The sequence below is a fragment of the Pseudopodoces humilis genome, chromosome 12 (genome assembly GCF_049639895.1).
Source record: "Pseudopodoces humilis isolate 2021_Gansu_Grassland_sample_001 chromosome 12, ASM4963989v1, whole genome shotgun sequence".
NCBI lineage: Eukaryota > Metazoa > Chordata > Aves > Passeriformes > Paridae > Pseudopodoces > Pseudopodoces humilis.
The window spans coordinates 16757138-16829226 of NC_142211.1; the positions used below are offsets into that span (position 1 = coordinate 16757138).

At 44.6% G+C, this 72089-nt stretch overlaps 2 pseudogenes; one reads left to right on the plus strand and one right to left on the minus strand.

The window, feature by feature from the left end:
• The first annotated feature begins 15648 nt into the window (after nucleotides 1–15648).
• Nucleotides 15649–19918, plus strand: LOC148183443 (syncytin-A-like; annotated as a pseudogene).
• Nucleotides 19919–36813: 16895 nt separating this feature from the next.
• On the minus strand, nucleotides 36814–38140 carry LOC148183444 (uncharacterized; annotated as a pseudogene).
• Between the last annotated feature and the right edge of the window lie 33949 nt (nucleotides 38141–72089).

Genomic DNA, 72089 nt, shown 5'->3' on the forward strand with positions numbered 1-72089 from the left:
TTGATAAGGCCAGTTTTAGGAATCACTAATGATAAGCTTGCACTGCTTTTTTGATCTACTAAGAGGAGAAAGTAGCATTAAATCTCCTAGAACTCTTACACCTGAAGCTCAAAGGGCCCTTGAAAAGGTCACAGAAGCCCTTCAGCAGAGACAGGCACATCGTTGTGCAATATTGCAACCATTTTTTCTTGCAGTATTAGGAGAGAATGTGCAATTGTATGGTCTCATGTGTCAATGGGACGAGTCAAAGAAAGATTCATTATTAATAATTGAATGGGTTTTTTTGCCTTACAGGTCTCCAAAGACTGTCTTCACAACACTAGAGATGTTAGTGCAGATCATAATCAGGGAAAGAACAAGGTTGTTAACAATGACAGGCAAGGATTTTGTCATCATTTATCTGCCTTTGAAGAGGGAGCATTTTATGGATGCTAACTCTGATGCAGGGAGCACGGTGCCTGTGGAAATTACAGGCCACATAGCTTTCTCAGTCTTGCCTGGGAAAGTGGCCTGGGAATTCATAAGGAGGAATTAAAACAATCCTCAGAGATAGAAAACAGCCTTGCAGGTGCTGTTTGTCTGTTCCTTGTTTTTTTGCAAGAGAAGGTCGAGGGGTGGTGTACCCCACTGACCAATGATGGTGATGTGTTAGTTTACTAACCAATGAGTTTTTCTTTTCTGTATTTTCACATATCAGTCTATAAAAAAGAGCTGAGGTAATAAACCGGGGAGAAACTTCTCCAGTTCTGACTCCACGAGAGAGTCTGTGTCATTCTTCTCTCTGTTCCCAATAGAGTGACAGCATTTTGATTGGGCAATGCAAAAATCAGAGTAATTGCAAATTGCATTGTTAGACTATTCAGGAACCTGTTCAATTCACTACCCAAGGCATAAGTTATTGCAATCAAAATTGAGCTTCAAAGAGAAGCCAAAACTAAGTGAAGTGCCATTGGATGCAATAACCTTGTTCACTGATGGTTCAGGAAAAACACATAAGTCAGTGATCACATGGCGGAACCCAAAAACACAAACATGGGATTCAGATATTCAAATAGTAAAGGGTTCCACTCAAATTGTAGAATTAGCAGCGGTGGTCAGAGCATTTCAACAGTTTCAAGAGCCCTTTAATTTAATAACTGACTCAGCTTACGTAGCTAATATAGTCAGGAGAATTGAAGGGTCACTATTAAAGAAAGTTGACAACGACGATTTATATCATTATCTCCTGTGTATGCAACAGGCCATAGAGCATAGAAAAGACAAATACTTTATTTCGCATATCAGAGCACACACTTCACTCCCAGGATTCTTGACAGAAGGAAATGCAAATGCAGATAAATTAACAATGACTATTGCAAACACTTTGCCAAATATTTTTGAACAAGCAAAGCTGAGTCATGCATTTTTTCACCAAAATGCACAAGCACTTGTAAGAATGTTTCGCATTTCTAAAGATCAGGCAAAAGCAATTATAAATGCTTGTCCTGATTGTCAGCTTGTGAAACCTCCTGTATCTACAGGTGCGGTCAATCCAAGAGGATTGCAAAGCTTGCAAATATGGCAAACAGATATTACAAAATATCTGCCTTTCAGGAAATTCAAGAATATTCATGTGTCAGTGGACACTTTTTCAGGTGCAATCTTTGCCTCCCTGAACACAGGGGAAACTGCAAAACATGCATGCCAGCATTTCTTGCAAGCATTTGCATCATTAGGTGTACCTCAAGAAATAAAAACAGATAACAGACCTGCCTACAAAGCACAAAGCCTTGCCTCATTCTTAATGAAATGGGGTGTGAGTCACACCTTTGGCATTCCTCATTCTCCTAAGGGTCAGGCCATTATAGAGAGGACACATCATACTTTAAAATCCCTTTTGGATAAACAGAAAAGGGGGGAGGCAGAGGCTACGCCTCAAATGCGTTTGAACAAAACTTTACATGTTTTGAATTTCCTAAACAATTCCTTTGCAGAGCCCTCTCCGCCAATCATTAGACACTTTTCCAACAACACTCAGGCGAAATTAAAGGAAAATCCTTTAGTGTTGATTAAAAATCCAGAAACAGGACAGATTGAAAGTCCATTTTGATTAATAACCTGGGGCAAAGTGTATGCTTGTGTCTCTACAGGTTCAGGGCAGAAGTAGCTTCCAGCAAAGAACGTGAAACCGTATTGGCTGCAGAAACAAGCGGACGACCACAAGAGCAGAGAAGCGAGCACACAAATGTGAACTGCATCAAGACTGCAGTTAACAGTTGTTATAAATGCAAAGGCAAATTTGGGTTAAATAAAAGAATAATTTATTATAAAACAATTTTTATAAAAAAATAAACAATGAGGAAAAACCACAATAAAACAAACAGCGCAGCGCTGGGTGGACAGGGGTCTATACCCAAAGGTATAGGTGTTCCCAAATCCACGAAGGAGGGTAGACTGTCCGGGGTTTTTATAGGGATTTTGTGCCTTGAGGCCAAATTCCAGGCAGGCACCATTCACCAAGGGTCCTTGATTGTTGGATGAATTGATTTCCTGGCGTTGGAGAATAGAGTCAAATAGACATCCGGACAGAGTCTCCTCATATGTAAAGAAGTTCTGGGTGTTCCTTGATTTCATTTTGGTTCAGGCCATCTGGATGGGATGGTTGGATCCGGGTTGGAGCTGATGGATATCTCGGCTGGACTTTTTCCCTTTGTCTGCCTGATTGCTTCCCCCAACGGTGGCCTGCAAGGCGGGGTGTTCAGGTCCGGTGATGAGTATCTCGTCGGAGCCTTTCCCTGTCAGCCTGATGGTTCATGTCCTGTCCATTCTTTTCCGTTGATGGGCGCCGAGCCTGTCCCTGTCAGCCTGATGGTCCATGTCCTGTCCATTCTTTTCCGTTGATGGGCGCCGGCTAGGGTCGTTATCTCTTGAGTGAGAATTCGCGACTAGATCTGGGAAGGACTTGTGGGCCACACTGTACTTTATATTTTATATTATTATTGCTACAAATATATTTATTTAGATTTCTACGAATTTTTACAAGTTCATTTATCACAGTCCCCCGCCTAATAATCCATTACATTAAAAATTCGTGTTATTTTATCCAATTCTGCGGGGGAAGGACTATAATTTTCACTCACATTCATTTTCTTCCCAGTCCGTTAACGAATTCTCACCATATGCTTGTGCCAGGTTATGTTTATTTTCAAAATTCTTTAAGGCCTTCATCGCGTTTTTGTTTTCCTTTTCCTCCTCTAATTTCATTAGTTTAGAGAGGGAAGTAGGTTTCCCTTGTGCCTTCTCAGGATCGATTGGAAGGGTGGCAATCTGCATTCCTTGCACAACAGAGTGAATTAGTCTGATGAAGCAAGGAATTAAGCAGGGAAGGAAAATGATTCCGGCAATTGAACAAGTTATGAAAAATACTAGCTTCTTCCACCAAGCCCCTTGCCTGAATATCTGGTCCCACCAGGAGGCTTGTAGGATTGAATTCCATTTTTGGACTGGCACATGCACTACTTTCTTTATTTCAGCAGCCAATCCTTTTATTGTTTCTCCGTAATCGTCTATTTCCATACAACACTCGGATTCGTTGTATCTGCCACACACTCCTCCCTCCTCGGCTAGCAGATAATCGAGAGCTAGTCTGTTTTGATACACAAAAGCTCTCATTTGTGAATGTTGTTTGGCTAGGAGTTCTAGGGCTTCTGAAGTGTGGTTGGAAACCATCTCTACCACCGCTTGCAACCTGATAAGTCTGTTGAGGAGATAAATGGGGGTTCTGTAACCCCAGCTGCCATCATTTGCCCAAGTAGCGGGCCCGTAATATTGAATGATTCTTTCGGCAGGCCATTCTTCCTCGTTCCACTTCTGGTTGCCTCCCGCTATTGGTAGTTCCCGTTTTAATTCCCTCCTCTGTCTGTTTAATGTCTCAAAGAGAGGGGCTCCCAATGATTTACTCTCTGTTTTAGGTAGAGTAAAGAAAAAGGGCCGAATTATTCCAAGTGTGCAGGATCCTTTCCACTTTCTAGGTAGCTCGCTGTATGCCTTTTTTCCACATATCCAATATATGCCATCAGGAGCTTCCCAACCCTTGTTCAACTTTGCCGGATCATCCCAATATTCTTTCAGGCCTATTAGCTCATGGAAGGGATTGGCCCCAGAGTTTTTGTACCAGCAAAGTCCAATTATTTCCATCCATTCACAGTTATTTCCCCGGGAGCGACTCCAATAGCCCGCGGGTGGTTCAGGTTGCCAGGTTTTTGTTTTGCTGTCCGAATTCACCGTGAGTGTGCTTACACACGGGGTATAGCCTACTAAATCAGTGAATTCTTTTCCTTCTCTGCTAATGCAGACGGTACCGATTATTCTTTGGTCTATAACCCATCCCTCTGGTCTTTGTTTTGTTTTTGATATTTTAGAGCCTTCCCATTTTAGAAGTTGCTCTGGGGTTAGTCCCTCTCCCTTCCAAGGCCACCTTTCAGCCGATTTTAAACCGCCACAGATCCAACAGTTAGATAGACCTAATTCTGTGGCTATTTCTTGCATTAGATCTATGAAAAGGTTCTGGTTGGGGGCTGGCAATCCCCAATTGCTGTATTGTCTCTCTAATTGCTCATAGTGCTCACTAAGAGAGTTAAGCCTCTCTTGTTCTAGCCTCTTTTTCCGAGCTTCCACTTCTCGCCTCTTTAACTCTAGGGTTAGTTGTTTTATTTTGTTTTCAGGGTCCATCCCTTCCTCATCCCTGGAGAAGCAGAACACTTGGTCGAATTGCAAACATACTCGGTCATCACCACTTTTTAACAAATCAAGAATTATCGGTTCATTATTAAAAAAAGCTTTCTCTTCATGTTTTAAATTTCTACCTTCCCAATACACTTTCCCTCCCATGGTACACATTTTTAAGTTTGCTTTATTGTAACATAAAGGGTTAACCTTATAATATGCCAAAAAGGTGGATTGTCTTTTTCCTCCTATCCAGACAGTTTTGTTACATTGGCTGCAGATTGGAATTGGAGGGAGCATTCCCACTTCTCTCCTATACCTGAAATGGGAAGCTTCAGTTTTTCTTTTCATAGGAGTTTTAGACTGCCCGTCCTTAAGACTTGCCTTTGAGTGATAACACCAGACCTCCCCCTGTAGTTCACAGAGATTATACTGAGTGCCGTTGGATAAACAAAACCCCTTTTGTTGTTCTGGAGGACAGTCAATTATTCGTCCGGCATCTGTGGCAGTCTGGCACCGCTCACACTTCCCTAGGGGATGATCCCCCAGAGGCACCTCGGGGCTCATTCCCTTGGTCAAGCACATGGCTAGATTCAGGACTATCAGGATTCCCCACCGGTGTATCCCTCTGCCTTGCCCTTCGCCCATATAAAAATATACGGCGGGGATTACCATCTTCCCGGCAGCAAGGATATTCTTCAGGGGCCCTTGTAGTCCTTATGGCGTACCTTCTTTTGAAAGCAGCCCACCAAGACGACTTAATCGTGTCTGTCCTGCACGGTACTTTTACTGTCTTTCGGCACTCGATTTCCAAAGCTTCTGCCTTGGAGTCTAGCTTCCCCCTTATCCCTTTTTGAAAAAGTAGGAACCACTCAGGAGAGTCGAGTTCTAACAACCCCGCCCTGGTGGCAAGTATTAAGAGACGGCTAGTCAAATCCTGTTCCTTTTCTAGACACTTTGTACACAATCCCTTAGGTTTGTACCCTCCCCAACAGTGGGTTACCCAAATCTGGTTACAATAGGCGCACTTAAAATGTATAAACGGAAAACAATCACACTCAGGGTTGATACAACTTATCTGGTCGTCACTGGTCATTTGTGGTGACGCTGAAGTCTAATTTTTAGTTCTCCCGGAGGGGTGGTGACTTTCCACTTGGAGGTGTCGTATTCCTTTACTTTTTTTACTCGAGATGAGTGCGTCCAACCTCTTTCTGCGGTCCGGACAGCTGTGTCTGTGGTCAGGAGAACCAGGAAAGGTCCTTCCCAATGGGGGGTGAGGGGAAGCTCCTTCCACGCTTTGACGAGGACTTTATCCCCAGGCTGTATCTGGTGTATTGCGAATCCCAGAGTGGCGCTTTGGGGGATCAGTCCTCGTTTTCGCAGTTCCTGTAAATTTTTGTTGATAGCAATGAGATATGGTTGTATTTGCACATCCTCCACTTGAGGGTGTCCTACTGGCATTCCATGTTTGTATGGCATCCCGTACAACATTTCAAAAGGGGACAGACCCGTTTCAGAATGGGGCATTGTTCTAATATTTAGTAAAGCAAGGGGGAGACACTTAATCCATGACATTTTCGTCTCTATCATGAGTTTAGACAATTGGGATTTAAGTGTCTGGTTCATTCTTTCCACCTGCCCGGAACTCTGAGGATGCCAGGGAGTGTGGTATTGCCACCTAATACCCAGAGCTTCTGAAATTTGTTTTATAATTTTTGAAGTGAAATGAGTTCCTTGATCCGAATCAATACAGTCCACTATCCCATACCTAGGGATGATTTCTTCCAATAAAATTTTTGATACTGTTTGGGCCGTAGCCCTTGCCCTGGGAAAGGCTTCTACCCAGTGCGTTAGTTTGTCAACTATTACTAATAAGAATTTATATCTACCGATTTTTGGTAATTCAGTGAAGTCCACCTGGATCCTCTCAAATGGTCTGTATGAGAGAGGCCGCCCTCCCCAAACAGTTTGTTTGGAGTTGGATTTATTCACTTTTTGGCAAACCACACACCCCTGTACCTCTTGTTTGGCAATTTCAAAAATCCCCTTGCATCCGAAAAATTTCAGGAACTGATCAGCCAGCGCCTGAGTTCCCCAATGGGTCTGTTTGTGTAGTCTTTGTAATACTCTCCTTGCCACTCCCCTCGGGATCAGTTCCCTCCCATCAGGTAACCACCATTTTCCTTGTTTCATGACTCCCCCTATTTTCTTGAATTCTTCAATCTCTTTCTCTGAAGGGAGCATGGGGATTTCAGGCGATTCCTCCGGAGTCACCTCGGGAATACTTACGGTAAGCAGAGCTGCTCATTTTGCCTCTTTATCGGCTAGGTTGTTACCTCGGGTTTGAAACTGCAACCCTGTCTGGTGTCCTTTTACATGGACAACTGATATTTCTCTCGGCTCCCGGACTGCCTCTAGAATCTGTCGGATTATTTCCCCATGAATTAGGTCTTTTCCTTTGGTATTTATCAGACCCCTCTCTTCCCAAATTTTTCCAAAAGTGTGTACTACACCGAAAGCATACCGTGAATCTGTGTATATGGTCCCTCTCTTTCCTTTCAACCTCCGGAGGGCTCTTAGGAGAGCATAGAGCTCGCAAGCTTGTGCAGACCAACTTGCTTTCAAAGGACCAGATTCTACAACTTCCCCAGATGCACCATTTATTATCGCATATCCCGATTTTCTTTTTCCCTCAATAATTTTCGAGGATCCATCTACAAACCACTTCTCTCCCCCTTCTAACTCCTGATCCTCTAAGTCCGGTCTTATTCTGGTCTGCAGCTCCACGATCTCAGAACAGTTATGCACTAACTTCTCTAGAGGTTCACCGAATAAAAACTGAGCAGGATTTTGTGCAGAAGTAGTTTTCAATTCTAAACCGGGTGAGCTGATTAAGATGGCTTCATATTTCAGGAGCCTGGAATCAGTCAGCCACTTCTCTGCTTTTTGTTGCAATATGTTTCTCACATCGTGGGGAGTGTAAACTACCAGGGGAGCCCCAAAAGTTATTTTCTTCGCTTCTCCCACTAACAGAGCCACTGCTACAATTGCTTGTAAACACGTAGGCCAACCCCGACTGACTGGATCTAAGATCTTTGAAAGAAACCCTATAGGCTTCTTTTTGTCTGACCATTCCTGAGTCAGGACTCCCTGTGCTGTTTGTCCACTCACATCCACAAACAACTGGAATTCTTTATTCGTATCTGGTAGAGTTAGTACCGGGGCAGTCATAAGAACAGTTTTTAATTTCTGAAAATTAGACTCATCCTGTTCAGTCCACTTCAGCCTGTCAGTGTTTAATCTTTCATATAAAAACTTCACCTTTTCACTGAAACCCTCAATCCACTGCCTGCAGTATCCCAAGAGCCCTAGAATTTGTCTAATTTGCCTTTTTGTTTTTGGTGCAGGCAATGCAAGGATGCCTGCTACCCTCTCCGGGTCCAATTTTTTTTTCCCTTGAGATATCCAATGTCCGAGATATTTTATTTCAGGCTCTGTGAATTGCAGCTTGGATTTTGATACTTTCAAACCTTTCCTTCCTAGAAAGTTTAACAAGGCAATCGTGCTTTTCCTCACGCTCTCTTCAGTCGGTCCAGCTATTAGCAAGTCATCTACATATTGCAAAAGCTTTGTCTTGTCCTCAAGAGCAAATTGGGTTAACATTTGTTCTAAAGCTTGTCCGAAAAGGTTCGGAGACTCCACAAACCCCTGGGGGAGGACCATCCACCTTAGCTGTTGCTTACGGTTTGTATCTGGGTCCTCCCACTGAAATGCAAAATAATCTCTACTCCTTTCATCCAGAGGGCAAGTCCAAAAAGCGTCTTTCAAATCAATCACACTATACCACACATCTTCTGGTGTGAGCCTATTTAGTAAAGTATAGGGGTTGGCCACCACCGGGAATCTAGTCCGGGTCCTAGCGTTTACCGCTCGTAGGTCCTGGACCAATCGGAAGCTGCCATCCGTCTTTTTTACAGCCAGGATGGGGGTGTTGTGTTGAGACATGCAAGGTTCTAAAGTTCCCCCTTTTAGGAGGTCATCAATTATTTGTTTCAACCCCCTTCTCCCTTCCATCGGGATGGGATATTGTTTAACTCTTATGGGGTCCTCAGAGTTCTCGATTTCTATTTTGATAGGTTTGATATCTAGCTTTCCTACCTCTCCTTTTGAATGCCATACTTTTTGAGCTTCCCTTAGGAGCTCCTGGAGGCTTTTATCTTGCCACCCCTCGATCTTTTCTAATTTTCTCCTAATATCTTCCCAAGATTTAGCAACGAATTGTGTTTTTAACAGAACCTCCCCCACAGGAGAGTTCGGGTCAGTCCCAGAGTAAATCTGTAAACTTCGCCGTAATCTCTCGATCCATTCAGTGGGTGGTTCCTCTTTTCCTTGACACTCTCTAAAAACTTTGCTAATATTCTGGCCCCTAGGGACCGCTTCTCTTATACCTTGTACAATCATGCTCCTTAAATCCATCATGTTCCGTCTGCCTTCCTCCGTCTGTGCATTCCAGCTCGGGCTTACGCTAGGCCATTTCTGGTTACCTGGCGTCCCCTGTGGATTGCGTCTGTCCCAGTCTCTGATACCGGCTTGTTTAATCATCTCTCTTTCCTCCTGATTAAACAATGATCTCAGGATTGCCATAAGATCGTCAAAGGTATAAATACTACTCCCTAAAAATTCATCTAACCTCTCAGCCACCCCAAAAGGGTCATCCAACAACCGCCCCATCTCTTTTTTAAATGCCCTTACATCTCCAGAGTTAAGGGGTACATTCACAAAACCGATCACTCCCGGGGCCGTCGGTACTTCCCTAAGAGGGAACAACCGGTGCCCCTCTTCACTGTCTCCCCATTCATTATCCGTCATTCTCACTCTCAAACGGGTTCTACTTGCGGGAGGGGAATTGGTGATTGTGGGTTGCCTCCCTGTTATCAATTGTGGGAATTCTGCCGCCACCCGGCTGAAGGGAGGAATCCCCTCCGTTGTATGGGAGGGTCCCGGTTGTGGCGGCTGGACCGGCAGGGACGGATAGGGTGATCCCCAGCCTTGTGCAGGAAAAACCTCCGAGGAGGTTGCTGTGGTTACGGTGTTTACAGGCGGGGAAAGGGGAAGGGCTGCCGGCATCGCTGCTGGCCCCGAGTCTCCCGCTTGAGACACACGTATCTCAGTGGGTTGGTCTCGGGGGCCCAAGGGTGCTGAAGGCACCACTTGATCTGCAGAGGAAGGTCCCGCCGGTCCACGATATGGGGGTGGTAAGTGATCGAGGGGTTCCCAGGACTCAGCTCTCGACTCACGTTTTTCTTTTTGTTTTATTGGAAATAGCCCTACTCTGACATTTACCCAGAGCTTAGCATATTCCCTCTCCTCAGGATCTGAGGGGACCTTGTTCTCCACATAGGAGAATAACTTATTACACGTCCATTTTTCAAATGTGCCTAACACTGGCCAAGTGAGGTGACTTCTCAACTCCTGTCCTCCCCAAACCTCCATACAATAATGTATTAATTTTTCCTTTGATTTCCCCTTCCTCTGGGGACAATCTTCCCAGTGTTTTAGCATCCACCCCAAGGGACTTTCCAGTGGGATGTCTGGTGATTCCTCCCCCTGATCGGAGGAATCTTTCCCTGTGCTTCTTCTTTGAAGCTTACTCTTTTTCTGCCCCATACTTCGCAAATATATATTCTTACCTTTCTTCGACTTCTCCGGGAGTCAATATCTGTTTCTGCGTTGTGTACTTACTCTAGGAATCAAAATTTGCCGATACTCACCTTTCAGCGAGCTGAGCTGAGGTCTCTTGTAATCGGTACTTTTTGATCCTCTCCTGGACCTCTACCTGGGTCCGTTAACTAAAAGGGTTTACCAATTCTCGAGCTCGACAAGACGTATCCTTCCCCTTTTAGTTCCTTGCGATCAGTTCCCGAGACACCCTTTGGCCTCAGGTTTTACGAGTGTGTGTCGAGAGAAAAAAAAACTTTCACTCTGTATCGCTTCCTTCGCGGCCGGCCAATTCCCTCGCGGGAGGATGGAAACGCGGCCTTGAAGTCCACACTCGCTTCGTGATCAGATCACGTCTCACACACTCGCCCGATCGCCCACTCAACCAGCAGTACTTACAGCTATTTTCCTGCGTGGGTGTCTTTGTGCACAATAGACGTTTTACGAGCAAAGCAAGCCGCGGCTTCCCGAAGGCTCCGTGCCTTCCCGAGCTCTCCGATCCGGATCCTTTTCCTTTTTATTGTGGTTTTTATCTCAGCCTAAATTTGGTTCGGATATCGGAATGAACTACGGGGGCTCTCAACTCACCAGGCCGCCAAAATCAGCGGGGGTACCCGTCCTGGGCAGCGAGATTCCCCGCAGTTTCTCCGATCCGAGTCACGGCACCAATCTGTTATAAATGCAAAGGCAAATTTGGGTTAAATAAAAGAACAATTTATTATAAAACAATTTTTATAAAAAAATAAACAATGAGGAAAAACCACAATAAAACAAACAGCGCAGCGCTGGGTGGACAGGGGTCTATACCCAAAGGTATAGGTGTTCCCAAATCCACGAAGGAGGGTAGACTGTCCGGGGTTTTTATAGGGATTTTGTGCCTTGAGGCCAAATTCCAGGCAGGCACCATTCACCAAGGGTCCTTGATTGTTGGATGAATTGATTTCCTGGCGTTGGAGAATAGAGTCAAATAGACATCCGGACAGAGTCTCCTCATATGTAAAGAAGTTCTGGGTGTTCCTTGATTTCATTTTGGTTCAGGCCATCTGGATGGGATGGTTGGATCCGGGTTGGAGCTGATGGATATCTCGGCTGGACTTTTTCCCTTTGTCTGCCTGATTGCTTCCCCCAACGGTGGCCTGCAAGGCGGGGTGTTCAGGTCCGGTGATGAGTATCTCGTCGGAGCCTTTCCCTGTCAGCCTGATGGTTCATGTCCTGTCCATTCTTTTCCGTTGATGGGCGCCGAGCCTGTCCCTGTCAGCCTGATGGTCCATGTCCTGTCCATTCTTTTCCGTTGATGGGCGCCGGCTAGGGTCGTTATCTCTTGAGTGAGAATTCGCGACTAGATCTGGGAAGGACTTGTGGGCCACACTGTACTTTATATTTTATATTATTATTGCTACAAATATATTTATTTAGATTTCTACGAATTTTTACAAGTTCATTTATCACAACAGTGATCAGCTTTTATCCCACGTGTGAAAGCAGTGAACTTTGGGTTTCGTAGAAAAGTGTGGGACATTGTTAACATAATACTGCCTCACTTGTAAAAGCGTGGTGTGAATCGTGATGGATTGGCATTTAAGAAATGTTATAGATACATATTATATTGTTGGCTTTTCGCAAATATTAAAATGAATTTTATGTGTATAAGAATGGGAAATTTTGTTGTATTAATATAGTTTTCTTTATTTCTGTTATTGATGAAACTTAGAAATAGTAGTATAATACATATATGTTAGGCTATGGCATAGTATTAAAATAAAAACTGCTATTGTTTGTATAACCCAAAGACTGAGAAAAAAAAATAGCTAGAGAACTCCTGCATTTGTAAACTATCTTATCCAGATGAAGACAGCAGTGACCAGAACTCTGGGGGGAGGAATTTATTGCATTTCTGGTATCAGGGAATGTAAATCTCAATGGTGCCAAGAAGATTGATCTATTGGGAAGGGGGCAAGGGAAAACTAAACAGAAGAACACCAAAGATCCTAAGGAGAATGTATGAATATGTATGAGAGTGTATGAATATGTATGAGAATTTATGGATATGTAGTAGGATTCTGTTTTTAAGGGACAATCCTTTGTTAGTAAGGTGTGCTCTCTTAGCTGAATGCAGAGACACCCGGCCGTATCTGTATACTTTATTTTTTTTCTCCCAATTGTCTTTTTTATTAAACTTTTAAATTCTGTAAAAATTATGTGAACCTTGTTTTTCACAAGAAGCAAAGAGAAACACCTAAGGAAGTTTAGGCTGCTGGAGGCTGATGGGAGTTTTTCTCCTGGACAATAACTGGCCATTTCTGAGAATTGACAGTAGTTGTGACCATTGAAAAGTGAGATCAACCTGTGAACACCACCTTAAGACCTAAGCCCAGGAATTTCTTGCTCTTTTTGGTTTCCGGCTTTGAAAGGTAGCAGAACTCCAGCTGGCTCCCATCCCCTGCCTGGGCCATGCGGCCCGGGTGGGGGCTGGGCTGGGCCTGCTGCGGTCCCCGGGCAGGAGATGGGGCCTGCGGGGCTTCCCCCAGGCCCAGGCCAGGCGGGCTCTGCTGCAGCCTCCCAGGAAGCCTTCGGAATGGCTGAAGCTTTTCCCAGGGGGCCCCCGGCTCTGAGCGCTGCTGAGCTGAAACCTGGCACCATGAACACCTGTGGCTTGAGCAAGATTTTAACCCTTTTACTACCCAGATGAGATTTGCAGATTTAATCCTTTTTCCAGGAAGAGGGCAAGAAAGAGTGATCAACAGGTAAAGAGACAACATAAACTATCAAAAACAGTGAAGAAAGGAATTAAGCTTCAGATGGGGGAGAGAAATAAGGAGATGCACTAACAAGCTGAAATATTCTTTTGCTAAAGCTATGGAGATGGACAATAGTGTTCTGAAAAAACTCCTTTAATTCATGAAAGACTATTTTGGAGGGAATGGAGTATTTCAAAGTGTGGATCTAAGCAAATGGTGAAGTAGTCATGATCCTATAAGATGCTGGAACAAAAAAAGAGAAGTGATAGTTGTTGAAGATTTGTGGCCCTTAAGAGGTAAAGAGAAAACTTCTGTTTCTAGAGATGCTCAAAGAAACAGATGAAGAGAACTTCTGCCTTTGAATAACTCATCCTTAAAATGACACCCCTGGACTTATGACCCATAACACACCTCAGAGTGGTGTGAAATGGGAGGAGAGAACCGATGACAGAGTTTTCTGGGAGGCTGGCATCAGAAAAATAGAAAGCCATGAAAAAATGGTTTTCTTGTGAAAACCTCCATAGATTAGCAGAAGATAACTTCTTTTTCTCTACAAAGACTGATGAAAAGACTATAGCAAAGTTGGGACTGTTTTAACCACCAGGTTTTTGTTTGTCTCTATGTTGTTGTGGGGGCCGGGAAACCGGCTGATTCAGAGATCCTGGCCTTCTCTTGGAGGCAAGGTACTTTTCTCTAAGAGAGAGAAAAGTATCACTCCCAGTAATCTTTGAGTTAGTTATGTTAAACTGTTACACTCCATTGGTGCTCTCCCCTGCCATTCCACCCCGATACCTGTATCCCAGTTTGCCCCCACCCCTCTCCTCCCCTATAAATACCCCAGTTTTTCCCCTGTTTGAGAGAGCTGCTGTCACTGGCTCCCTTCGCCGAGGGCCTGGCTGTAATAAAGGCCAATTCTCTGCGGAACGCCACACAGCGCTCTGGTCTCTCCCTCCGCATCACCTGCATGCTGCTGCCGAGCTGAGCTGAACTGAAATCACTCGCCGAGCAGAGGCCGTGTCTGTGCCCCCGGGCAGTCCAACCGCAGACCGCTTCTTCTGGCAGTTGCGGCACCCCTGCCACCTCTGTCGCTGCGGCAGTTGTCATGTGAACAAGGGAATGATTGGGTAGTGGGGAAAAAAGGGTTTCTGGAAGTTTTATTCTGGTTTCTTATCCTTGTAGTTTTGTTAATAAACTTTCTTTATTCCCTTTAAGTTTTAAGCCTGTGTTGCTCTTCTTCTACTCCATATCTCACAGCAAAAAAATGAGTAAGTTTTCTAGTGATTTTTTAGCTAATGCTTTAAAACCACGACAATCGTGTCAAGATTCAGAATCTTGCACGAGAGATAAAGCCATTAAATATGAAACCAAATCAGGGATTACCCCTGTGCCTTACTACTTTACTGATTGCTTTAAGTGATGCGATTTTTCCCGTAAGTCAACCAAAAGAAAATGTTTGGGTGACTCTAGCCAATGCATCAGGCCTAGACACCATCTGCTTGACTCACACAAGTCCAGAAAAGCCATTCTCGACTTGTTTGGTGGGCTTATCAGTAGGTGAATGACCAATTCAAAACAATATTCCTTCAAAAATTTCACAGTCCATTCTAAACCCTGCTGACAGATGGAGTTTCTGGACCAAATATCTCCCTGAGGCACCTTATGAACCACAAGAATTAGATATCCTTGTGTGATAAATGTAACCTTGGATAAAAATTCGTGAAAGAATAAATAAGTATATAACTGGATTTGTAACAATGTAAAAATTATATAAAATATAGTGTGGCCTAAGAATTTCCCCAAACCCAGCAGTAACTACCCATTCAGGTGGTAACGACCCTAGGCGACGTTCATCAGCCTGAAAGAAAGAGCAGGACACGAACAATTAAGCTAAACAAAGAAAGGAGCCAGGCCGAGATGCCCATCGACTCCACACCACACCGGGACACCCCTTCCTGCAAGCCCCGACTGAAGATGCAATCAGGCCAGACAATAAGAGGAGCCCAGCCGAGATATCCATCGACTCCGCACCGGATTTGGACACTTCACCCTGAGAGTCCAACCGAAGATACAATCAAGAAGCACTCAGAACCTTTCACATGCGAGCGGACTCTGCCCAGTCGTCTATTGATTCAGTTCCACGGTTCCAGGAAATTCATTCAACCAGCCATCTAAACTCTTTGTTGAACAGTAACTGCTCGGAGTTTTGGCCTCAGGACACAAAATCCCTATAAAAACCCCGGACAGTCTACCCTCCTTCGTGGATTTGGGTAAATCTGTACCTCCGGGTATAGACGTCTCCCTATCCACCCAGCGCTGCGCTGATTTATTGTGGTTTTTTTCTCTCGTTGTTTGTGATTGAAATTGTTTTATAATAAATCGCTTTTTATATTAACCCTATTTTGCCATTGCATTTATAACACTTGGTTCAACAAGGATGGAATTTTGTATAACATTCAATTTTTCTATATCAAAACAAAGCAAGGATAAAATGACAGACGTCACTCCAAATCATGTTCTGTACAAGGAGGCGACATCTTGGTGTAACTTTACATCAGTTTTAGTTACACTACCCAGTCATGTTCCATTGCAATTACCGAAAGGGGATTTCCGCATTTGTGGAGATAGAGTTTGGCCCGCCATTCCATCGAATGTTAGTGGTGGTCCCTGCAGCATTGGAAAACTCTCTTTGTTGACACCCAATATAAAAATGATAAAAGAGCGAAGTCGCAGAGAGAAGAGGTTTGTCAATCAGTATGCATTTAATTGTAACAATGAGTTTTATTCATGGAATTTTGGATGAAGATTCGCAGCAGCTCTCCTATAGCCTTAAGTAGCTTCAGCAGCAGCCTTGAAGTATTTGGATAGATTAGGCTGCTGGTTAAGCAAGTGATCTCATTCCATATCTCTCACTTTGAGTGATTTGTTAACTGTCATTCAAAGCGCGAGATGCACTACTCTGCAAACCAGAGCAGCAGTTGATTTTCTTTTGCTAGCGCATGGACATGGGTGTGAAGAATTTGAAGGAATGTGCTGCATGAATCTCTCTGATCACTCAGAGTTAATTCATAAAAGCATTCAACAGTTGAAAGAGGGAATAGCTAAACTTAAAGTTGAAGAAGGGTCATGGTTGGATGGTTTATTTGGATGGTTAAATTTTACACCATTGCGAAGAGAGCTTGCAAGGATGGGTATATTCATATTGATTGTCATTGTAATTATCCTGGTGTTTGTGCCTTGTTTACTTCAATTTATTCGGCAAATGATAACAAAAGCTGCTAAAGAAGTGCTCTTAGTTCAAACAGAAGGGGGAGATGTTGGGGTCAGAGATGCAAGATATATACCTTTATCTGTGATGCCTAACTCTGACACCCAAGAAAGCACTGAATTTCATATAGCACCATGGAGACAACTGTTAGAGTTAAGTAGAAAAACTGAAAATGTAAGTGTGTAAATTAGACAGTTTTCTTAAGTCACTGGGTAAAAAAGTTAAAGTTTGTAGTTTAAACTAGTTTAGAGAACAGAAGACAAGATGGAGGATTTAGGGCGTTGTCTCTTGTCCTTCTTCTTTCTTCTTCATCTTCTTCTAGAGGTTTTTGGGTAGTAGTAGGTGATTGGATAGAATATGCTGCAGTGCAGCACACAGGTGTTGGGTCATTGGGTCATTAAGAAAAAATAATTTACTTGGCATCTGTTAATTGGGTAAATGGACATATAAAAGACCTTGAAGATCTTTGTTAGCCATTTTGCACCTTTCTGTCTTGGTGCACATAGCTCCTTGTACCCTGTATGCATGTAATGCTGATAAAAGAAGAATAAACAACCAAGTCTGAACAACAGAAAACTGCCTCTCTCTCATCAATTTCAGTTCAAGGGGAGAAAGAACCCAACCACGGGTGTCCAATAGAGAAAATGGGAAGTAGAAAATTGTCGTTCTAATTGGGAACGGCGGGAAAGAACGACACGGACTCTCAAGGGAGTCACAACAGGAGAAATCTTCTAGTTTATTGCTCTAGGCTTGTTATATAGATTAGTTCGTGGAAAGTACAGAAAGGAAACTCTTATTGGTCAGTAAATCACTACATCACCATCATTGGTCAGTGGGGTTCACCATCCCCTGACTTTCTCCTGCAAGGAAAACAAGAGGACAGACAAACAGCACCTGGCAGTTGTTTTCTGTTTCTGAGGATTGTTTTGAAATCCTCCTATGAATTCTCAGGCTAGCTTCTCAGGCAGGACTGAGAGGCCATGGGACCTGCAGCCTGCTCCAAAGCTAGCATCCATAGAAAATAAATCCTTTTGTTTACTTCTGCATGCAGTCTTTGCTTTTCTTCATTAAACTGCCTTTATCTCAACCCAGAAGTTTCATCATCTTATTTTCTCCCCATCCAGCAGAGGAAGGGAAGTGAGACAATGACTTAGTGGGCACCTGGCTGCCAGTGAAGGCCAACTCACCACAAAGGCTGTTGGAGTCTGTGCATGGTTTAGAACTGTAACAGGAAAAGCTTTTGTCTGGCGTGAGGTTTGATTTCTATAAACTTGCTTCCATTTGGCTGGACATCTAGCAAGGTTTACTATTCTTCAGTTATTAGCTATAGAGTAGAATAGTTCAGTTGGAAGGAACCTACAGTCATCTAGTCCAACTGTCTGACCACTTGAGGACTGTCATAAAGTTAAAGCATGTTCTTAAGGGCTTTGGCCAAATGCCTCTTTAACAGACATACAGGGGGCATTGACCACCTCTCTGGGAAGACTGTTCTGGTATTTGACAACCCTCTTGTCAAATAAATGCTTTTTAATGTCAAGTATAAACCAGGTGCAGTTTGAACCATTCCCACACATCTTGTCACAGGATACCAGATAGAAGAGCTCAGCACCTGTCTCTGCTTCCCCTCCTCAGGAAGCTGCAGAGAGCCACGAGGTCACCCCTCAGCCTCCTTTTCTCCAAACTAGACAAATCCAGAGCCCTCAGCAGCTCCTCACAGGACATTCCTTTCAGCCCTTTCACCTGCTTTATTGCCCTCTTCTGGATGCATTCAAGTACCTTCACATCCTTTTTAAATTATACAGCCCACAGTTCTCAATACTCAAAGTGAGGCCAAAGAACTGCTAGATACAGAGGCGATAATCACCTCTTTTGACCAGCTGGTTATACTGCATTTAATGCACCCCAGAACATGGTTTGCCCTCTTGGCTGCTGTCTTAGTTTGAAAGATAGGTGTCTGCTAAAGAAGGTAGAAGTCTCCCTTGTGTTGTGATATTGGCTTTTCGCAAGTATTAAGATTAATGTTATATGTATAATGTTAGAATGGCTTTTGCTGTGTGAATGTAGTCTTCTTTTTCTCCTGCTATTAGCAAGAATTTAGACGTTAGGTTCAGGTCCTGCCTGAACAGGCAGGATAACCTCCAGTGAACAGATGACGAGGCCCAGGCTGCTATCAATGCCCACCACCTGTGGAAGAAGGAGCCAAGGCCCAAATCAAAAGATGATAAGAAAGGAATTAAAATTGCAAAGCCAAGAAATGCACATGCTCTAAAAAGGCGGATCCATGGAGTGGCCATGCAAAACAGTTCTTGGAAAAGTTTGAATATGCATGAAATCCATGTGGCAAAAGTAGTATATAAAGGGTGTTCCCAAGACACCAGGTGTGCTCTTGGCAGAGAGCTAATCACCTGGCCATTTTAACCCTTTGCTTTATTATCTTTATCTCCTATTGTATTTTTGTTTATATTAAGCCTGATGTGCGGAATAAAAGGAACCCTATAACTCGCAGAGTAGTTATAAGAGCAGGTATGAATTTATTCAGCGCTGAGGTGCATGGGGGATATCTCCTCCAAAAAGCATGCACCCCTTTTTGATTGGGTTTCCCCTTTTTATCCTTTACAGACCAGGTTTACACGATACGCCTAATACATATTAATTTTCTAACCCCGCCTGTCTTCCCTTCATATTACAATTAGCCCCGTGCCCCTTTCAGTCCTTTGGTCGACTTTTTTGGAACTTTAAATCCGTTTCTGTTTCTTCCGGCTTAGGGTTTGAGGAATCTCCTTTATCCTGTGGTGCCTTTGTCTTTGCATCTTGCTTGTGTATTCCAGCTCCTTATCTCATCTTGCAGTCTGGCTCTTTTTCCTGTTCTTGTGGATTAGGGTGTCAGGGTCTGGTTTTATCAGACACCCCTTTTAGTTAAGCATTTTTCTTTGTTTCAAGCCTTTTAAAATTTATCAGGAGAGTGAACCTCGTTTTTCACACTTGGAATGGAAAAAAAAAATGTAAACCCCTTCTCTCCAAAATATAATAATTTTGAAATTAAGGGGCTCTCAGGCAAATTATATGGGAATAGGAATAACAGTTCTTTACTAGTATGTATAATAAAGCAAACAACCAACAACTACAGCATTAACAACAAACAGAACCAGGAACACAGTAACAGTCTTCTTGGTCACAGGCACTTTCCCCTTTGGTGCAGTTCCGATCACAGTCGGCAGGGGGTGTGGGCAGGTGCGGTGATTCCCCTACGGCTGCAGGAGACACTCCGGCGCGGGGTCGGGGAACACGTAACAATGGTGGTTTTGTCCGAGACGGGAAGGGATGGAAGAGAGGCTTTGCTTCACAAACCCCCCTGGGGCAGTCGATCCCGGTGCCCCAGCAGGACTCTGAGGAGCACCAAACTGGAACGGCAGGAATGAGCAGAAATCGTGGAGTGGTGGACGAGATGTATCAGAAGCTCCGCGGCGGTAGCTGGAACTGCGGGACGTCCTAGCAGGGCAGGGCGGTGTGGGGCTACAGCGTAGTACTACCCAGAGTAGTGCCGAAGAAGCGGTGGGGGCGGGACAGCGACGGCATGGCTCTGAGCAGGGCAGGGAGAGGCGAGCTCAGTACTTCCGGGCACACGAGCGGATGGGGATAGATCCCTCTTTTAGTGAGGTGGGTGTTAATAAGGTCCCAGTCCAACGGCTGCTCTTACAAGCAAAAGACTCGCCCCAAAAAGGAAGAAGCAGTACAGGACTGGACTCCGGTGGTGACAGTGAATTCTCCCCGCAGTAAGCAACATCTTGCCCATCCTCTTCCCGATGCCGAGAGGAAGAGAGAGCAGCTGCCCCCAACCCCCTCCTTTACCTGCCCCCAAAAACTCGTGGTATCTCCCCCCCTCAGAAAAAAACTTCAAGAGAAAAAAAGAAGTGTAGCTAGATGCTACACTCCTCTCCCCACCTTGGCCACTTCTTTTGTTTTTCTTAAGTACCCATAAGTACCCAGTAGTTAGTTTCCTAGCAACTTATGGGAAAAAATTCTAGAAGTAAAAAAGAAAGAAACCCAACCCCGAACAGCTACCAGGACTCACTGCTGACTCCAATCGGGCCTGCTGCCAATCAGCACCCCCATATCCCTTTCTGCAGGGGTGCTCTCCAGCCATTCGCCTCCCAGTCTATACTTGTGCCTGGTGTTTCTCTGTCCCAGGTGCAGAAGCCAGCATTTGTTCTTGTTAAATTTCACAGAGAGGGATGACGGGTTTGTCTTTACAAACAATCTGTGGGTCTCCTGATAAGATGAAACTATCACTGAGAGATAACAGAAACAATGGGCTGGATTCCACTGAAAGATGAAAGAGGCACTGAAAGAGCACTATGAATTCCACAAAAGCTAAGAATTAAGAAGGAGATTACGCATTGAGAGGAGTGGATGGTATCCCAGGTATCAGGCGTTTCCGGCAAGTCTGTACCTCTCAAGTACCTCAGCCTATGGGGAAAGAGAGAAGGGACATGAGGCCAGAAAATTAGGATAAAAAGGAGGCTGCGCCCCCCAAAAATGTGAGAGACCCCAGGGGAATGCCCCATGGCCTCTCCTTTTATTTGAATAAAGTAAAAGGACTCCTCTGTCTCCTTTTCGGACATAAACCTCTGGTGTTTATGGATTAATTTTCCTGACAATTTTTGGTGGCTCAGTCCGGGATATCTCCACCGTCCAGGCCGGCAGGCAGCGAGTGGAGCTGAAGGCGCGCCTCACCCAGTTTCGGTGATCAGCTCCTCTTGGTGGCCGCCAGCACTGGGCGATCGATTGGGTTCCCAAGACTGTCCAGGAGACAGACGAGTGGCGGACCAGGGGGGTCCGTGAAGAGTCCACAGGGAAGGACCACTGAAAATCTCACTGGTGAGTAAAATAGTGTGAAAAACGAAGTTCACTCCTGTAAATTTTAAAAAGTTTAATAAAGACAATAAGAGACATAAAATAAAGCAAAGAGTTAAAACGGCCGGGTGCCTTGGCGCGCTGCCAAGAGCACACCTGGTATCTCATGGATACCCCTTTTATCCCATCCTTGCTGTGAGGGGTTAATGCATATTCAAGCATGTCCCCTCCTGGTTCTGCCTTCTTGGATCATGCTTTTGCACAGTCTCAGTTTCTGCTGGTCAGCATAATTTTTTTGCTGGTCATCATTATTCTTGCTGCTCAGCATTTTTTGGAGTCTGGTTTCCTTTTTTCTGCAGATGGTCAGTTGTTGATAAGGGTGTTATAAATGCAAAGGCAAAATTGGGTTAAATAAAAGAACAATTTATTATAAAACAATTTTTATATAAAAAAATAAACAATGAGGAAAAACCACAATAAAATAAACAGCGCAGCGCTGGGTGGACAGGGGTCTATACCCAAAGGTATAGGTGTTCCCAAATCCACGAAGGAGGGTAGACTGTCCGGGGTTTTTATAGGGATTTTGTGTCCTGAGGCCAAATTCCAGGCAGGCACCATTCACCAAGGGTCCTTGATTGTTGGATGAATTGATTTCCTGGCGTTGGAGAATAGAGTCAAATAGACGTCCGGGCAGAGTCTCCTCATATGTAAAGAAGTTCTGAGTGTTCCTTGATTTCATTTTGGTTCAGGCCATCTGGATGGGATGGTTGGATCCGGTTGGAGCTGATGGATATCTCGGCTGGACTTTTTCCCTTTGTCTGCCTGATTGCTTCCCCAACAGTGGCCTGCAAGGCGGGGTGTTCAGGTCCGGTGATGAGTATCTCATCCGAGCCCTTCCCTGTCAGCCTGATGGCCCATGTCCTGTTCATTCTTTTCCGTTGATGGGCGCCGGCTAGGATCGTTATCTCTCGAATGGGAATTCGTGACTAGATCTGGGGAAGGACTTGTTGGCCACACTGTACTTTATATTTTATATTATTATCGCTACAAATATATTTATTTAGATCTCTACGAATTTTTGTAAGTTCATTTACCACAAGGGTCTGGGCCCCTCATCCTTCTTCTGAGGGCAGCTGAGCTTATCTTTCCCCCCTGCCCACGTCCTGGTACCGGTTTTTTTTTTTAACAGTTTGCTCTCCCTTTCCTGCTGCTGATAACAGCCTGTTTTCCACAGCTTGATCCTTCCATTGTCTTGCCTTGTCCGGATGAAACATATCTTTATTATTCAGAATTCCTATCTAAGCCTATAACTTACTAAGAGAGAAAAGAATATAGTGAAAGCATATAATATATATTTATCAGAATAATTGTGAAAAGCCAATATTTGCAACATGAATTCACAACAACTCCTCCTTTTATTTTTTTTATAAATCATTTGGCTTGAGCAATAATTCTTGTTTCCTAGCTTCTAGCACTCGTTCATTTTTCTCACAAATCAATTTAGCTTCTTCTAGCGGATCTTTCACATTATTTTGTTTTCTTAATATCATGATTTTTTGTGCCGTTCCAGATGTAGCCAATTTTGGGTCTGTAGGCATTGCTACTATTTGCATGCCCTGCACCACTTTGGTGATTAGTTGGATGAAACAGGGGATTAGACAAGGAAGGGATATTAAACCAGCTATAGCGCATAGGAGGAAGAAACCTAGCTTCCTCCACCATTCTGTCCCCAACAGGTTATTCCACCAATTGGTGGTCATCATTGACTCCCATTTTTGGACTGGCACATGGGCTATTTTTCTGATGTTCTTGGCGATATCTAGAACGGCATTTCCATTGTCATCAATTTGCAAACAACAATCTGATGTATTAAATTTCCCGCAAACACCCCCCTCTTCAGCCAATAGATAGTCCAAAGCCAGTCTATTCTGATATATTGCAGCTCTGGCTTGGCGTTGCTGACTGACTATTAATTCCATAGCCCCAGCTGTTTCATTGGTTATGATTTCTACTACAGCTTGGAGTCTTATAATGTGATTTAGCATGTAAAGTGGGGTTCGATATCCCCAACTTCCATCTTGTGCCCAAGTAGCTGGCCCATATGTTTCTAGTATGCGTTCAGGGGGCCATTCCTCATCTCCCCATTTTTGAGGTCCTCCAAACAATTCCCTTTTATTTCTTTTTAGGTCCTCATAAACCGGCACTCCCAATTGATCTCCATCTGGTCCTGGCAAAAGGAAGAATCCTGGTTGAATGATTCCCAGAGTACAACTCCCTTTCCATTGTGAAGGGAGCTTTGGGTATGCCCTTTTCCCACATATCCAAAATAAGCCATCTGGTGCCTTCCAATAGTAATTTTTCTGTTGATTTATATTTTCCCAAAATTTAGATATTTCTGGGATTCCAGAGTAGGGATTTTTCCCTTTACCATTACATCTGAAGAGTCTGGTTCGATTATCATACACACAATTCTTTTCTTTTACTTTTCCTTGAGTCCAATACAAAGTTGGTTCCTCTGGGATCCACCATGTAGAAGTTCCATTGCTAACCTTATACCTTTTACAGGGAGTTTTCCCTATTTCTTTAATAAATTCCTTACCAGTTCGCCATAAACATTCTTCCCCTATCACTGTTGAACTTAGAATCCATCCTTCTGGTCGAGTCCCCCCTCTTATATTGGTCCGGTTCCACTTAAGGAGTTCCACCGGGCCTATGCTACTACCTTTCCATGGCCATTCCTCCGTCATCAAGGCTCCTCCACAGACCCAGCAGTTCGTTATGTTAAGTTCTTTACTTATCCTCTCCCCTAAATCCACAAACAGGTTTTTCCCTAGTCTTGAGATATCTATTTCCCCTTTTAATTGCTGTTTGAGCCTTGCATACAGGTCCTGACGTGAGGTTAAGTTAGGTTTAGGTTTCTGTGTTGGTTTTATCTTTTTTCTTATCACTTGCTCTTTTATCAATTCTTGGGTCTTTCCCTTGACCGCCCCCGTGAAGCAAATCCATTTTTCCCCTTTTGGGCAAGTGCTTCCCAATCTAGTACCACTGACTCCTAAGTTTTCTGTGATCCAATATTTTTCTCCTTTATGTATACAGGCACTTAACTTGGATGGGTTATAGCAGTGACTATTGATATTGGTGTGGGTAATAAGAAAGAAACCCCGGCGTTTTTCCATGTAAAGTTTTCGATAGCATTTGTAACATGGCTTTGCTGGGGTCCCAAAAGGGAAAAGGATAAGTGACAGAAGAAGGAATAATAGGGGTCCAGTATGGCTTACACCCCCACCCATCCTGCCTATGAGGTTGCAGCTCACAGCAGGTGTTTTATATTCTTCTTGGTGCCGAGTTATAGAGGCCAATCTGGTCTTGCCCCCTATTTCCTTGTCACTTCCTCTTTTGTAATTTCCAAGCAAATCTCTTCTGACACCTTTTAACAGTAGTATCCCACCGTTCTTCAGGTATTTCCCACTCAACAGGCACCAGTAATTCCCATCCACAGAGCAGAGTTATTTCAGTTGCCTGCAATTCTGTTTGGATAGAGGATCTATTATGTGCTCAACACTCCCTACAACAAGAACGCCGATTGTGTGAGCTGCAATACCAATTTTTCCCACAACTTAAACACTTATATTTAACCCAGCTAGCATGTCCCGTATTGGGATGATTTATACAAGGTATATGGTGTGGCACTGATGGAAGTTGTGATTCTCCCCCTTCTTTATACAGATCACAGGCCAAAGCAAAAATATGAGGATTTCCCGACCGAAACAGCCCCGATCCTCCTGTTTGGAGAGGGAGTATTCCTCCCCAAGGTGGATATCGAAGGTATCTCAGAACTTGTCCAGGCAGGACTTGAAACCACTGATACAGGCTTGGTCTCACTTCCCAATTAGGCGTGATTCTTTGCTCATCCCTTGGATCCTGTGGATTGTCCCAGTTCATTACCACCCAGCCCCCGCTTTAGAGTCAATTTGGTATCACCCGGTTCAGAAGTTATAATCCACTCCTCAGGTCTTTTCACAGGTCCCTTGATTCTACTGGCGTGGATCCAACCTCGCTCCCTGGTCCGGATTGCAGCCTCCATTGTCAGCAGTACCTGAAAAGGACCTTCCCATTGAGGAGTTAAAGATTGTTCCTTCCATGTCTTTACCAGTACCCATTCTCCTGGATGAATATTATGAATTTTGAACTCCAAAGGGGTGGTTTGAGGGATCATTCCTTTTAGCCTTAGGTTTTCAAGTGTTTTAGCAATTGTGGTGACATATTTTCTGACACTTATTTCCCCTACTTCATAAGTGGCAGTTTCATGTCGGGTGATAAGGAAGGGTAGTCCAAACATCATTTCATAGGGTGACACTCCCAGGTCTGACCTGGGTTGTGTTCGAACCCTTAATAGAGCCAGAGGTAAACATTTTACCCAGGACATCTGGGTTTCAATCATTAATTTTGTTAAGGTCTTCTTTAAAGTTTGATTCATTCTTTCCACCCGGCCTGAACTTTGTGGGTGCCAGGGGGTATGCAATTCCCATTTTATTCCCAAGGTTTGGGTTATTTGCTGTAAGACTTTAGATGTAAAATGTGTTCCTCTATCTGAGTCTATTTTATTAATCATTCCATACCTGGGAATAATCTGTTCCAAAAGAGTTTTACATACCACATTAGCTGTGGCCCTGGCAGCGGGAATAGCTTCCACCCAGTGAGTTAAGTGGTCTACTATTACTAATAGGAACTTCCATTTTTGGACTTGGGGAAGTTCAGTGAAATCCACTTGAATACTTTGAAATGGCTGTAAGGCTAATTCACGGCCACCTAATGGTGTTTTTCTCATTATTTTTCTATTTACCTTTTGGCAAGTTATGCAGTTTTCAGTTATTTGTTTTGCTACCCCAAAAATTCCAATGCATCCAAAATCCCTTAGAAAGTGATCACACAAAGCCTGAGTACCCCAATGAGTTTTCTGATGCATATCTTCTAATATTTTCCTGGTGAGTGGCTTATTAAGTAACTGTCTCCCATCAGGGAGTTTCCACTTTCCAGACTGATCCCGTTCTCCCCCTATCTTAAGCAATTATTTTTCTTCTTTCTCACTAAATTTAGGGATTTCCAATTCTTCCCTGTCTGGGGTTAAAATTAACATTACTCGTTTGTCCCCATTTTCTGCCGCTTCTTTAGCCTCCTGATCCGCCAAGTTATTCCCTCTTATTTCAGGTGTCATTCCCTTTTGGTGTCCTTTGATATGTACTACAGCTATCTTCTCAGGCAGTTTTAACGCTTCTAAAACTTCTAAAATAAGTCCCTCATGTACTAGTCCCTTCCCTTTTGAGTTTAGTAACCCCCTTTCTTCCCAAATTTTCCCAAAGGTATGAATTACTCCAAAGGCATACTTTGAGTCAGTATAGATGGTCCCCTTTTTATGTGCTAAATGCTCCAGTGCTCTTTTTAGAGCATATAATTCACAAGATTGAGCAGACCAGTTTGAAGGTAGACTTCCTTTTTCAACGGTCTGCATATTTTCCCCATCAACTACAGCATATCCCGACATTCTTTTTCCTTGCAAGCATCTGGATGAACCATCAACATATATTTTTTTTCCCTCCAAAAGGGCTTGTTCTGCTAAATCTTCCCGAACTTTAGTTTGGCATTGTATGATTTCCAGACAATTATGTGCCAAATCATCTTTTGGTTCTCCATACAGAAATTGGGCCGGATTGAGACTCTTGCTTGTTTCTATTGTCAAATCATTATTGTCAATTAAGATTGCTTCATATTTTAACATCCTGGAGTCTGTTAACCATTTTTCAGCTTTTTGATTTAGCACATTTCGGACAGCATGGGGTGTGCATACAATTAATTTACTTCCAAAGGTGAGCTTACGGCTTTCCTCCACCAAAATAGCAGTAGCTGCTATTGCCTGAATACATACTGGCCAGCCATGGCTCACTGGATCCAATAATTTGGATAAAAAGGCTATTGGTTTCTTCACCCCCCCCATTCTTGAACTAAAACCCCGTGAGCTACTCCGTTTTCCACATTAACGTATAAATGAAAGGGTTTTTCTAAGGAGGGTAGGCTTAGGGCTGGTACTGAGGCTAGTTTCAATTTCAACTGTTCTAATTTATCATCATCATCTTTAGTCCATCTTATATTGTCTCTCCCTGTCAATTTCTCATACAAAAATTTTACTGCTTGTGTGTATCCTTCAATCCACAATCTACAATATCCCAACAGTCCTAGCAGTTTCCTAACCTCTTTCTTTGAAGAGGGAGGAGGAAGGGATAGGATCCCTGCAATTCTTTCAGGATTTAATTTCCTGCTACCTTTGCTTATCAGGTGACCAAGATATTTTACCTCTGATTCCACAAACTGTAACTTTCCTTTTGATACTCTGAGCCCCTTTTCCCCAAGAAAATTCAGAAGTTTTATAGTAGCTTCTCTAACTTCAGCTTCTATTTCTCCTGATATTAGGAGATCATCCACATATTGGATAATTTGTATTCCTACAGGAGTGGGGAAAGTTTGTAGTATCTCTTCTAAGGCTTGCCCGAATAGATTTGGGGACTCTGTGAATTCTTGTGGTAATTTTGTCCATCTTAATTGTTGCTTTCTCCCGGTATTTGGATCTTCCCATTCAAAGGCAAAAATATCTCGGCTTTCTTCTGCCAGTGGGCAGGCCCAGAAAGCATCTTTAAGATCCACCACACTGAACCACTGATGCTGAGGTGGGACTTTACTTAAAAGAGTATAAGGATTAGGAACCACAGGGTAACTGGCTCGTGTTCTTTTATTTACCTCCCTTAAATCCTGCACTAATCTGTAATTTCCATCAGGTTTCTTTACTGGGAGTATAGGGGTGTTATGAGGAGATTTACAAGGTTCCAATGTCCCATCCTTTATCAATTCTTCTATTACTGGCTTTAAGCCTTCTCTCCCCTCCAAAGAAATAGGATACTGACGTACACGTATGGGACGTTCTTCCCTTTCAATAGTGACCCTTATGGGGTCAATATTCAATCCACCCCTATTTCCTTTTCCAGCCCAAACTTCTTTGTTAATTTTCTCTTCATCTTCTTGGCCAAGTTTTAACACTTTGGCTGTCATTTTCCCTTCTACTGGGATAACCCCAATTCCTAATTGTATTTGTAAATCCCTTCCCAATAAGTTGCTGCCAGCCCCAGGAACTAGTAAAACATCTCCTATTCCTATTTTTGTTTCTCCTTCTATGACCACATTTTTAATGACAGGAACTTTAAACCCTTCCCCTTTTGCCCCTGTTACTTTTATAGTATCGTTACTTTTATAGTATCATTACTTTTATCACATCCCTTTGGAATATTAACAACACAAGTCCTTTCTGCCCCAGTATCAACTATAAATTCTAATGTCTCCTCTTGGGGGCCCACTTTTAAAGTTTTCAAAGGCTCCAGATGGTATTTGTCCCCCAAAAAATAGAGCCAGTGACTCCCCTATTCTTCCTCTGGGGGTGTCTCTTGAAATATCTTTAGATCCCTCCTTAAGTGAGGGCATTCTCGTTTAAAATGCCCTTCCTTTTTGCAATAAAAACAGGTATTCCTGGGTTGTCCCAGGAATTTTGATTGTGCTGGATTTTTATTTCTTCCCTTTTCCCCACTTCTAGCCCCTGAGTGTTTAGGAGGAATTCCTGAGGGTTTTTGATTCAGATTTTTCTGGAAAGTGTTTTCCCTCATAGTGGCTATCATGATTTTTGCTTCCACTTTAGCTTTTTCTTCATCTCTCCGTACATAAACCCTTTGAGCTTCTCTTAATAAGTCATTTAAGGGTTTGTCGTGCCAGTCTTCCAATTTTTCTATTTTTTTTCTAATATCTGGCCATGCCCGGGTGACAAAATTGACCCTTAGCAGGGCTTGTCCTGCTAGGGACTTAGGGTCTATTCCAGAGTATTGTTTCATATTTTTTCGGAGCCTTTCCAGCCATTCAGTTGGGGTTTCCTCTTTTCCCTGTTGTCCCTCAAAGGCTTTTCTAACATTTTGCCCTCGGGGCGCTCCCTCCTTTATCCCTTTGATTATCAAATTACGATAATCATTCATACTTCCCCTCCCAACTTCATCATTCTGGTTCTAATCAGGAGGTGCAGTTGGCAATTTCTGTTCTCCCGGTGGGCCTTGTTGGTTTTCTCTTTCCCATATTTTTATCTCAGCAGTTCTAATCATATCTCTTTCCTCTTGGGAAAATATTATTTTCATTATTGATTGCATTTCTTCCCAAGTGAAAATATTGGGCCCTAGGAATTGATCTAATTGTTCAGCCGTACCTATAGGGTCTTCTAATAGCCCTTTAATCTCCTTTTTGAAATTCCTAACTTCTGTAGAAGTTAAAGGAGCATTCACAAATCCCATTCCCCCCTGGACTCCTCCCATAGGTACTTCTCGTAATGGGAATAAATTGATTTCTTGGTTCCACTCTCCCTGTCTATCTGTTTTTACACCCCCCTTCCCTTGTTTTGTATTAGTGTTGGTAACAGAGAGGTTATCAGGCTGCTTTTGAGCTTTAATTGCTCCCCTTGTGTTCTGATATGGTGCCCCTTCGTTAAGAAGGGATGTTATCTGGGCGGCAGGCGCTGAACTCTCCAAAGGAAAAGAGGCAGAAACAGAGTCCGGCAGGGAAGCTGGGATCCCTAGTGCAGAAGGAGTGAGGGCGGGGCCTGGCAGTGAAGCCAGGGCCGCCTGTGCAGAGCTGCTGGGGTCCGGCATTGAAGCCGGAGCTGCTGCAGCCGGAGTGCTGGTGTCCGGCAGTGAAGCCGGGGCCGCCAGGGCGGGTGGAGCAATAGCCAGAGTCGGGACACGCAGCGCTCTCCCCGGTTCGAAGGGGGGGGCAGGAGTTCCAGGGATGGGTGGAATTCCCAGCATCAGCGGGGGTGGGAGGATTCCCAGCGCCATTGGAGGCGGAGGAATTCCCGGAGGCTGGGGAACCCCTGCGGCTGGCTGCAGCGGGAGGGCTCCCTGTGTTAGTGGTGGAGGTAAGACATCCAGGGGGTCCCATTTTTTTTTATTTTCTGTCTGCTCAACCTCTGGAGTTTTAGATACTTTAAAAACTCTGGCTCCCAGAGGTTCTGTGTTTCCTAACCAGCAAGAGGCATATTCTCTTTCTTCTGGATTGTATGGCTCTTTTGAATTCACAAATATATTTAGAGCCTGGCAGATCCAAGCCTCCGAGGACCCGTATTTTGGCCAGTAAACATGATCAGGTCTAATTTCCTTTTTTACCCACTCCTTCATGCAGAATTGGATCATTTTTACTTTGTCTTTCCCCTTTGTATCGGGATCTGTATCCCAATTTGCTAGTTTGACCCCGAGGGGACTATCTTGAGGTATATCCTCTGGTATTTTATTAATTCTTTTTTCTCTTAAGGCCAGCTTACTGGTTCTCTGTCCCATTTTTCCGAGTGTTCTCTGTTTCACCCTACTCCTTTTAAGTACCACTATTTAGAACACCAATTGTACTATTTTAGAATACCAATTCCACTCCTTTAAAACACCAGTTCACTTCTTTAAAATACCTATGTTAACTCCCTTAAAAAAAACACGAGTTCACTTCTTTAAAGCACTAATCACCCTTCACAGCACCACCAACAAAACCAACAAACCCCAAATCCCTCTCTCAGTGTTCTTGTTACAGTCCACCTTCCCCCCCTCAAGATACAGTTATACACGATCTCTCATTCACACATGCATTCTCATTTCTTTAATAGGCTTTCCACACTCACTTTCACTCACACCAAGACAATACAATAATAAGGTACCTTCAGTGTTGTTGGCCAACCCCCCAGATTTTCTTGGGTACTGTATCCCACACTTCCCGTGGTTTGCACCCTCAACCTGGCAATGTTCCCGGGGATTTATTAATTTTTATCCCCTTTTTGTCCCGTCTCCTAGTACACTGAACTTAGGAGAACTCCCGACTCCTTCCTTTCCAGGGGTCCAACCCCTCCCTGAGACCCCAGTCCCAGTAACCCCGGGGGGATTCTTTCACTCCTTTTTCATTCGCTTCGTCCAATTCCCGGCCTATTTTCTCGCGAAAGAGAGGAACCGCGGTAGTATGGACTCCGCTCTCGCTCCGCAGGTCTGGGGTAACCAGCTTGCGTCTCATTCACACACATTCATCCCCCCCGTTTCCACCCCACTGATCAGTACTTACCAATTCCTGTTCAGGTCCTGAAAGATTATGGGGTTTTGAAGGAGCGCTTTATTACTTTGATTTTTTTTTTTTTTTTATTTTTCTTTGCTTTACTTGTCTCTCTCTTGTCCTTCGGGTGTTGCCCTGCTACCACCGATGACACCAGAAGAGCCAAAGCGGATTACCAAAGCTGGCAGGGAGGCGCCTTCCCCCGCCTGGAATCTCCTGGTTTCCCCGGGGCGAGGTGTTTCATCCCGGACGAGCCCCCAATTTCTGTGAAAAACGAAGTTCACTCCTGTAAATTTTAAAAAGTTTAATAAAGACAATAAGAGACATAAAATAATGCAAAGAGTTAAAACGGCCGGGTGCCTTGGTGCACTGCCAAGAGCACACCTGGTATCTCATGGATACCCCTTTTATCCCATCCTTGCTGTGAGGGGTTAATGCATATTCAAGCATGTCCCCTCCCTGGTTCCGCCTTCTTGGATCATGCTTTTGCACAGTCTCAGTTTCTGCTGGTCAGCATAATTTTTTTGCTGGTCATCATTATTCTTGCTGGTCAGCATTCTTTTGGAGTCTGGTTTCCTTTTTTCTGCAGATGGTCAGTTGTTGATAAGGGTCTGGGCCCCTCATCCTTCTTCTGAGGGCAGCTGAGCTTATCTTTCCCCCCTGCCCACGTCCTGGTACCGGTTCTTTTTTTTAACAGTTTGCTCTCCATTTCTTGCTGCTGATAACAGCTTGTTTTCCACAGCTTGATCCTCCCATTGTCTTGCCTTGTCCGGATGAAACATATCTTTATTATTCAGAATTCCTATCTAAGCCTATAGCTTACTAAGAGAGAAAAGAATATAGTGAAAGCATATAATATATATTTATCAGAATAATTGTGAAAAGCCAATATTTACAACATGAATTCACAACACCCCCACCAGTCTGTGGTTTGTTGTGGACCTAAAGCAAATTCTGTAGCTGCAGCCTTGTGAAGATAGTGTCCTATGGAAAGACTGGGTATTTGTCAAGCACTTCCTCTGTGGAAGTTATGGGAAAACTTTAAAGGAAAGTATTTTGTTTTCTTTCCTTAATAAAAGCTATAAATGTTAAAGGTTATAAAATGTTATAAATATTAGAGTTTCCTTAATAAAAGTTAATTTCTTAGTTACCTCCCTACGCCTAGGATGAACTTGATGCAAAAACTGAGATGGGGAGTGGTTGGTTACTAAAAAATTAAGAAATGTGATGTGATGGGCTTGAGGCAGTGGCATTACTTGCTGCTGAACTAAATCATGTTCATACAGAGTCACCTGTTTTGTTTGGGCAAACTTCGCAAAAGAAAAATGTTAAGACAGTTTGCTCCACCCTCAGGAGTTGAGTTGTTTCAGTGTAGCCAAAGTCATGTTAAAGGAATTTTAGTGAAGAAGCATGGAGGAGCACAAGTCTGTTACCTTTCTAGACGCCACGTGTCTGTGGAGCTGTGGAGTTGCGGCTCTGGGGGTGGCTGAGGCCCGGGAGCTGACAGGGGGATGGGTATTAGTTGTTGAAGTTTCACATCAAATTAAAGCTTTGTTTCAAGTGACAGATCTGCCAGCTAAAGCAAGGAAAGCCATTTGCAGGATGCTTAGTCATGAATGGAAAGCAATTAGGAGGAGCGGGGAGGTTACCACAGGCCTGGTCAGCTCAGACAGCAGAGCTGTTTGCTCATGTGAGAGCCTGTGAATTATACCGAGACAAGACAGTAAATGTTTTTAATGTTTCTAAATATGCATATAGACTGATACATGCATTTGGGAAACTGTGGGAAGAAAGAAGTTTATTAACCTGAAGAGGAAAGACGTTGGCTCGTGAGAATTTAATCTCCCGCCTATTGGAGGTGGTGAATTTGCCAAAAAAGGTAGCAATGATGCACATTGGAGGGCACCAGGCAGGGTGCTCAGAAGAGGCAAGGAGAAGCAGACTAGCTGATGGGGAAGCTTGAAAAGGTGCATTGATGCCGGAGGTCTCTGGGATACTTCCCTTGCTCCCAGTGGCTGCCCCCTTGCCAGAAAGGTTGTGTTTTCCACTGGAGGAACTTGAGATAGTTGTGGGGAGTGGGGCAGAGGAAAAGGGGGGTGGTTGGTTTGCAGGGGATGGTGAGCGGTGGGTGCTGGAGCTCTGGCCTTGCAGTTGTTGAAGCACCTTCATGGGGGAGGTGCCGAGGCTCCCGAGGGATGGCAGAGGCCTTCCTCAAGATGCGTGCTGCTGTGGGTCTTTTTGCTCTGGCAAAGGGAACTATTGGGGTTTGCTTGATTTGTGCTAAAACCAATAACAGAGTTACAAAGAAACTTGCCAGAGGGAGAATGCCTTAGGCTGTACACCCCTTCCAGAGATGCCAGGTAAATTTCACTGAAATGCCCCTAGTGGCAAGATTTAAATATCTTTTGGTAATAGTATGTCAGTTAACAGAGTGGCCAAAAGCGTTCCCAGCCGTTTCGGCAACTACAGGGTCAGTTATTAAAGTATTTTTGGAACAAATAATTCCAAGATATGGAATTGTGGAAGCAATGAACTCAGATAGGGAAACTAATTTTACAAGAAAAATTCTTAATGGTGTGATGACTGATTTAAAGATACAGTAGAACCTCCACACTCCTGAGCTTCCCCAAAGCTCAGGCCAGGTTGAAAGGATAAATGAGGAAATAAAGAAACACCTTCTGAAGCTGGTTATTGAAACTGATATGCCATGGGTGCAGCTCTTGACACTAGCTTTGGCAAGAATAAGGGCCAAACCCAGGGAGGATATTCAACTATCTCCCTTTGAACTGATGTTTGGAATTTCTTATCCTTGTAATTCTCAGCCTGGGGCAGGAGTAGAGTTAAGTGATGTATATTTAAAACAATTTGTGGCCTGGATACTGTCTCTTGTGAAATCTCTTCAACAGGAAACTCAGGTGGCACAGATCCAGCCTTTGGACAATTGAGAACGAGGAGACTGAGTCCTAGTTAAGGAGTGGAAAGAAGCACCACTGGTGGCAAAGTAGCATGGACTTTTCCAAGTGTTGCTAATCACAGAAACAGCCGTCAAGACGGCTGGACATGGGTGGACCCATCACACTTGTTATAAATGCAATGGCAAAATAGGGTTAATATAAAAAGCGATTTATTATAAAACAATTTCAATCGCAAACAACGAGAGAAAAAAAAACCACAATAAAATAAATCAGCGCAGCGCTGGGTGGACAGGGGTCTATACCCAGAGATACAGATTTACCCAAATCCACGAAGTAGGTACTGCAGTCCGGGGTTCTTATAGGGGTTTTCGTATCCTGGGGCAAAATCCGGAGTAAGCACCGTCCAACAAAAGAGTTTGAATAGACTTCCCGGATCCGTTGAGCTGAGTCAATGGTCGGTGGAGCAGAGTCCTTTCACATGTGAGAGGCTCTGAGTGTCCTCCGATTGCATTTCCCGGAATGGAGTGGCCAGTTTGGGTGCAGAGGAGATGGATATCTCGACGGAGCCACTCTCATTGTCTGGTTTGATTGCTTGTGTCCTGCTTTTTATTTTGTGTTGATAAGCGTTGCTGCCGGTCGTTACTGCCCGACTCAGGAAGGTATCTGTGGATTATTTTACATTTTGCATCTTTACAGTATTACAAATATAACATATAATTCTTTATTCTCTTTCACGAATTTTTATCCAATGTTATATTTATCACACACTTGAGTCAAGGTCTCTGAGGCCCCAGAGGTTTGGACATCTCAGCTGGAGGAGAAGGATGGGAAGCCACGACTGACACTACACAGGAGTGGACTGGAGCAGTAGCTGTGTGTTTACATCAGGGGAAGCCCCGAGTGCCTACCCACAGACTGCCTGCTGAAATAGCCTGTATGGGCATCCCTACTCTCAGATCTCCAGATACTGGGAGCCAATCCATGCTGTCATTGCTTTCTTTATGCTAAGCTGTTTCTGTGCCTTCACTTGCCACAGGTGGTGTGGAAGACAACCTGAAAGTGAAAATTATGTTAGGAAATCAGATTATTACACTATTAGAATGTTTCTCTTAACAATTTTACCTTTATATTTTCAGTTAAGTTAGAGTGAAGTGAGTAAAGTGAGAAAATAATTTTTTAATCTTAAGAAAAGTAGTAGCAAAACCTTTAACCTTAGCAATTGTTGAGACTGCAGAGAGGCAGAGAGATCTGAAAACTGGCCATGGGTGGCCAGCCCGATCAAGCCTAATTGGTGAGTTAGCACCCTCAGTGAAGTCCACAAAAGAACAGGTTTTGGGAACAAAGAAGGACGTCCATGGCAGCTTCATTCTTCTGAAAGAGACATATATTGTCTAAATAGAACAGGAAGCATATATGTGAGAAAGAACATTTTGACTGGACTTTATCTTAGGGTTTAGATTATTGGACCCCCAACTTCCCTCCTTAAGGCTGTAAAATAGTGGGGCAAAGATGAATGACCACCTGAATGAATATCAAGTGCCAGAGAACCCATTTATAATTTAAATCAGATAATTAAGTTGCAAGCCATCTTTGAAATAATAATCAACCAGACAACTACAGCTCCTGACCTTCTTGCTGACCAGTCTACTCAGATGAGAAATGCAATATTTCAACATGAGATGGTATTAGACTATTTATTAGCAGAAGAAGGGGGAATGTGTGGCAAATTAAAGGACTCAAACTGCTGTTTGCAAATAGATGACAATGGAAAAGTGGTAAAACAAATAAAAAAAGGAATAAGAAAGTTATTTCATGTACTGGTCCAAACATGGAAAGGATGGGAATGGGACATGTTTTCATGGTTACCTGGTAGACTGTAGGTTAAACAAATGCTTTTTTTTCCTCTTATGTGTTGTAGCAACTCTAATCTTTTTACCATGCATGATGCCAAGCTTAGTATAACTCACTCAACATGTGACCAAAGGGATGCAGGTAGTAGCCATGCCTACTGTCCCAGAAATGGCTACAAAAGGGCAGAGAATGATGCCACTGCTGCTATAATTTCTAATGTCCCCTGCCTCTCTGTTACCACTGTCCGCCCTGCAGCAGCCAGGGAGATAAATTAGCTTGTCAAAGAAGAACCTAAAAACGAGCTGTTTCCCTTGCTGAGATGGCAGTAACAGCTTTATTTCTTGGGATCCTTCGGGGTGAGGTAGCAGGAGGGAAAGAGGAAGAGGTATTGATAAGCACCCCTTTTTGAAGACAGGAGGAAAGGGGTGGAGGGAATTTACACAACCAATAAGGGGAACTGGGGAGAACAAGATAAGGGAAAGAAACTTAAAATTCTACATTTTCGGGGGTACATTTTTTGGGTCATACCATTTTTCCTAACTGCATTACATCATCTCACCCTTATTATATAAAAATTTTTTGAAGGGTTATGAGATCATTTTGATACAGGTCATGAGTTTGTCCACCACTTGTGATTGACGGGCTGGTTAAGTTGCTTCTGGTCCGCTAGCTCTATGTGATTGATCTCTGGTGTAGTAGAGACTAATTTTTTGAGAGCTTTTAAAACTAAAGAATGGACAATCCCAAATGCTAGCATGATTAGAAACAGAACAACAAAAAACAACAGGATTGTTTTGATTATCGAGGTCCACCATCCTGTGAGTCCCCAGCCTTTGAACAGCTCACTAAACCAGTCCTCAGCTTCTTGCTTCACTTGTCCAATCAAGTTCTTCATCTCTCGGAGGGCTCCGTGGATGTTGGGATATTTTGAGGACAGGTTTAGGCAGCAAATTCCTTCAAATTCCTGGCATTCGTGTCCATGCAGCAGCAGAAGAAAATCTATGGCAGCCCGATTTTGGAGTGTGGCCTGTCTGGTAATCTCCTCATGTTCAAGGAGGGAGCTGAGGGCGACTGATGTCAAGTTGGCCTGTTTGATCACCCAGCACTCAAGCTGTCCTAATTCATCTAGTGCCTTGGCAGCTGCAACCCATGGAAGAAATATGGATGCAGCAACCCTTTTTGATTTTGCCCAATGAAATATATCCGAATCACAATTTGAGTCTAAAATATCAGTGCCTCTTTTGTGGATTTCATGAGTCGAATTGTCTTTCCTAGTCCATCTAATAATTTGGGTTTGGTTGGGTGCAAACAGGGACAGCCTCCCAAAAGTGCAAGGCCCCCCTCGAAGGCGAGATGGGACTCCTGCCCATGCTTTATCTCCACATATTAGAAATATACCTTTAGGGAGGATTCTTGGGTGTGAACGGCGAGGATCGTCTGCTATGGCCTGACTTAGCGTACCACACCATTGTTTTGCTTTCTATTCTTTTCGATACTGGATTATGTGATTGTATAGTTTTGTGTCTGGCAGTAAGTTGTAAATGAAGTGAACACAAAAGGGTGCAGGGGAAGAACCTAATAGCTCTAATTCTTGGGGCTCTTTATTAACTCTGGGCAGTACTGGTAACCACTTTTCTATAGGATTTTTCACTGTCACAGCTCGCCATTTACGATTTTCATGTGGTTGGTCACTGTGTTTTAGGCATTGTATTAAACTTGGGATAACTAAAGCTGGCTGTAAAATCTTCAGCCTGCAGGGGAATTCCTACCAGACAGGTAGACATAGGGTCTTTTGCTGCTGCAGTGGACATGCAGATATTGTCTTGTTGAAGTGTGTGTGCCAGGGTCACCCAGATGTTTTGTCGTGGCTGAGGGATGATCCAGGCAGTTGTAAGGCTGCTCAGCGCAAGCAGGATGACAGCTGAGGCAAGGCTCATCATGGGTTTGAGTGTGAGGTAGGTTTTTTCTAAAACAAAAGAAACAAACATTTTTAAAGCATATTCACAGTCAATGTAAGCAGGTCAGAGAATAACCAGAGGTTAGGAAGGTTTCTTCTTGTTTTTCCTGGCGGCGTCTTCTTTTGGAAGCGACTGCCACTTGTCTCTCTTCTTCTTCTGTTGGGGCTGGGTTTTTGGGTACAAAAGGCTTTACCCATTTCTGAGGAATCCATCGGGGGCTTGCAGGGGTGGATACACACGCGTAGCCATGCCCCCAGGTGACAAGTTCATAGGGGCCCTTGGTTTGCCAAGTTTCAGGGTCCCTGATTAAAACTGATGGAGGCTGTGACAATTTAAACTGATCACCACTGTTAAAATGCTGAGTCACAGGAGGATTCATGTTTTCAAATTAACAGTTCAGGAAATTGATGGTAGACATAGCTTTGCAAAGCTTTTGCTGTGAAGACATCCACACTGTTCCACTACTTTGCCTGGCTAGGACTTGTTTGAGCGTCTGGTGTGTACACTCAATCACAGCTTGACCTGTGGGGGAGTGGGGGATGCCAGTTTTATGTTCCACTCCCCACTGCTGGACAAATTCTAGGAACTCCTTGGATTGATACGCTGGGCCATTATCTGTTTTAATTTCTTTAGGGATCCCCAGCACTGAAAAGGCCTGTATTAAGTGCAGTTTGGCATGTACAGATTTTTCTCCCGCATGGGCAGAGGCATACACTGCTCCTGAGTATGTATCAATACTCACGTGTACATACTTAAGGTGACCAAAACTAGGGATATGTGTAATGTCTGTTTGCCACACCTCACAGCTTCCAAGGCCTTGGGGATTAACCCTGATGCCTAATGATGGCACTGCCTGGAGCGGGCAATTGGGACAGGTAGCCTCAATGGCTTTAGCCTGACCCTGTGTCAGCTGGAACTGACAAATCAGTCCTTGCACATTTTGATGGTATTGCTGGTGACTTACCTTTGCCTGTTAGAACACATCTGGGAGACGTATCTTTTCAGCTGGGGCAGCAAGGGAATCAGCTTTCTGGTTTCCCTCAGCGATTTCACCTGGCAAATGCGATCTTATATGCATCACATAGAAAGGATGTTCTCTATATGAAATCAAATAAATCAGTTTTGAGAGCAATCTAAAGAGATGTTTGTTCTCAATGTCCTTGAGAACTGCCTGCTCTGCTCTGGACAGCACTCCCGCTATGTAGGCTGAGTCAGTAACCAAATAAATTGGTTCTGAAAACTTCTCAAAGGCTCCTACCACCACAGCCAGTTCAGCTATCTGGGGTGATCCTTCTACAAACTCAACATCAGCTTCCCAAAGCTGAGTCTGTGGATTTCTCCAAGTCATCACCGACTTTGAGCTTTGAGCGGCCTACGGCTCCTTTTCTCACAAGGAATGAGGTGGAATTCCTCATGAAACAATTTGTGCCATGGTGTATGGACCGATATTTGCCCACTGTAGCTGTCCAGAGCTAACTGGAGGTTAGCATTACTCTGCAGCAGGTGCTAAAACATCTCCTTGGTCAGTTTCTCAGGAGAGTGCTTTCTTTCCCCAGAGAGTCTGACCGGGAGTTGAATACACACAAAGTCACAACCTGCCAGTTCCCACAGCTTCACTCTGGCCTTTTGGATCAGCTGAGCCATCAGCTCTTGTGGCTTGCTGATGGTTTTGGGTCATTGATGGGAGAGGAAGACCCACTCTATGATCAAGAGTGGATCTCTCTGCCCCTCAGCCCACTGGAATATCAACCCATGTAAATGTGGTAATTTCCCCAGGACAATAAATTTGAAAGGCAGCTCAGGTTTGAAGCAATGTGCCTGTCTTTCTGCCAAGGCCCTTTGTGCTTTTTCAATTGCAGTTTTTGATTCTGGAGTCAGCTCCCTGAGAGACAGCAACTCTCTCTCCCCTTTCAATAAATTGAGCAGGGGTCTCAGGTCTTCATTAGTGAGACCTAGCCAGGGTCTGACCCAGTTCAGTGACCCACATAGGGAATGGAGACCTGCTAGAGTTTTAGGATTGCTAATGATTTCAAATTTCTGTGGAACAGCAGTCTGTTTAGTGATCTCCAGGCCCAGGTATTTCCAAGGTGGCATCCTTTGAACCTTGTCTTCCTGCAATTGGAATCCAGCAGAGGTTAAAACTTTAACCACTAGGCCAAGGGTGTCTTGCAGCATGTTGTTATTGGGACAACACACTAACACATCATCCATGTAGTGCAAAATGATGGCATCCCTCTTTTCAGCATGCACTGGGGACAGAAATGACCCCCACATACCACTGGCAGATGAAAGGGCTCGCTTTCATCCCCTGAGATAGTACTGTCCAGTGGTACTGTTTCATTGGGGCTTCTTGGTTAATTGTGGGAATGGAAAAGGCAAACCGTGGTTCATCCTCTGGGGGCAGGGGAATTTGGAAAAAACAGTCTTTAATATCTAGCACTGCTAGTGTCCAATTTTGTGGTAACATAGTCGGGGATGGCATACCTGTTTGAAGAGACCCCATGTCCTCTATTTTTTTGTTTATTTCTCTCAAATCCTGAAGGAGGAGCCACTTATCCTTCCCTGGCTTTTTTATTACAAACACCGGGGAATTCCACGGGCTGGCTGTTTCTACTATGTGTCCCTTGACCAATTCTTCTTCCACCAATTTTTTCTAGCACCCCAAGTTTCTGTCTGCTAAGAGGCCACTGGTTCACCCAAATTGGATTATCATCTAGCCAAGATAGCTTTTGGACAGGACGCTCAACAGTGGCCTCCATCAAAAATCCAGGGGTGTCTCCGGAATTGTTAATTTCACTCCCCACTGGGACATGGTGTCTCTTCCCCACAGGGGGCACTTGTAATCAGTAACAAAAGGTCGGACATTTGATAATCTACCATCCAGGCCTTCAGTCTGGACAATAGCTTTAGAGATTTTTGCCAGTTTCACCCCTCCAACACCCTGTATTTTCCTGCCACGGGTTGCAATTCCCAGTGTGAAGGCCACACTGTTTCAGGTATGATAGTCACATCTGCCCCAGTGTCAATCAACCCTTCTACATGGACATGTTCTGATTTATGTGTTAGGTTACACTCCATAATGGGTTTGTCTTCACCTACCACTTCTGCCCAGTAGACTCCTGGTGCTTTGTCATCTACTGGGACTTCTGTTGGAACAGGGATCACTTGGGCTATTATCTGCCCTTTAGCTACATAGAAGGGTGGTTGAGGACATCTTGTCAAGAGAATGAGGTATGTTAGGTCTCCCTTAATTGTCATGGGAGCCACCTCCATCTCTATTGGTGTGTGTTCTGTGTCTCCAATAACAAAATACCTACTATCCAGTCCAGCCAGGTCTTGTGAATTGTCCTGCAGGTCCCCTCCAATGACCGTCCAACCGTTAGATCTGAAACAAAAAGCTTTAGCAGTTACAAATCTGAATTGCTTTTGCGGTTGCCAGATCTTATTAGGGAAGCGTTCCCCACAATTATGTTTCTGCAGTCTCTCACTCCACTCCCTTTCCTCCCCTTTTCCCATTGACATAGAGTCTTTTTCCTGTTTCAGGTCTGTCATATTTCTGTTCTCACACCTGGCAGTAAGGTGCTTTAAATTTGTTTTTTTTTTTGTTGATTGGCTATAGCTTCTTTCTGGTGTTTTCCTTGTTGCTGGGTTTGGGGACAGTTCCTTGCGAAATGTCCTGGCTTCTCTCACTGGAAGCAGCTGATGTGCTGCAGCTGTTCTGGTGACATCTGTGGCTTGTTCGTCCCGGGTGTTGCTGCTGCTGCAGTCCTTGGGTTGAATGGTCCTGGTTTCTTGTCATGTGCACTGTACAGATCTGCTTTCTTGGCACAGGCCTGGATCATGTCTGCTATGGTGGGTGGAGGATAGATGGGCAGCTTTAAAAACACTTTACGGCATGCCTCGTTGGCATTTCTTTGTGTCATTTCTTTAATCAATTCTGTTTGTGCTGCTGGTTCTTGTACTTGCTGTTTTATCTGCAGTCTGAGGTGGTCTACAAACTGAAAGGAACTCTTGGATGGGAGTTGATTAATAATAACATAACAGACTTGTGTTTCAAGTGTAGGTATTTTATTGTAAGCTTTTTCTGCTACTTCAGAGATTTTATCTAAAATAGGGTTTTTTAGCACTTGAGCCTGATCTTCAGGCTCAAACCACTTCCCCTCTCCACAGAGTTGCTCAAAAGCAATCTCATTGTTTTCTGCATCTTTTGCATCCTGTATGTTTTGCTTGAGTTCATCTAGGAGGTCTTTTAATGACCTTTTCCATGAACTTTCCCAAAAATCAAATTCAGTAGGTGTTAGGAGGCCCTTGAAGAAATCTTTGATGTCAGCAGGACCTAATTCCTGAGATTTTAAAGTAGCTTTGATCATTCTTTTTAATATTTCACTATTTTTGCCGAATTCACTTTGTATTTTACATATCTCTCTGATATCATGGTAAGAAAAAGGCTGATACTGTCTATTAGTTCTTTTTTTACCAGTAAATATCACAGGTGCCGCTGTCGGTATATCTTTATTTTCCCTAGATCCTGTATCTCCGGGGTTTCCCTGCTCAGCCCCCCCCCCCACCGGGCAATGGGGGCTTTGTCTCACCCCCAGGCCGGTGAAGGGACTTTTCTGCACCCCCAGTGGGCCCAGGGGGCCTCCCCTCACCCCAGATTTGGTGGAGGGTCCCACCCACAGCCCCACAGGTGCTGGGCAGGGACACATCTCCCTCCCCGGGGGGCAGGGCCAGGACACCCCTTCCCCCACCCCCCCACGGGACCATGGGGCAGGGCCACCTCTCTCACTCTCCCCCTCCCCATGGGGACAGGAGGCAGGGGCGTGGAGAGAAAGACTGCAACATTTGGAGGTGGGTTTGCAAGATGATGTCATGCTTGAGCAGGGTATAGTAGAAGGGAGGGAGATGTGGGAGGGGTTATGGGAAGAGTAAGGGAAATGGGCGGAGTGAGGTGGATAGAAAGAGTCATGGGAAGGGGGAGTGAGATAGGCAGGGGGTTCCTCCACGTGGGTAGCTGGCACATGGCCAACTCTATTTTGGACTTCAGCCAGGTGGAGGTATGGGCATTTAATGGTCAGAATATTGGGGTATAGGGAAAAGTCTCTGGTAGTTTTCACAACACTATCAGAGCTGGGGAGGCTGAATGAGACACATGGCACCAGAAATGGCACTATTACAGTGCACTTCTTGAGTTTCTAGATTTGTTCCATGTATCTTTTTCAGCACAGGAGGAGAAGGTATGGGTAAAAAGGTATGAGATACTGATGAATGCAGCAATGGCTGGTTTTTATGTCTTTTGCTCTGTTCAATTTTTTTCGAATTATAAGAAAAATTGGGAGATATTTTGAAGCATTTTTGTCTCTTTCCTCTATTTTTAGAGTGAGAATATTGCCAATTTGATCCCATGTAGAGACAGAATTTACTTCTGACAAATCAAACTGTGGAATGTTATGAGATAACCACACTGTGAAACATTTTAACTTTTTTCTAGAGATCTTAACATTAATAGTACTTAAAAATTCTTGCAATTTGAATTCTAAATTTGGTTGGGGTGTACATATTTTAGATCACATTCCTGTTATTAAAATTGTGTTTTCACAACTTGTTTTTATCTTGTTTTACTGTAAAAGCAACAAAGCGGTGCAGAGGCAGGCTTTTTTTTTTTTCTCTAGGCTTGCCACCCCCCCCTCCCCCCCACACTGGGGTGAGATAAGCTGTCCCGTGGCTGTCGCTGCACATGCTGTGCGGCTGTCACGTGTAACGTGTTTCAGCCGGCTCCACACGGAACCCGCGGTTCGGTTCCCGTGCCGCCCGGGGAGGGGGGGGGGCTCTTGCGCCGCTCGCGCTGCCACCCGAGTGCGTGGCCCGCCCGGGTGGCCACCCTGCACCTGCTGGCCCAGCCCGCACTGCTAGCTCAGCCACGCTGCCTGCTGGCCCGCCGCCGCCGGCCGCCTGCGTGCCTGCCGCCGCCAGCCGGTCTGACTCACCACTCTTACATTGACAAGCAGTAGAAACCTCTTCTTTGTGAATTGACCTTCTCTGGGTGTGAGAAAGCTATCAATTCATTCCTTGTAAACTATATTTTAGCTTTTCAAGGTAGCTGACGTGCCCAGGCTTGCAAAACACACACGTGTGTTTCCAGCTGGTTTTAGGGGCTCTAGCCCACTCAGGGACGCTTCCTGCTATAATTTCTAATGTCCCCTGCCTCTCTGTTACCACTTTCCACCCCGCAGCAGCCAGGGAGACAGGGGAGATAGATTTGCTTGTCAAAGAAGAACCTAAAAACGAGCTGTTTCCCTTGCTGAGATAGCAGTTACAGCTTTATTTCTTGGGATCCTTCGGGGTGAGGTAGCAGGAGGGAAAGAAGAAGAGGTATCGATAAGCACTGCTTTTTGAAGACAGGAGGAAAGGGGTGGAGGGAATTTACACAACCAATAAGGGGAACTGGGGAGAACAAGATAAAGGAAAGAAACTTAAAATTCTACATTTTCGGGGGTACATTTTTTGGGTCATACCATTTTTCCTAACTGCATTACAACACACTGCAAATAATTGCAAAGCCAAAAAGAACCCAAGAACAAGAAATTAAGTCAATGATAACTGAAGTTTGTAAAGACAATTATTAAAAACAAAATTAAAAGAGGATGGATTAAGAGGGATGACGGGTTTGTTTTTACAAACAAGCTGTGGGTCTCCTGATAAGATGAAACTATCACTGAGAGATAACAGAAACAATGGGATGGATTCCACTGAAGGATGAAAGAGGCACTGAGGAAGCACCATGAATTCCCCCAGAGTTAAGAATTAAGAAGGGGATTATGCATTGGGGGGGTGGTGGGGGGTGGTATCCTGTTGCTGCTGGACACGAAATGAGTCACACGGACACAGCTCGAGGTGTGGTGAAGGAAGGAGAGAACTTTATTTTTCTCTCAGAATTTATAGGTTTCTGACCACAGCCAGGGATTGGACAGTGAGGTTAACACCTTCCCAACTGCACTGGCCATGAGAGATGTCCATAAAAAGACGTGTATCAGAAAGAATGTATACATATCTATGTTTACAGTTACTGTCCTGGGAAAGTCTTTAGAAACTATGTCAACAAGATTGAAAAACTGAGTTTTCAGGATGACATCTCACCCTTTTTGTTTTTAAAAAAAGGAAAAGAAAAGAAAATTAACAAAGAAGCTAACAACATTCTAAACAATCAAAAGGAAAAATAATAGGAAAAATAAACAATGCTCCATACAATCAGAAGGCTGTAATTTCAGGGTGAAATCTCACCCTTTCGTTATTTCAAAAAAGAATAAAAGTGAAAACGTGTCTAGCATCAACACCTGCTCATGGATGGGCCATCGGGGTGGTCACCCACGTCATCCGCATCTGAGTTGTCATCCGATGGCCCATCCATTCGATGACTTTCAATTTGGTCACGGATTCTGCCTCCGTGACCAAATTGAAAGGTGCCTGGGAAAACTTCTGAAATGCCATGACAGCAGCCCGTAATTCCACCAATTGGGCTGACCCAGTCTCATGACTCTCTGAAACCTGCCACTCAGATACATCCTTCCCGGTAGCAATGGCCTTTCCAGTCCTCCCCGAACCGTCAGTAAAGACAGTGTGTCCTTGCACAGGCTTCTGACTATTTTTGGACCGCAAAGAAATTTCAGTGAAGTTTGCTACTTGCAATAGCTTGTGACTGGGCAGATGATAGGTGATCTGCCCAGAAAAATTCTCCAGAGCACTTTGCATGGAAATACTGTTTGCAAAGCTCCAGTCAAAGTCCTCTTACGGTACCAGGTGCACAATCTTCGCGGGAACCGCACCCATCAATTATAAACACTGTTGCAGGCGTTTGATTATCAAAACGAGCTATCAGCTCAAACTGTGCAGTTGCCGTCTTCTGGGGCTGACGGGGCAGGAAAAACCCATTCCAGGACATGCAAGGGATCGGACCACTCATCATTTCATGGGCCAATGATACCTGTGGGATGCATATCTGGAGTGGTAATGAAAACAGTGACATCAATGGAAGGATCAATGTGATAAACCTGATGAGCAGAAACTGCTTGCCGAACCTCCTCCAGAACCTGCTGTGCTTCTGGGGTCAGTGTCCAAGGTGACTTTAACTCAGTCTCCCTTTAACAGATCAAACAAGGGAGACAGTTGTGTCATGGCCAGTCCCAAATATGGACGCAACCAAGTGACGACACCCACCAATTTTTGGACATCATTCAGTGTCTTCACTGAATGCACAAATTCCACGTCTTGGTTTTGGACTGTTTGTTCCAAAATTTTGACCCCCAAATATTTCCAAGGATGTTGGTGCTGAACCTTTTCTGGAGCTACTTGCAGCCTGTGAGAGTGCAAGGCATTGATCAGCTGAGGCTGTATCCTCAGCAGTTCATCCTGGGTGAGCACAGCCACCAAGGTGTCATCCATATAATGATAGAGACAAGCATCAGGAAACTGCTTGTGAACTCCAGACAGGGCTCAAGCCACATACCATTGGCAAATGGCTGGTGAATTTCGCATGCCTTGTGGCAAAACCCTCCACTGATATCTCTGTGCGGGCTCAGCATTATTGATAGCTGGCACCAAGAAGGCAAATTTCGGTCTGTCATTGGGATGCAAAGGTATTGTAAAGAAACAATCTTTCCCAATCAGCGGGAAGCATGGCTGGTGACAGCATACCAACCTGCAACGTCCCCATGCTTTCCATCACAGCGTTAACCTAGAGGCCTCATATCAACCTCCATTTCCCAGACTTCTTCTTGATGCAGAAAACAGGAGTGTTCCAGGGAGTGGTCAAAGGCTCCAGAAGACCCTGGTCCAACTGTTCCTGCACCAATTCACAGCGGGCGACTAGTTTATCATGAGGGAGTGCTATCACTGTATATCTTCTGCCTCTCTATAGCTACCATCCTCCCTGCAGTAGCCAGGGAAGCAGAGGAGATACTATAGCCTTGAACAGAGCAACTAAAACGAGGCTCTTTCTTTTGCTGAGATGGAAGTGCAGCTTTATTCTTGTCCTTGGGATCCCATGGTGAAGGAGAGCAGGAGGGAAAGAGGAAGAATATTGATAAGTGCTTCTTTTTGAAAGCAGGGGGAAGAGGGTGGTTTACATTCACACAGCCAATAAGGGGAACTAGGGGGAAAGAGATAAGGGAAAGAAACTTACATGCTACATTTCGGGGGTACATTCTCTCGAGTCATACCATTTTTTCTAAATGCGTTACAACAAGGGAGGGCAACAGAATCTGCTGAAAAAGAGCCAATCTCAATTTCTTCTTTGTGTTGAATGTGTCAGCATCAGGTCTAAGGGTCACTTCGGGGGCCAGTCGGCAAACCTGACAATCATGATGTCCGTGCCAGTGTCAAGAAGCCTGCGGAGGCTAATCTCTGACGGCATCTCACCAGACATGAACAGAGTGCAGACCCGTTCAGGACGATCCTTGGCCATCAGAACAGCAGTCCAGTGAACCTGAGGTGGCCCAGGGGACAAAGAGCCGCCATCTCCCCGCAGCCGATCCTCCGCTCTGCGAACACAAGACCTAAAAGGCACAAATTGAGCAAGTCTGGTTCCTGCAGGGATAGTAACGGGGCGGGGGGGGGGGGGGTGAGTGTGGAAACCATGACATAAATCCACCCCAGTGTCACAATCCGCAAGGTGGAATTCATGATGTGGTTCTTTCAGTCGGTCTTAGAGTACAAAAGATTATCAGCAAACCAAGGACTTAAACAGCAAAACACACTTTATTGAGTGCTCATCAGCACTAATATGCAATAGAGGGAAAAAAGGAGAAAGCAAAGCATAAGAAAAAGAGAGTAAGGGGATTATAGCTACCAACATCGAAGTCCACTCAGCCATCCAACGACACAGAGTCTTCTGTCCATTGGGGAGATCTCAAAGGAAGGTAAGTTTGGGGTATAATTTTATAGTCTTTTGCAAAGACAGGGGCACAGGGTCAAAAACAGATGAGATTGATGATCATTGTGATGAATTTCCATTGCGCAGGGGGCAGGTGTAGGGTACAGAGCGATCCATGTCTTGCAAGTCTTTGCTCACCAGCAGGAACGAGGGCATGTGTCGTGGAAAACTCATTGTGCGCGTTACCACGCACAAGTCTCTGCTCACCAGCAGGAATGAGGGCAGTGTACTGTGCAACCACCTGCAAACAATCACTTAGCAAACATCCAAATCAGCTAGGCCCAAACCCCCAAACCAAGTCCCTTGTGATATTCAGGGTCTCAGTCTCTGTCCTTGACACGGTTGTGAGACAGATGAGGGAATCTCCAGACTGTCTCTTACACACAGTAAATCCAAATCAATGCTCCCTACGTGCACAATGATGCCCTGAGCAGTGGTACTCAACCACTCCACAAGAAGAGCACTCATGCCCTCACCGACTGGGCCAAAAGCATGCGGAAGCACAGGGAATGCTTGATACCCACCTGGAAGAGCAGCCTTGCTTGCTACGTCCTGTCTCACAGAGTCCCCCGAGACAGGGCCAGGCACCTGGCCGGAAGACTCCACAACAGCGTCCGGTACCACAGCCACTGTAACACCAGCAGAACCAGAGGAGCCATCCCTGCCGTCCAGGGGGCTGTGCCCAGAATCACAGCCAGCTACCTCATCAACATTAGCCTTCACAGAGTCCCAAAAGTGTGCCTGATCCCGTGGTTGCACAGTCATCTGGCCGGGGGGCAAAGTCCACAGGCCAGCCGAAGGAGCTCCAGCAGCCCGAGACCCTTCGCCCATGGAGGCCACTGGCTTCGCCCCCGTGGCATCACCACCCGAGCCAATAGTAAACAGCGCAGGACCCAAATCCATCCTGCAGGACGTGGCAGGGGTGTCCCCTCTCCAGCCACAGGCTCGGGTGATGCCCGGGAACCCGAGGCGGGGCGGGGTAGAGACAGCTCGGCACGGCCCGCCTCCAGCGCAGTGGGGACCGAGGCGCAGGTAGAGGCACAGCCTGCGGGGCCGCGATACCGTCCCGCTCCACTGCCAGGGGGCGTCCCGGGCTCGCAGGAGGGGAAACCTGGACCATGGAGCCCACAGAAGCCGGTTCGAAGTCCGCACCACTTGCAGCACCCATCCCCACGCCCCACAAATCCGGCACGGGAGGAGCAGTGCTCGGAATCACCCCTAACAGCGTTTCCTCGGGGGCGCAAGGTCCAAGAATCGGCACCGGCCGCTCTGCACGGAGCAGCGCTGGGTCCTCTTCCACTGGAACAGTGTGCGTGTGCGCGGCCACTGACAAGCCTGGGTTTGTCCTGTCCCCCACCGCGGGGTATGGCACAGCCCAGCCGCAACAGGGACATGGGACCGTCCCTGACGCCTCCCCGAGGGGCGGCGCTGCCCCCCCGTTCAGGCAGCCCCCCATCGGCCTGTGCCAGGAAGGCACACAAAGAAGGTGACCCCGCCCCAGGCTTACGCCTCCGAGGCACCCCCGAAGGCCCACCGGATGGGATCTGTGAAAAACAAGGTTCACATAATTTTTATAGAATTTAAAAGTTTAATAAAAAAACAATTAGGAGAGAAAAATAAAGTAAAGTATACAGATACGGCCGGGTGTCTCTGCATTCAGCTAAGAGAGCACACCTTACTAACAAAGGATTGTCCCTTAAAAACAGAATCCTACTACATATCCATAAATTCTCATACATATTCATACATTCTTCTTAGGATCTTTGGTGTTCTTCTGTTTAGTTTTCTCTTGCCCCCTTCCCAATAGATCAATCTTCTTGGCGCCATTGAGATTTACATTCTCTGATACCAGGAACGCAATAAATTCCTCCCCCAGAGCTCTGGTCACTGCTGTCTTCATCTGGATAAGATAGTTTACAAATGCAGGAGTTCTCTAGCTATTTTTTTCCTCAGTCTTTGGGTTATACAAACAAAGACAGTTTTTATTTTAATACTATGCCATAACCTAACTTATATGTATTATACGACTATTTCTAAATTTCATCAATAACAGAAATAAAGAAAACTATATTAATACAACAAAATTTCTCATTCTTATACACATAACATTCATCTTAATATTTGCGAAAAGCCAATAACATAAAATGTATCTATAACAAAACCCCCCTTTTTCTTTTCATGAATCATTTGGCTTGAGCAATATTTCTTGTCTTTTAGCCTTTATTATTTGCTCATTTTTTTCTCAAATTAATCTTGCTTCTTCAAGAGGATCTTCTATGTTGTTCTGTTTCTTTAACACCATAATTTTTTGTGCCGTTCTAGATGTAGTCAAGTTTGGATCTATAGGCATTGTTATCACTTGCATACTCTGAACTACTCTGGTGATTAGCTGAATAAAGCAGGGGATTAAACAAGGAAGAAATATCAAGCCAGTTGTAGCACACAAAAGGAAGAAGCCTAACTTTTTCCACCATTCTATTCCAAATAGATTATCCCACCAACTGCTTTTTAGTATTGGGTCCCATTTTTGAACTGGTACATGTGTTATTTTTCTGATATCATTGACTATATCTAGAATGGCATCCCCATTGTCCTCTATTTTTAAACAACAATCTGATGTATTAAATTTCTCACAAACACCTCCTTCTTCAGCTAACAAATAGTCTAAAGCCAACCTATTCTGAAATATTGCAGCTCTGGTTTGACGTTGCTGAGTGGATATTAATTCTATTACCCGAGCAGTTTTATTTGTTATTACTTCTACAACTGCCTGGAGCCTTATGATGCGATTTAGCATATAAATTGGGGTTCGGTATCCCCAACTCCCATCTTGTGCCCAGGTGGCTGGCCCATAGGTTTCCAATATGCGCTCAGGGGGCCATTCTTCATCTCCCCATTTTTGAAATCCTCCAGTCTCCTCCCTTTTGCTTCTTTTTAGGTCCTCATATACTGGCACTCCTAGTTTATCTCCATTTGGTCTTGGCAGAAGAAAAAATCCTGGCTGTATAATTCCCAAAGTACAACTCCCTTTCCATCGTGGGGGGAGTTTTGGGTATGCTCTTTTTCCACATATCCAAAATAAGCCATCTGGTGCTTTCCAAAAATCAATTTCCTGTTGATTTAAGTTCTCCCAGAGTTTGGAGATTTCAGGTATACTAAAGTAAGGATTCTTGCCTTTATCCTTACATTGAAACAGTTTAGTTTCATTATTATATATGCAATCTCTTTCCTTTGTTTTTCTGGGAGCTCAGTACCAAGTTGGTTCATCTGGGATCTACCATGTGGAAGTTTCTTTACTACTTTATATCTCTTACAAGGAGTATTTCCTACTTCATTAAGGAAATTCCTCCCCGTGCACCAGAGACATTCTTCTCCTATCACTGTTGAGCTTAAAATCCACCCTTCAGGACGGTTTTCTCTCTTTGTAATTGTTTGGTTCCATTTTAGGAGTTCAATTGGACCTAAGCTGCTGCCTTTCCATGGCCATTCTTCTGATGTCAAAGCCCCTCCACATACCCAACAGTTAGTGATGTTAAGTTCCTTACTGATTCTCTCTCCCAACTCTACAAACTGTTTTTTTCCCAGTCTTGAGATATCTATTTCTTTTTCTAATTGTTGTTCTAGTTTTGTATACAAATCTTGAAGTGAAACTGACACAGGATTAGATTGCTGTGCTGGTTTTGCCTTTTTGCTTATCAGTTGTTCTTTTACTAAATCTTGGGTTTTGCTCTCAATAATATATGTAAAACAAATCCATCTCTCCCCTTTTGGACATTCACTTCCTAATCTATTACCACTTGCTCTCAAATTTTCTGTAACTCAGTATTTTTTCCCATTATGCATACAGTTATCTAGTTTGGATGGGTTATAACAGTGACTGTTGATACGGGTATGAGTGACAAAAAAGGAACCTCGGTGTCTTTGCATATACAGCTTTCGGTAGCATTTATGGCACGTGTTTGCTGATATTTCAAAAGAGAAAAGACAAAAAATGAGTGACAAAAAAAGAGTAACAGAGGTCCGGTATGGCTTGTATTCCCACCTCCCATGCCTATGGGTTTGCTACCCATAGCAGGTGTATAGTATCTTCTTGGTGGCGACTACAGCGGCCAACCCGGTCTTGCCCTCTATTTCCTTATCAACTCCTTTTTGTCAGTTTCCAGGCAAATAGCTTTTGGCACTTCCTCTTTTTTAATTTCTCAGCAAATCCTTTTTGACACCTTTTAACAGTAGTTTCCCACCGTTTCTTAGGTATTTCTCACTCAACAGGCACTAGTAATTTCTCATCTACAAAGCAAAAGTTATCATTTAAGTTATTCTTAATAGATTTGGTACACAACACTTTCTGCAATGAGAGGCTTAACTTTGTGAACTACAATACTTATTTTTTTTTTCTAATTTAAGTACTTATATTTAATCCAGCTAGCATGTCTCATATTAGGATGATTTAGACAAGGTATATGATGTGGCACTGATGGAAGTTGTGATTTTCTCTCCTCCTTTATACACATCACAGGCAAAAGCAAAAATATATGAGGATTTCCTGACCAAAACAGCCCCAGTCCTCTTGTTTGGGGTGGGAATTTTCCCCCTCAAGGTGGATATCGAAGGTGTCCCAGAACTTGTCCAGGCAGGACTTGAAATTACTGATACAGGCTTGGTCTTACTTCTCAGTTAGGCGTGATTCTTAGCTCATTCCATGGATCATTTGGATTGTTTCAGTTCATTACTGTCCAATCTCTGCTTAAGAGTCCATTTGGTATCACTCGGTTTGGGTGTTATAGTCCAGTCTTATTGGTGTGAATCCAACTTCACTCTTTGGTCCAGATTGCAGCTTCGCTGCCTTAGTTATCAGTAGTACCTGAAAGGGATTTCTTAGCAACACAGGGAAAGTGAAAATCACATAAACAAAATTTAACAGTAAACATAGGAGCTAATTTCTTTTTGTGAGTTCAAATTAGTTAAACAAGAAAGGCTAGGTTAGTTTTGACTTCACATCTTTTTAGCTCTTTTTTAAAATCTCTGACTTCTGAGGAAGTCAAAAGGGCATTTACAAATCCCATATTTCCCCCTCCCATTGGGACTTCTCGTAATGGGAATATACTAGTAGCCTTTCTGTATTGTTTTGGGGAGGAGTCAGGGGAAACCCGCTTTTGAACTAAGCTTGCTGTATTTTGATATGGTACCTCTCCGTTAAGGGAGAAATTCTTTAGGACCGCTGCGTCCATGGCAGAGGTTGATGGGATGGTGAAGGCAGGGATCCGTCCCGCCGCTGAGTCCTCCAAGGGGGGGCCGTAGGCAGGAACTGTTACCGGAACCACCGGGAGAGCGGAGTCTCTCGGCGGAAACCAAACCGGGGCGTGGACAGTCTGCACGTGTCTCCTGGGGCAGGAGCAGCGGTGCCCAGCGCAGCCGGCGCGGACACAGCCACCGGGGCCGGGACGGCCGGGGCAGCTGCGGGAAAAGTGGCCGGGGATGGGACAGCGGGGGTGCCCAGTGCGGGCAAAGCAGCCGGAGCCGGGGCAGATGGAACCCCCGGCAGGGCCGGCGGGGCGGCCGCGAGCCACGCGGCTGCACCCGGGGCAGGCGGGACCCCCAGCGGGACATCTGCAGCAGGCGGGGGGCCAAGCAGGAGAGGAGAGGGTAACACTTCTAAAGGCTCTCAGCTTTTCTCTTTCCTTTTTTCTTCTTGTTTTGTCTTTGAGATTTCTGATATTTCTGGAATTTTTACTCTCTCAGAGTTTGTGTCCCCCCTCCAGCATGCTGCATATTCTTTCTCTTCTGCATTAAACGGTTCTTTTGAATTTACAAACACGTTTAAAGCCTGACAAATCTAAGTTTTAAAAGAACTATATCTAAGCCAACAAACGTGGTCAGATCTTACTTCTTTGTTTGCCTATTCGATTATGCAAAAATTAATCATCTTTACTCTATCCTTTTTCCTTGTACTTGGGGTAATATCCCAATTAGCTAACATAACTCCTAAAGGGCTATCTTGGGGTATTTCTTCTAGCAATTTTTTTTGCCTTTGTTTTTCTCCAAACCCGACTTACTGGTTTTCTGCCCCATTTTTTTTTTTTTTTTTAAATCAATTTATTTCTACCAACCTAAACACTACCTTCTTCTCCACCTCTTCCCAGGCACTAAAAACCCTTTTTCTTAACAATACAATATTATACAGTACCATACAACACAATAAACTTTCCTCTCCAAAAAAATAAAATTAAACATAGATTAAACAACATTTTCCTTCCTCCATTTCCACCCGCTCTTTTTATTTCTTTGTCTCTTCTCTGTTCGTCCTGAAATCTTAAACTTTAAACCAGAAAAAAACCAAAACAGCTCACTATCACAAATGCTTACTCACAATCTCACAAAAAATTGTCTTGGGGCTTAACAAAACAAAAGCTATAACTACAGGGTGCCCCCCCCCCCCATTCCTCCTTAACTGCGACTAACACCAGCACCACTCTGCATTCTACTTGCACATCTGGCTTTAGAAAGAGCTCTCTGATAGTCTCACACCAGTCCTTAACCCCTCACCACAACACAAACAACCTAATACAGTCCACTTTCTTCCAAACAAACTAAAACCAACTATTTAAAATAACAATTACACATTTATTTACTCACATTCACTCACATCTATTTTACTCACTCTCACTCATTTTTACTCAAAGCTAAACAACAATAAAATACTTTTTATTTTCAAGTTACTGATATCTTCTCATGGGTATTATAAGGCCTTGGATGTTTTAGGTTTCTTTGCAGTTCCCCTCAATCCAGCACTGCTAACCCCGGATGCTCTTGGGTATATCCCTCAATCCAGCACTGTTAACCCTGGATGCTCTTGGGTGTTCCCCTCAATCCAGCACTGTTAACCTCGGATGCTCTTGGGAATATCCCTCAATCCAGCACTGTTAACCCCGGATGCTCTTGGGTGTTCTCCTCAATCCAGCACTGTTAACCCTGGATGCTCTTGGGTGTACCCCTCAATCCAGCACTGTTAACCCCGGATGCTCTTGGGTGTACCCCTCAATCCAGCACTGTTAACCCTGGATGCTCTTGGGTGTACCTCTTAATCCAGCAGTGTTGGGGATCCCCGCTTTTATCCCATTTTCCCTATGGATTGTGCCAGGAAAACCCTCGGCTCCCTTTCCCGAGGGGCTCACCCCTCCCCTGAGACCCAGTCCCAGTAACCCCGGGGGTATCTTGCAACCCCCGCTCCCCCAAAGATTACTTACAATCCGTTTTCTTCTCTGGGTCTTCGTGCACAAGAATTACGGAGCAAATACCGCGGTTTAGGAAGCCTTTTCCCTTTTCTTTGCTTTATTTCTTCTCCTTCTTGTCTTCGGGGTATTTACCTGCAGCCACTGCTGACTCACACCAGGGGAAACGGAGCGGGATCCGCTGAACTCAGCAGGGTGCGTGCTTTTTCCCACTCAGGATCCCTCGGTGGTCTCCAGAGGGGAGGTATTTATCCCGGCAACGAGCCTTCAATTGTGAAAAACGAGGTTCACATACTTTTTATAGAATTTAAAAGTTTAATAAAAAAACAATTAGGAGAGAAAAATAAAGTAAAGTATACAGATACGGCCGGGTGTCTCTGCATTCAGCTAAGAGAGCACACCTTACTAACAAAGGATTGTCCCTTAAAAACAGAATCCTACTACATATCCATAAATTCTCATACATATTCATACATTCTTCTTAGGATCTTTGGTGTTCTTCTGTTTAGTTTTCTCTTGCCTCCTTCCTAATAGATCAATCTTCTTGGCGCCATTGAGATTTACATTCTCTGATACCAGGAACGCAATAAATTCCTCCCCCAGAGCTCTGGTCACTGCTGTCTTCATCTGGATAAGATAGTTTACAAATGCAGGAGTTCTCTAGCTATTTTTTTCCTCAGTCTTTGGGTTATACAAACAAAGACAGTTTTTATTTTAATACTATGCCATAACCTAACTTATATGTATTATACGACTATTTCTAAATTTCATCAATAACAGAAATAAAGAAAACTATATTAATACAACAAAATTTCTCATTCTTATACACATAACATTCATCTTAATAGTTGCGAAAAGCCAATAACATAAAATGTATCTATAACACATCCAACCCACCAGGGGCCCTAGCGACCCTGGGGGAGCTGACCTCGAAACTCGAGACACAGTTGCCCCCAGGCTCCACGTCACTGAGGGAGAGGGAGAGCTCTACCCCGCTCCCGCAAGTGGAGTCAGAGCCATCCCTCTCATCCAGGTCAGAGAAAGTGGCTACCAATCCAGCAGAAGAGGATGCGCAGCTCTTCAGAGCACGGTCACACTGCCGCCAGATCTGCAGCAGCTGAGCCAGGTGGGGATCGTAAGCCACCACCATAGCCTGGATCAGGCAATCGCCTAACGCGTCTGTAAGAGACGGTCCGAAGATTCCCTCATCTGTCTCACAACCGTCTCAAGGACAGAGACTGAGACCCTGAATATCACAAGGAACTTGGTTTGGGGGTTTGGGCCTAGCTGATTTGGATGTTTGCTAAGTGATTGTTTGCAGGTGGTTGCATGGTACACTGCTCTCGTTCCTGCTGGTGAGCAGAGGCTTGGTCACCTGCGCAACGGGTTTTCCACGACTCACAGCTCTCGTTCCTGCTGGTGAGCAGAGGCTTGTGCGTGGTACCCTGTGCAATGGGTTTTCCACAACACCTTGCCCTCGTTCCTGCTGGTGAGCAAAGACTTGCAAGACATGGATCGCTCTGTACCCTACACCTGCTCCCCGCGCAATGGAATTCATCACAATGATCATCAGTCTCCTCTGGTTTTGGCCCTGCGCCCCTGTCTTTGCAAAAGACTATAAAATTATACCCCAAACTTACCTTCCTCTGAGATCTCCCCAATGGACAGAAGACTCTGCGTCGTCGGACGGCTGAGTGGACTTCGACGTTGGTAGCTATAATCCCCTTACTCTCTTTTCCTTATGCTTTGCTTTCTCCTCTTTTCTCTCTATTGCATATTAGTGCTGATGAGCACTCAATAAAGTGTGTTTTGTTGTTTAAGTCCTTGGTTTGCTGATAATCTTTTGTACTCTAAGACCGACTAAAAGAACCACATCACGAATCCCACCTTGCGGATCGTGACAGCGTCCCAAACCGGCTTTGAAAAAACTGCCTCAACCACAGGAAAAAAACCTTCAGCTCTCCCATAAGCATACAACCGCTGAAAGTCAACATCCAAAACATCAATCCATTTCTGATCAAAGACAGCACACCACACCCCCACAACCAGGGCCTCTGCAGGAGAAACCCCAAAAGCAGCCATGGCCCAGAGCCCGAGAGTGCCCTGCAACCGTCACCTGCAACACACATCAGGGGTCACCAGATGTTGCTGCTGGACACGAAATGAGTCACACAGATACAGCTCGAGGTGTGGTGAAGGAAGGAGAGAACTTTATTTATTTTTTCTCTCAGAATTTATAGGTTTCTGACCACGGCCAGGGATTAAACAGTCAGATTAACACCTTCCCAACCGCACTGTCTGTGAGAGATGTCCATCAAAAGATGTTTATCAGAAAGAATGTACACATGTTTACAGTTACTGTCCTGGGAAAGTCTTTAGAAACTATGTTAACAAGATTGAAAAACTGAGTTTTCAGGGTGACAGTATCCCAGGTATCAGGTGTTTCAGGAAATCTGTACCTCTCAAGTACCTCAGCCTATGAGGAAAGAGAGAAGGGACATGCAGCCAGGAAATTAGGATAAAAAAGAGGCTGTGCCCTCCAAAAATTTGAGAGACCCCAGGGGAATGTCCCATGGCCTCTTCCTTTATTCCAATAAGGTAAAAGGACTCCTCTGTCTCCTTTTTGGACATAAACCTCTGCTGTTTGTGGATTAATTTTTCTGAAACCACTGATGATTGCCCAGTGTTCCAGTCTATCTAGATCCCCCTGCAAGGCCTCTGGTCCCTGGCAAGAATCACCAGCACACTTGCTAATGGAGCATTCAACTCCTGCATCCAGATAATTGATAAATATATTGAACAGAACTGGGCTTAGAATTGAGCTCTGTTGAATGCTACTGGTGACCAGTCACCAGCCATATATAGCCCCATTCACTAGACCCATTTGATCCCTGCCCTTCAGCCAGTTCTTTACTCAGTGCTGTGTGTACCTGCTCATACTACAGTTGGACAACTGTGGATGCTAGCTTTGGAGCAGGCTGCAGGCCCCATGGCCTCTCAGTCCTGCCTGAGAGCTAGCCTGGGAAATTCATAGGAGGATTTCAAAACAATCCTCAGAGACAGAAAACAACTGCCAGGTGCTGTTTGTCTGTCCTCTTGTTTTCCTTGCAAGAGAAGGTCAGGGGGTGTTGTGCCCCACTGACCAATGATGGTGATGTGTTGATTTACTGACCAATAAGAGTTTCCTTTCTGTACTTTCCACGTATCTGTCTATAAAACAGGTCTGAGGTAATAAACTAGAGAATTCTGTTCTGACTCCCTTGAGAGTCTATGTCGTTCTTTTCGCTGTTCCTAATTAGAACGACAGACAACTTATCCAGAAAGATGCTGCAAGGATCAGCATCCAAATCCTTCCAAAAATCAGAAAAACTCCATCTACTACCTTTCCTTCATTCTACTAGGCAGGTGACCTTATTGTAGTAGATTTACCAAAATATGGATATGATCTAGTATCAATATCCAACTGAGACAAACAAAGACTCTTTAATCATTTTAGGGTTACAGAGTGGTATGTTTAGCAACGCTGGGCCAATGTGTCGGGTCACTCTTTAATACACACGGTCCCGAATGCAGGTGAATACAGGCTTTTTATTTACAGAAGTATTAAATACAAATACATATTCATAACTCAGTTGCCACCCATTCTCAGCTTCCTATGCTAATTACGAAAAAAAGCAATTAAGCATGCATAGTTTGTTCCTTGAAATGGGTTGGTGGTCCTTTTATGAGTAGGGGTCACAAAAGGGAGGAAGTGATATGTGTTGGGGAGGGTGAAACAGGGAAACCTTATGAATGTGATTGTTTGGCAGAAGATTCTGAAAATATGAAGGCTAAAATTGAAGTAGGAATGAAAGCCTGCTTTGAGGCATAAGATACAGAGTACTGGTTACTATATAACCAAAGAACAATAGCCTAGCCAGCTAAAGGAGAATCCCTGTTGATAAAACAATGTCCTTCTGCTGATAGAAAGTCCAAAGGTCAAGAAGCAAGGAAAGAACTTGTAAAGCTTGTAGAGCCTAAAATGCAACACTGTATGTAAAATCTCTAGTGGGTGTATCTCGTAGTGATTGGTTACTGAGAATTAGAATATTCACTATAGAAAAAGATATATTGGATTGTAACAAGAACTTTGCTCTCTTACCTCTTAGCTCTTGCCTCTTAACCTCTCTCTTAGCTTTTCGCTCTTAAACCTCTCTCTCTTAACCTCTCTCTTAGCTTTTCTCTCTTACCTCTTAACCTACCTCTTAACCTCTCTCTCTTACCTCTTAGCTTTTCTCTCTTAACCTCTCTCATACCTCTTGCCTCTTCTCTCTTACCCCTTTACCCCTCTCTCAGCTCCCTCTCCCCCTCTCTTACCTCTTCCACTCTTTTCCTCTCTTACTCTTACCCTCTTGGTTTTTCCCCTCTTACCCCTCTCTTGTCTTCCCCCTCTCTCATAAGCCTCCCTGGTTTTTCCCTCTTTCCCTCTGTTGCTCTTATGCCCTCCCTCCCCTTTTCCAACCTCTCCTCCCCTGCTCTCCATGCTCTCTCTCCCCTCCCCCTGACCATGTGAACGCCGAGGCTGGTGGCGGACACAGGTCTCCCCTCTCTTTACCCATATAATAAATTGCTTATACTTGAACAGCTTGACCCTGGAGAAGTCTCTCACTGCGAGCGAGTTTTTACACAGCAATAGATATGGCTCTTCCTTGTCCTGACCTTTCTACCTTTTCAGTGTAAAGTGACAAATGGATCCTTGGCTAGGCTCCTAGTTTCATGTCTTCAATGGGTTTCTGATTTGCAATTGACTTATGTTTTTGAAGTTCCTTACCAAATTCTTTGTTTCTCCTTATAAACCCAGCTGAACAAGCATAAGCTTGACAGACAACTAGTTATTAGCCAATGATTAACTTCTAATTTCAACAAGGCCTCTGTGACGGTTTTAAAGCATTAGCTAAAAATCACCAGAAAACTTACTCATCTTTTGCTGTGAGATATGGATTAGGAGAAGGGCAAAACAGCCTTAAAACTTAAAAGGAATAAAGAAAGTTTATTAACAAAACTACAAGAATAAGAAACCAGAATAAAACCTCCAGAAACCCTTCTTCCCCACTACCCAACCATTCCCTTGTCTAACTGACAACATGGAGACAAAACTTGGTGGTAAAAACAGTACCAATTATACAATAGTCTTTTAATCAGTCTTTGTAGAGAAAAGTTTCCTTTAGTCATTCCATGGAGATTTCTCCACAAGAAAACAGTTTTCTCATGGATTTTCATTCCCCTGAAGCCAGCCGCCCAGAAAACTCTGCTATCAGGCCCTCCTCCCATTTCACACCACTTTGAGGCGTGTTCATGGGCCATGAACTCAAGGGGTGTCATTTTAAGGATGAGTTATTCAAAGGTAAAGGTTCTCTTCATCTGTCCCTGTGATCATCTCAGGGAACAGAGGTTTTCTCTTCTTTCCTGGGGGCTAAGTGTCTCCATCAACTCTCACTTCTCTTTCTCTGTTCCAGCATCTCATGGGATCACAACTACTTCACTATCTGCTCAGCTTCATCAATGGATTACTTCTGCTCAGATCTATACTTTGAAATACTTCATTCTGCCCAAAACACTCTTTCATGAATTAAAGGAGTTTTTCCGAACATTATTGTCCCATCTCCATGGCCTTAACAAAAGAATATTTCAGCTTCTTAAAGCATGTCCTCATTTGTTGTAATGCATTTAGAAAAGATGGTATGACCCAAAGAATGTACCCCCGAAAATGTAGAATTGTAAGTTTCTTTCCCTTAACTCTTTCTCCCCAGTTCACCTTATTGGTTGTGTGAATGTAAGCACCCTCTTCCCCCTGCCTTCAAAAAGGTGCGCTTATCGATACCTCTCCTCTTTCCCTTCTGCTCTTCTTCACAGGACCCCAAGAAATAAAGCTGAACTTCCATCTCAGCTAAGGGAAAGGGCCTCATTTTTAAGTTCTTCTTTTCTATGCTATACTATCTCCCCTGTTTCCCTGGCTGCTGCTGGGCGGACAGTGGTAACAGAGAAACATGGGACATAGAAATTATAGCAGTTGGCGCCCATTGGTGTGGCTCTAAGAAACCCCCAAAAGCAGCTGGAAGCACATGTGTGTGTTTCGCAAGCCTGGACATGTCAACTACCTTGAAAAGCTAAAACACAAATATAGCCTACAAGGGAGAAATCGGTAGCTTTCTCAAGCCCAGAGAACGTAGATTTCACAAAGAAGAAGTTTTATTGCTTGGCAACGTAAGAGTGGTAAGTCACACCGGCCGATGGTGGTGGGGAATGTGAAACCAGGGCAGAGCAGGTCCCAGGCACAGCCTGTGCAGCAGCGTGCATGAGCCAAGCCAGGATCAGCTGGGCACATGCCCGAGCCGGCAGCTGTGAGAACCACAGGCTGCGCAAATGGCAGGGGTGTCCCTACGGGCAGCGGGGAACGGCCGGTGTAGCGAGCGCAGAGGCGGGGCAGCAGCACCGGCGGCAGGGCCGGCGGCAGTGGCAGCAGGGCTGCCCCAGACCATGTGATCGGTGGCCGTGGCGCGGAGGCCCTTCCCTGTGCGGTGCAGAGACCAAGCTCTGGGCTCCACGCAGACCCGGCTGCAGCACGTTATGCATGACAGCCACGTGGAGTGGGCACACGGCGGCCGCAGGACAGCTGAGCTTATCTTACCCCAGTGTGTGTGGGGGGGTGGCAAGCTGAGAGAAAAAGAAAAAAAGAAGCCTGCCTCTGCATCGCTTAGTTTCTTTTGCAGTAAAACAAGATAAAAGCGAGTTGTGCTAACACACTGTTAATAGCAGAAATGGGATCCAAACTGTCTATACCCCAACCAAATTTAAAATCCAAATTGCAAGAATTTTTTAACACTATTAATGTTAAAATTTCTAGAAAAGAGTTAAAACGCTTCATCTCATGGTTATCTCAACAACATTCCACAGCTTGATTTGTCAGAAATAAATTCTATCTCTGCATGGGATCAAATTGGCAATTTTTTAACACTTAAAGTAGAAAATGGAGACAAAACTGCTTTAAAATATCTCCCAATTTTTCTTATAATTAGAAAAGAATTGATTAACAGAGAAAAGGACATAAAAAACCAGCCACTGCAGTTTCCATCAGTTTCTCCTAATTCTTCTCTCATACCCTCTGCCCTTGAACTGAAAAAGATACATGGAACAGATCCAGAAACTCAAGAAATGCACTGTAACAATGCCATTTCTGGATCCATGTGTCTCATTCAGCCCCCCATCTCTGATAGTGTTGCGCAAACTATCAGAGACACTTCCCTGTACCCCCATATTCTGGCTATGAAATTTCCATACCTCCACATGGCTGGAATCCAAAATGAAGTTGGCCATGTGCCAGATAGCCATGTGGACAAACCTCCCTCGTATCTCCCTCTCCCTTCCCATGACACTTTCCATCCACCTCACTCCGCCCAGTTCCCTTACTCCTCCCATAATCCCTCCCCTCCCTCACATATTTCCCTTCCTCCTACTATACCCTGCTCAAGCATGACATCATCTTGCAACCCCACCTCCAAATGTTGCAACCTTTCCCTCCACACCCCTGCCTTCTGTCCCCACAGGAAAGGGGAGAGTGAGAGGGGTGGCCCTGCCCCCTGCTCCCGTAAGAAGGCGGGGGAAGGGGTGTCCTGTCCCTGCCCCTCGGGGAGGGGAGATGTATCCCTGCCCAGCCCCTGTGGGGGTGTGGGTGGGTCCCTTCACCCACCCGGGGGTGAGGCGAGGACCCCTGGGCCTGCTGGGGGAGGGGCTGAGTCCCTTCATCCATCTGGTGGGGAAGCAGGGTCTCCAGGGCCTGGTGGGGATGGGGCTGGACAGGGAAACCCCGGAGATACAGGCTCTGGGGAAGATTGGGATATGCCTACAGCTGCACCTGTGATATTTACTGGTAAAAAAACAACTAATAGACAATGTCAGCCTTTCTCTTACCATGATATCTGAGAGATATGAAAAATGCAATGGGAATTTGGTGAACATAGTGAAATACTAAAAAGAATGATTAAAGATAATTTAAAATCTCAGGAGTTAGTCCCTGCTGACCTCAAAGACTTCTTCAGATGCTGCCTAACCCCCACTGAGCTTGATTTTTGGGAAAGTTCATGGAAAAGGTCATTAAAAGACCTCCTAGATGAACTCAAGCAAAGCATGCAGAATGCAAAAGATGCAGAAAATAATTAAATTACTTTTGAGCACCTCGGTGGGGAAGGGAGGTGAGCCAAGCCTGAAGATCAGGCGCAGGTTCTAACAAAACCTATTTTAGATAAGATCTGTGATGTAGCAGAAAAAGCTTACAATAAAATACCTACACTCGAAACCCAAGTCAGTTATGTTAATATTAATCAACTCTCATCCGAGAGTTTCTTGTAGGTTGTAGACCGCCTCAGACGGCAGATAAAACAGCAAGTACAAGAACCAGCAGCACAAGCAGAACTGATTAAAGAAATGGCTCAAAGAAATGCCAAAGAGGCCTGCCGTAAAGTGATTTTAAATCTACCCATCTATCCTCCACCCACCATAGCAGACATGATCCAGGACTGTGCCAAGAAAGCAGACCTGTACAGTGCACACGACAAGAAACCAGGACCATTCAACCCAAGGACTGCAGCAGCAGTAACACCAGGGATGAACAAGCTGCAGATGTCACCAGAACAGCTACAGCACATCATCTGCTTCCAGTGCAAGAGGCCAGGACATTTCGCAAGGAACTGTCCTCAAAACCAGCAACAAGGGAAAAATCAGAAAGAAGCTGTAGCAAATCAAAAAAACTGAATTCAAAGTGCTTTTCTGTCAAGCACAGAGGCACAAAAATGACAGACCTGAAAGAAGGAAAAGACTCTTAATGGGAAAAGGGGAGGAAAGGGAGTGGAGTGAGAGACTGCAGAAAGATAATTGTGGGGAACGCATGCCTAATAAGATCTGGCAACCGCAAAAGCGATTCAGACTTGTAACTGCTAAAGCTTTTTGTTTCAGATCTAATCGTTGGACTGTCATTGGAGGGGACCTGCAGGACAATTCACAAGACCTGGCTGGACTGGATAGTAGATATTTTGTTATTGGAGACACAGCACACACACCAATAGAGATGGAGGTGGCTCCCATGACAATTAAGGGAGACATGACACACCTCATTCTCTTGACAAGATGTCCTCAACTGTAACTTTTCTCTAAAAATTCTTTTTTCTGCTTCTCTGTTTCTGCTGCATCTCTTCTGTATTTTTCTTTTTATTCCTGGATTTCTCAGCCTCCTTTGGACTGAATTCTTTTGGGATCCTCCCTCATGGGGAGCCCTGCTTATCTCAGTTCTTATGATTCGAAGAAAACTCCCGAGCTTGTTAGAATCTTGTTTCTCGTGTTTATTAGAAGGTGATCACAAAACTTAACAGGTCTCTCCAGGCTGGTTACACAAGGTTAATCTTTGTAATCTGGTACATTTCTTTCTTCTGATGGTACAAACAAGGCCTTGTGGCACACTTCGTGTCTGATGCACAAAATGGCCTTGAACTACACAGTTCTTTTATCTTTATACCTATATTTACCCAATTAACAAAAGACACGTATATTATTTTTCTTAATGACCCAATGACCCATCACCTCTGTGATGCACTACAGCATTTTCTATCCAATCACTTACTATTACACAAAAACCTCTAGGAGAAGAACATGAAGAAGAAAGAAGAAGGGACAAGGGACAACACCCTAAATCCTCCATCTTGTCTCCTGTTCTCTAAACTAACTTTTTCACCCAGTGATTTAAAAAAACTTTCTAATCAACTCACACTTTTAGCTTTTTCTATCTAACTTTAACATTTGTTTTCATGTATCACCATGAAAACATGCTCATGAATTCCATATTACATGAAATTCATTGTTTTTCTAGATCTTAGAACTAAGTATTAGAAACAAGGGCACACAATCTGTATCTCAGACTCCAACACTCAACCACCCCTCTATGTAGCCAAAGGGCAGATAATAGCCCAAGTGATCCCTGTTCCAACAGAAGTCCCAGTAGATGACAAAGCACCAGGAGTATACTGGGCAGAATTGGTGGGTGAAGACAAACCCACTATGGGGTGTAACCTGACACATAAATCAGTACAACTCCATGTAGAACAGTTAATTGACACTGGGGCACATGTGACTATCATACCTGAAACAGTGTGGCCTTCACGTTGAGAATTGCAACCCGTGGCAGGAAAAATACAGGGTGTTGGAGGGGTGAAACTGGCAAAAATCTCTAAAGCTATTGTTCAGATAGAAGGCCCGGATGGAAGATTGGCGAGTGTCCATCTTTTTGTCACTGATTACAAGTGCCCCCTGTGGGGAAGAGACATCATGTCCCAGTGGGGAGTGAAATTAACAATTCTTGAGACACCCCAGGATTTTTGATGGAGGCCACTGTTGAGTGTCCTGTCCAAAAGCTATCTTGGCTAGATAATGATCCAATTTGGGTGAACCAGTGGCCTCTTAGCAGACAGAAACTTGAGGCGGTAGAAAATCTGGTGGAAGAAGAATTGGCCAAGGGACACATAGTAGAAACAACCAGCCCGTGGAATTCCCCAGTGTTTGTAATTAAAAAGCCAGGGAAGGATAAGTGGCACTTCCTTCAGGATTTGAGAGAAATAAACAAAAAAATAGAGGACATGGGGTCTCTTCAACCAGGGATGCCATCCCCGACTATGTTACCACAAAATTGGCTACTAGCAGTGCTAGATATTAAAGACTGTTTTTTTTAAATTCCCCTGCCCCCAGAGGATGAACCACGGTTTGCCTTTTCCATTCCCACAATTAACCAAGAAGCCCCAATGAAACAGTACCACTGGACAGTACTATCTCAGGGGATGAAAGCGAGTTCCTTCATCTGCCAGTGGTATGTGGGGGTCATTTCTGTCCCCAGTGCATGCTGAAAAAAGAGATGCCATCATTTTGCACTACATGGATGATGTGTTAGTGTGTTGTCCCAATAACAACATGCTGCAAGACACCCTTGGCCTAGTGGTTAAAGTTTTAACCTCTGCTGGATTCCAATTGCAGGAAGACAAGGTTCAAATGATGCCACCTTGGAAATACCTGGGCCTGGAGATCGCTAAACAGACTGCTGTTCCACAAAAATTGGATATTATTGGCAATCCTAAAACTCTAGCAGATCTCCATTCCCTATGTGGGTCACTAAACTGGGTCAGACCCTGGCTAGGTCTCACTAATGAAGACCTGAGCCCCCTGCTTAATTTATTGAAAGGGGAGAAAGAGTTGCTGTCTCTCAGGGAGCTGACTCCAGAATCAAAACCTGCAATTGAAAAAGCACAAAGGGCCTTGGCAGAAAGACAGGCACATTGCTTCAAACCTGAGCTGCCTTTCAAATTTATTGTCCTGGGGAAATTTCCACACTTACATGAGCTAATATTCCAGTGGGCTGAGGGGCAGAGAGATCCACTCTTGATCATAGAGTGGGTCTTCCTCTCCCATCAATGACCCAAAACCATCAGCAAGCCACAAGAGCTGATGGCTCAGCTGATCCAAAAGGCCAGAGTGAAGCTGTGGGAACTGGCAGGTTGTGACTTTGTGTGTATTCAACTCCCGGTCAGACTCTCTGGGGAAAGAAAGCACTCTCCTGAGAAACTGACCAAGGAGATGTTTTAGCACCTGCTGCAGAGTAATGCTAACCTCCAGTTAGCTCTGGACAGCTACAGTGGGCAAATATCGGTCTATACACCATGGCACAAATTGTTTCATGAGGAATTCCACCTCATTCCTTGTGAGAAAAGGAGCCGTAGGCTGCTCAAAGCTCTTACAGTGTTCACTGATGCATCTGGAGGATTCCATACTTCGGTGATGACTAGGAGAGATCCTCTGACTCAGCATTGGGAAGCTGATGTTGAATTTGTGGAGGGATCACCCCAGATAGCTGAACTGGCTGCGGCCGTTAGAGCCTTTGAGTTTTCAGCGCCGATCAATTTGGTTACAGACTCAGCCTATGTAGTAGGGTTAATTCCCAGAGCAGAGCAGGCAGTTCTCAAGGACATCGAGAACGAACATCACTTTAGGTTGCTCTCAAAACCGATTTATTTAGTTTCATCTCAAGAGAGCATCCTTTCTATGTGATGCATTTGAGGTCACATGCAGATTTACCCGGTGAAATCACTGAAGGAAACCACAAAGCTGATTCCCTTGCCGCCCCAGCCTAAAAGGTGCTTCTCCCAGATGTATTCCAGCAGGCTAAGCTGAGGTATCAGCAATACCGTCAAAATGTGCCTGGACTGATCCATCAGTTCCAGCTGACATGGGGTCAAGCTAAAGCCATTGTGGCCACCTGTCCCAATTGCCAGCTCCAGGCTATGCCGTCTCTGGGTGTTGGGGTTAACCCCCGAGGCCTTGAGAGTTGTGAAGTGTGGCAGACAGATATCACACACATTCCCAGTTTTGGTCACCTAACGTATGCACATGTGGGCATTGATACTTACTCAGGGGCAGTGTATGCCTCTGCTCATGCAGGAGAAAAAGTTATACATGTCAAACAACACATGGTACAAGCCTTTTCAGTGCTGGGGATCCCTAGGGAAATTAAAACTGATAATGGCTGTCCTGGTTTAGGGCAAATTTGGGAGAAAACCTCCAGTGGGGCTCCCCCAGGGAAGCAAACCCACGTGGCCCTTTTCTCCCACCCCCCAACCCATTCGGGAAGAGATTTCTCTGAGAGAAGTGGAAAAAGCCTGTTTATTTCACTGGCACAGCACTACCCAGCACAAAAATGAACAATATCAAATTACAAAACCTCTTGCCGTTCAGACGAGATGACAAACTTCAGAGGGTCTCTTTCCTGTGGGTGTTTACTCTGTTATCAGTCCCTCTGGCGCTGGAAAATGCCACTGCCCAGGCTGGGCTCCCGGTAGTCCATGGGTGCAAGCTCCCGGTGCTCCCCCGAGTCCCCAGTCCAGAGCAGGTTCGATTCGTTTCAGAAAAAGGGAAAGAAAACAGTCCAGGAAGACCTCTCTGCTCGGCTAGTTGGAAAGCCAAGGCGATCTGTCTCTTGTTGTCTGTCTGTGCTGTAGTCAAAACTCCCGATGCGGGGGGGGGGGAGCAAGTACAGTCTCTGATAACAGACTCGGTGCTTCTTTTCCACTCACTTTTACTCTTAGATGGAATTTTAAGAATACAAAACCTGTGTCTGGGTTAGGTGGACGAATGGGGATACAATTTAACATCATAATCAACCCAGGACAATGGCCCAGCGTATAAATCCAAAGAGTTCCTAGAATTTGTCCGGCAGTGGGGAGTGGAACACAAAACCAGCATCCCCCACTCCCCCACAGGTCAAGCTGTGATTGAACGTACCCACCAGATGCTCAAAAAAGTCCTAACCAGGCAGGGCAGAGGGGCAGTGTGGATGTCTCCACAACAAAAGCTCTGTAAAACCATGCTTGCCATCAACTTCTTGAACTGTTCATTTGCAAACATGAGTCCCCCAGTGTCTCAGCATTTTAACAGTGGTGATCAATTTAAGTTGTGTAGTGTCCGGTAGTTTTAATCAGGGACCCAGAAACTTGGCAGACCAAAATCCCCTATGAACTTGTCACCTGGGAGCGTGGCTATGCATGTGTGTACACCCCTACAGGCACCCCAATGGATACCTCAGAAGTAGGTAAAGCCTTTTTTTTCCAAAAATGCAGCCCCAGCAGAAATATAGGAGAGACAAGTGGCAGTTGTTGCCAAAAGAAGACACCACTGGAAAGAGCAAGAAGAAACCTTCCTAGCCTCTGGTTACACTCTGACCTGTACACCCTGACTGTGAATATGCTTTAAAAATGTTTGTTTCTTTTATTTTAGAAAAAAACTACCTCACACTCAAACCCATGATGAGCCCTACCTCAGCTGTCATCCTCCTCGCACTGAGCAACCTGGAAGCTGCCTGGATCATCCCTCAGCCACCACAGAACATCTGGGTGACCCTGGCACAAACACTCCAGCAAGAGAATCTCTGCTTGTCCACTGCAGCAGCAAAAGACCCTATGTCCACCTGTCTAGTAGGGATCCCACTGCAGGCTGGAGACTTTCCAGACAGCTTTGACACTCCCAGGCCTAACACGGTTCAAAAACACAGCGCCCAGCCACGTGAAAGCCGTAAACAGTGGGCTGTATTAGTTAAGAACCCTGTGGAGGAGTGGTTACCAAAACTACCCAAAGCAGATAAGGGACTCCAAGAATTAGAGCTATTGGGTTCTTCCCCAGCACCTTATTGTATCCACTTCTCTTACAACTCGCTGTCAGATACTAAACTATATCACCACATAATCCAGTATTGAGAGGATATCAAAGCAAAAAAATGGTGTAGTATGTAAGTCACGTGGCAGCAGACAATCCTCTCCGCTCACATCCAAAAAACCTCCCTAAAGGTATATTTCTGATTTTAGGGGATAGAGCATTGGCAGGGATCCCATCTCGGCTTCAAGGAGAGCCATATACTTTTGGGCGGCTGTCCCTGTTAGCACCCAAACCCAAATCACTAAATGGAATCAGAAAGACAATTTGACTCACAAAGTCCACAAGAGAAGCACTGATCTTTTGGACCTAAATTGTGATTCTGAAATTTTCCACTGCGCAAAATCAAAAAGAATTGCTGCATCCATATTCCTTGGGTTGCAGCTGCCAAAGTACTAGGTGAGTTAGGACACCAAGAGTACTGGGTGGTTAAACAGGCAAACTTAACATCCACCACCCTCAGCTCCCTCCTAGAAGATGAGGAGATCACCAGGCAGGCCACACTCCAGAACCGAGCGGCCATAGATTTCCTTCTGCTGCTGCATGGACACAAATGCCAGGAATTTGAAGGACTTTGCTGCTTAAACCTGACCTCGAAAGCTCCCGATGTCCACTTAGCCCTCTGAGAGATGAAAAACCTGATTGGACAAGTGAAGCAAGAATCGGAGGACTGGTTTAGAGAGGTGTTCAAAGGCTGGAGACTCACAGGATGGTGGACTTCAATAGTTAAAACAATCCTGTTGGTTTTTGTTGTTCTGTTTCTAATCATACTAGCATTCGGGATTGTCTTTGTTTGATTTTAAAAACTCTTAGTAGTTTAATCTCCTCTTCCTCAAAAGTCAACCACATAGAACTAGCGGAATGAAAGCAGCCTTTCCGGCCCACCAGTCACGAGTGGTGGACAAACTCGTGTTCTGCATAAGAATAAGCCCAAAGCCCTATCTTTAATTTTTATATAATAAAAAAGGGTGAGGTGTTGTAATGCATTAAGGATCATGGTATGATCCTGAGATATACCCTCTGAACTGCAGAGTGGTTAGTCCCTTCCCTTGACTCCTCCCTTGTAATGTTTTCCTATTGGTTGTAATTTCTAACCCTTCCCCCTTTCCCCTCCTTTCAAAAAGCAGCGCCAGGCCAGTCTCTTCTATTTTTCTGCATTGGATCCCCTGAATAAAGCCGGGATTTTGTCCCAGGAAGAGAAGAGCCTCATTTTTACCTCTAATCCTTGCTATTTAGATATAACCCCCACTCCTCTGGACAGTGGCTGGGTGGAACGTGGCACCAGGGGAGAAGGGGGACTAAAAATAGCATCCCTTGAGTGCTCTTTGAGGCATTGGAGAGAACACCTTGTGCCTGCAAAGCGAACATCCCATCCTCATTACAGGGCCAAGAGAGAAGATGGCCATTGCTTGTCCTTTTGTGGTGCAGAGACCTTACACAGTATGGGGAAGAGACATTTTATCCCAATGGGTAATGAGAATAGAAATGGATTATTAATAGGGGTCACTGAGGCACTCACCACCTTGAAACTGACTTGGAAAACAGACAACCCTATTTGGGTGGATCAGTGGCCCTTGGGAAGAGGGAAATTGAGTGCCCTCAAAGAGCTAGTCAAAGAACAGTTGCAAAAAGGCCACATGAAGACAACGACCAGTCCCTGGAATTCTCCAGTTTTTGCGATTCATAAAAAAATCTTCAGGCTCATGGAGATTGATTCATGATCTCCGGAAAATCAATGAGGTCATTGAAGAGATGGTACCCCTTCAGCTCGGATTTCCGTCTCTTTTGATGATTCTGAGACATTGGCCAATCATGATCTTTCATCTCAAGGACTGTTTCTTCAACATTCCACTTCATCCAGAAGATGCTCCTCGATTTGCCTTCTCTGTTCCAAGCATCAACAGAATGAAACCTCTGCAGAGATACCATTGGGTGGGACTACCCCAAGGTCTCCGCAATTTGCCGACAATTTGCCAATGGTTCGTGGCACAAGTCTTGTCTCCAGTGTGGAAAAAATATCCAAAGGCATTGATCATTCATTATATGGATGATCTGCTCATAGCAGCTTCAACACAGCAAGAACTAGAGGAGACTTGCAGCAGCATGTTTACAGAAATTCAGAAGGCAGGATTGGAAATTTCCACTTCAAAAATTCAGGAAGCCTCACCATGGAGTTACTTGGGATGGAAGATTACAGCACAAGCGATAAGGCCACAGAAAATACAAGTGAGAACTCAGGTCAACAATTTGCAGGACTTACAGCAATTCTCGGGTGAGATCAACTGGGTCAGATCAATTTTGGGAATCACAAATGATGAACTTTCATCACTTTTCAATCTACTGAAAGGAGACAGTAACATTAGATCTCCCAGAACTCTCATGCCTGAAGCTTGGGATGCCCTCGAGAAGATCACTGAAGCTCTTCAGCAAAGACAAGCACATCATTTTTCAATGACTCTCCCCTTTTCCTTGGGGGTGTTAGGGAAGGGCATTCAATTAT